The sequence below is a fragment of the Cnephaeus nilssonii genome (genome assembly GCF_951640355.1).
Source record: "Cnephaeus nilssonii genome assembly, chromosome: 18".
NCBI classification, from domain to species: domain Eukaryota; kingdom Metazoa; phylum Chordata; class Mammalia; order Chiroptera; family Vespertilionidae; genus Cnephaeus; species Cnephaeus nilssonii.
In genome coordinates this window covers 24,295,739-24,367,827 of record NC_137089.1, presented here as the reverse complement: position 1 = coordinate 24,367,827, position 72,089 = coordinate 24,295,739, and the positions used below count along the sequence as shown (strand labels likewise).

The window sequence follows — 72,089 nt, the reverse complement described above, 5'->3', positions numbered from 1 at the left end:
TATAAAAATCAAATTATTCAAGCAAAATCTTTTAAGTAAATAAATGACCTATACTTTGAGTTTGCATGTAATTCACATATGATTTATTCATATTGTTTGATTATAAATAGAACTCCTTCTTTTAGTCTAACTTCAAATATCAACTGGGAAGTTAAAGCTTTCCTGGCTCCAGTTGCCCTTTATTTATTTTTGGATGATAAATGTGACCCACATTATTGATGACGGAGGCCCTGAACTTATGAATTACTCTTTAATTATTCAATTTGATGGGATATACAATATGTAAAATTAATAGGAGATGCAGTTGGGAGCAAATTTCCATTTTTCCCTTAGTTAACAGACTTGATATAAACAATAGCTGAGTTTAGCACTCAGGAAAATGTGACCATATTTTTAAATTGTTATGCATATTAACTAATTATTTTCTTGAATATTAAAGGTGATGAAGCGGCTTTGTTTACCTAGGATTATTTAGGCCATATCTGTTGGGAGGTTGAGGGAAGGGTTAGCAGAAAGTGTTTAATGCACTAAGCACATGTATAAGGTTTCCATAATTCATCAGCTCCGCTGTTGCACACCTTCCTGTGCATTTACAGAGACTGCATACATTATACAGTGATGGATGGGATGCTGATTAAATAAAATGTGTTGCTCTTGCCCAGAATACATATATTTTCACATTAATTTTAAAATTCTAAATGGTGTCCTTAAAAATGATTGGATGTTTATACCAGAACAGAACACCAGAGTTCACCAGAGTTATTAGGAATTTGACAAACCAAAAGTTGCTTTCTCCTAACTTTGCAGTAGGTGCTGTTCACTCATTCCCATCAAGACAAAGAAAACTAAAGTATGAAGCCCTAATTCAGATCTTCAATAATGGTTGAGTTCTTCACAAAGTTCAAAATCCTGTGCAATGACATCTTCTTCTCCAAAGAAAGTTAATGATAGAGAAAAGATAACCTAGTCCATCTCCCCTCTAGGACAGTGGTCGGCAAACTACGGCTCACGAGCCACATGCAGCTCTTTGGCCCCTTGAGTGTGGCTCTTCCACAAAATACCACGTGCGGGCGCACACGTACAGTGCGATTGAAACTTCGTGGCCCATTCACAGAAGTCGGTTTTCGGGTCTCAAAAGAAATTTCAATTGTTGTACTGTTGATATTTGGCTCTGTTGACTAATGAGTTTGCCGACCACTGCTCTAGGAGAATCACAAGATATCTTCACGTAATTAAGGTTCTCAGATAGCAAGAAACAAAATTCATTTAACTTGGCATAACTTGGTGTTTCTCAAGTGTTATTTGATCAGGGAGTTCTTTTGTTGTTTGTTTTTTCAAAGAACTTCAACTGACATCTCATAGACCCTCATCCTCTCTTAAGGGCTACACACTCACTATTACAGTGTATGCATATGATACTATTTTACTTAGCAAAGCTCCTGCTGGTGGCTACTTGAGTTGCTAACAAGCTTTTGCTATTTTAACCTTTGTTTGTAAATTATAGCACACATACATGATTACTGTCTTTAGATAGACTTCTGAAAATGGAATGCTTGGTCTTGACCTGGTCTTGATGTAGAAGCCACAGATCATCCTTCTGCACATCACCAAAACTGCTCCATGGAAGCCCCCAGGCAATCATCTCCCCTCTGCATTGGAAATCTTATAGTGTCTTATAGTGACAATTAGGCAAGAAGGCTTGAGGTTCAAGGACAGATGAAGCTTCATCTGCTGTATTGCTATAGCAGCCAGCTCTCTGTTTCGCCTGCGTTCATCTGGATCTGGATGTACATTTTCATCAAATATAAAGTTTGTTGAGGCAGCAGGTGAGCTCCTCCTCCTTCCAGGCTGAGAAACTCTTGGGATAATGGGCATGGTTTTCCTGAATTGCACTCAAGCAGCCCACGGGATGTCTGAGTGAGTTGCACAAGCCATTAAGTTCGCACTGTGCTTCTGCACTGCCTTCTCCTGCCCAATGCTTTCAGTCCTTTCCTACTCATTTTCTGCTGTTGGCTGGTTACAAAAAGAGAAGTTCCTGGGGCACAGAGAACATCTGTCCAAAGCTCATCTGTTTCCAAGGGAACTAGTGATGCCCATCTCTCCTTCGTTTTCAGTTCCTGTTTCCATTGATGAAAATAACTTCTCAGTCGATCGTTGGCTAAGTGACTCATTTGCAATTGGGAATCAGATATATTCTTGTGTATAAACATGATCATCATTCGTGTATTTTGGAAACACTCTTAGCCCATCCAGTTTGCATTAGGACTAGGATAGTTGCGTAGACCCTGATTACTTCCTAGAACAAGTCTCCTTTGTGCTATTGTATTCAAACATCACTAGCTAGTTTGTCTTCACTCTTGTATACAGACATCACCAGCTGACACCATTCTTCCTTCCCAAAATAACTCCCATTCTTTCTCCCCTTTCCTCACCTCTATAACCTTCCTTTCCAATTGTATATGTACATTGTTCAGGACTTAGATCCTGTACAATACCTTTCAGAAGCCTCTCCTGCCCACCCTAGCCCCATAGGATCTCCTTTTCCTCATTTCATTAGGCATTTACCATACTTAACCTTGTATTTTCATTTATCATTAGCAAATCTCTATGCATTTTACCCAACTACATGATAAGCATCTTGAAGTCAGTGGTTATCTTTTCATCCTTTCAGTTTTCACAAACATGCATCCTCTCTCATTGTCTAAAGACCGCAGGACAAAGGCCCAGGTGATGTACGGTCAAGTTGGCTTAGAACCTACTGAGTAAACTCGCACCATCTTCTGTGGTTCTCCTCATTGGTATTTGGGTTTTTCAAAATGACATATGATATATGCCCACTAAGCCACAGTACTTAGAATTTCCTTTCATTTCCCCCTAAGGTGGCAAATGTATTACTATCCTTAAAAACTATGTGTTTATACATTCATACAATTGGAATGTGGCATTGCAAATATTTCTCAGAATCTTGAGCAATGAGAGTACCTGTCTGAGATATTGACTGATGATAAATAATTGAGGAGAAAGAGTATTTCCAAACATTTATATCCTGCTATGTGCCAGAACCCATCTAGGTTGTGGGGTCAACTGGTGAATAAGACAGATACAGTCCCTGCCCTCATGAAACAAAGGCATTGAAGATATTTTGCTCTTGAAAAACTGTGAACCCAACCTTGAAAGCTGAGAAAGAAAAGAAATATGAGTGGCCATTTGGAATTCTGGACATAAAATATATGCATCATGTATTTTATGAAGACATGCTATTACATTGGTTGCATAAAATGGGGTCTTTTTTTATGATTCTTTTATGGATCGGCCATAGACTATGCAATGCAAGTGGCATATAAAAGAATAATGGAAGAGACGAGACCTGACTAAATAAATCTCTGAAAGCTTTATTTTAAACATTCTTTCGTGTGAATACATTTCCCTTGCACCATTTTTTTTTTTTGCTTCTGTTCTTTTCTAGGTCATCACAAATGAAAATATATTAGGAGAATGGCATGTGTATTAAAAATCTTTGCAATATCTCCAAGTCAACACTAGACCATTAAAAACTTAAAGGAAATACTCAAAATGAATACATTGGGGGAAGAGTACTGACTAACATTTGGAAAACCAGAAAGTATCTACCCATTTGTCTGGACTGGTGTCTAATACTGTCGTAAGAAACTGAAGCCAAACAAATGAGACAATTTTTAGTGACAGTTTTCAGCTTGTATTCATGCACATTGTGCACCCATAATAAGTATTGGATGATTCTCATGGTAAGGATCATGGGAAGATCCTGCAGATTAAATAAAAGGAGGGGGTTGAAAGGAGGCAATATTTACTGGAAACGGGCTCATATGTATGAAACAACAGGCTGCAGATGTGTCATTTCCATGACATGATATAAAGTAACTCATTGCTAGAAATTTCCAAGCCACAGTGAACGATAGATGGATGAGTGGGAGGTAGAATCAGAATGCTCTATGATAAAAATGAGGTATTGATTCTCTGAGATTTTAATTTAGATTAGTTCACTTAGAAAAAGTAATAAATTGAAATGTACTCAACACAGCTCACATTCGAAATGACTTATCAGGATTCCAAAACGAACCTTAGGCAAGCAATAATTTTAACTGTAGCACTCACTCTAGTCGCCCACGCTAAAATATAGCATCTTTGTGAAATAATTTGGACAAGAAAGAGACAAGGAGTATATCTCTGAATGACAGATGGGAGCTTGAGCTTCAGTGCCAGGAGAAAGATGGGGAAAGAACTGGATATAAGTGTCTGGCCATAATAAATTAGGGAGGCAAACATCTGAGCTATTAGAAAGGTGATTCAATGTGAGCTATGTCATTTATTTGCCCGATGCCTGGTTCAATTTGGTAGTTTCAGATGGTCAGGTAAAAGGCGTTTTCTGTATGTAGAGTTGGATCTTTTTTATTCATAGCTAAGTTTCCCTGAGATTTTAATTTGTTGATGTTCAGGTTCATTTGGAAAGATGTGTTCATCCAGTCGTTTTAGCCTTTTGTATATGCAATTAAATCAAATAGCACCTATAAATCTGCTAATTCAAAGCTTGGTCAATAGTAGGTTAATAATCATAATTATGAAAGCTGACAGTGTTCAGGCTCTTATTGTAAACCAGACACTGAGCTCACCATTCTTATTGTATTTAATGTGGAGTTCAGAAAGCATTAAGTCCCCTTTTGTGCAATCATGGCTCACTTTTCCATTTAGTTTTACATTTTTATACTGAAATTATGACCATAGAACTAGAAATCTGTTAAATGTTTTCTTTGCAAACTACTAATTGAAGACTCTAGTATCGTTTCCTATGTATTTATTGTGCTCCATTGTCTTTTATGTTAATTCATGCTACATCCAGGATAAATATTTTGCTGTTCTTACAAAGCTTCCCAATAAAAGTATTTTTTTCTTCCTGACCCTCTTTGGGGATATTTTGGGCTTTAAAAAATTCATTTTGTGCCCAGCTGGTGTGGCTCAGTGGTTGAGCGTCAATCTATGAATCAGGCTGTTAAGTGTTTGTTTTTGTTAAATATATTTTTATTGATTTCAGAGAGGAAGGGAGAAGGAGAGAGACACAAACATCAACGATGAGAGAGAATCACTGATTGGCTGCCTCCTGCATACCCCCTACTGGGGATTGAGCCCGCAACCTAGGCATATGCCCTTGACCAGAATTGAACCTGGGACACTTCAGTCCCCAAGCCGACACTCTATCCACTGAGCCAAACCGGCTAGGGCCAAGCTGTCAAGGTTTGATTCCTGATCAGAGCACATGCCTGGGTTGCAGGCTCGATTCACAGTAGGGGGTATGCAGGAGGCAGCCGATCAATGATTCTCTCTCATCATTGATATTTCTATCGCTCTCTCCCTCTCTGTTCCCCTCTGAAATCAATAAAAATATTTATTTAAAAAAAGATTCATTTTGTTACCAGGTGACCATTATGATGGTGTACACAATTTGTAGCACCCATCTCTGTTAACTGCCCTTAGTAAAAAATGACTTAGTTTCTGTTCTGGCTCTTTCGTAATAGTTCAGCTTTCTAATCTCCACTTTAAAGAATTTCTCTTTTGTAGGTTCAATACGTACCTCCTTAAAAGCGAAGTATTTTGTTTGTTTGTTTGTTTTTATTAAAGGTGTAGCTTCTGTAGCATCCTGGGACGCTTTGGGGGCCATTTAAGCCCCCCCCAAAAATAATTTTTTTCCAAAGTGTATATAAGGTGCCTACTGAAGATAACTTGAACAGGTTCTCCTGATGTCTTACAAAGCAAGTCTCTTTCCACAAGAGCTTTCAAGCTGAACTTTCCTTCTAGACTAAGAGAAGCAAACTTTTAATCTCAAGTGCCTGTAATGCATCCCATGCCGGATCGGTATTCTTGGGCTATTATAGAACCAAGCTATCTTCCTGCATAATGATGCAGTAACAATAGATAAATCCCCTTTCTCTCCAGTCAGGTGTGTGTTTTTTTCATAGAATCCCATCATGAATGAGAATCATTTTTTTCTCTTTGAAATGAAATTTTAAATTTCACACATATTTATCAAGGAACAGTCAAAGCAGAACAGGTCATTTTTATCATCAAGTTTTTTTCTTCCCATGGAGCCTCTAAAAGCAAATCCCATGCAACCATCAGAGGATCTTTTCAGAAGAAAGTCTTTAAAGCATCCCTTTAGCCCAGTGGTTCCCAGCTCATAATAAAGACCCCAAAAGTCCCTCACATCCTTTCCACCATATTTGAGGCTTCACAGGGAATTCCTGACCCCAAGGAAGAGGAGGCAGAAGCAAACTCCCTTCATAAAGAAGCTCTGGCTGGCTGCTTGGAGAGACCTGAGCTCTTGGCCATGGAATGCAGCTCTGTAGGGCCACCTTCCTATCCTATATAATAAAAGCCTAATATGCTAAGTGTCCAGTCATCCAGTCATCCATTCAACCAATCAAAGCGTAATATGCTAATGATATGCTAAGGCCACTTAACCACTCTCTATGACATGCACTGACCACCATGGGGCAGACACTCCAACCAGTAGATTAGCTTGGGGTCCGGATGATCAGGACTGAGCAAGACAAGCTGGACATGCCCTGGAGCCCCCCCACAGTCCCTCCCCAGCTGGCCAACCTCCCTCATCCCTCCCTAGCCCCGATTGTGCACTGGTGGGGTCCCTCAGCCTGACCTGCGCCCTCTCACAATCCGGGACCCCTCAGGGGATGTTGGAGAGCCAGTTTTGGCCCAATCCTGCAGGGACCAAGGGACCCCACTGGTGCACAAATTTGTGCACTGGGCCTCTAGTCATGTATAATGACAAAGGACCCCATTGACCTTCATCAGTCCTTCACTCTGATTCAGGCACTAATGTTTCTAAAAGATATGGCCCAGCGTAGAGCCTTCAGTTCTGTGAACTTGGTCTCTCACCTGTAAACTTAACCTAGATCAGTATGGTGCACAAGTCCCTGTGGGACTTTGAGCAATTTTCTTAACCTCTCTGTCACCCTCATTTGTAAAATGGGGACAATTTATTCACCTACCAAATATTTTTAAGTGTTTATTATGTGTCAGAAACTGTTTTAGGTACCAGGAATACATCAGTGACCAAAAATAAATAACTCTCAACCCTACATTAACTTATATTTTACTAAGAGGATTTAGAGAATTTAAGAAATTAAATGGATAAAGCATTACAGAGAAGAGCAAAGCAGGGAAGGAGACAGAAATGCAGGTGAGATTTGCAATTTTAAGTAGGGGAGCCTGGGCAGGTCTTTCTGAGACTCTGGCCTTCTAGCAAAGATTGGAAGGAGATGAGGCAATGAGTCACAGAAGTATCTGGGGGCATGGCAAGGAAGCCAGAGAGCCAGGTTGGGGAGGGTGCCTGATGTCCAGAAGAAGCAAAGAGCCTGAGGTGATGGGAGACGAATAAGTGAAGTCAAAGGGCTGCTGCAGGGACAGATTTGTCACCCTTTGTATACATTGGCCTTTTCGTAGAGTAAAATGGAAGGCTATTACAAGGTTTTGAGTGAAGTAATACAATCTTAGAATTTAAAAGGATCTGACCATTGGTTGAGAACAGAAGGAGTCAAAGGTGATTCAGGACAGAAGCAGGAAGATAGCTTAATAGGTGACAGTAGATAATGAGGAGATGATGTTGAAGAGGGCCAGGAGGGAATGAGAAATTGCTGAATCCCAGGTGTATTTTGAATGTAAGATCAGCAAGACTTGACAGTTATAATATATGATGTGAGGAAAAGAGAGGCATTGAGAATGACATTAACTTGAGTGACGAGATGTATGAAGAAGCTAATGAGTCAGAGAAATCTGCAGAAGTAGCAGGTTCGTCGGGGAGGACAGGACTTTGCTTTTGTATGTGTTGCTTAAAAGGCCAAGTAGACTTTCAAGTAGAAATATTGACATTTAGGTAATGATAGTGCTTATTACTCTGGATGGTTGGGAGGATTAAATGGGCTTCATCATCTAGCCCTGCCTGCTTCTCCAGTTACATCTGCCACCATATCTTACCACCCACCCAGGTGTTAGCCATGTTGAACTATTTTGTACTTTCTCATCTCCTTATCTTTGCACATGTGGTTTCCCAAGCAAGGATGATCTCATCTTCTCTTCTTGCCCACCCATTTTCTTTATTCTGCACATTTCTTATCAGCCAATACTTAAACTAGTTCCTTCCACTTTCTCCCTTCTTCTGCATTTCTAAAAGAAACACAAATTGATATTATTTATTGAAGGCAAAGCAAATATCACCTCCTCCAGGCAGCCCCTCCATGACCTCTCTGGGTAGAGCTAAGAGCTGTCCTCCTATGAGCACTTATAGGCATTTCTGGAGCTTTAATAACAACCTTTGTCATAGTTACCATTAATTAATAACTAATTACTTAATTATCACTGTACTTATTGATTTCTGTAATTCTCCCCTAATAGGCAATAAGCCTTATAGAAGGGGAAATAGTTCTATTTCATAATAAGTATTTAATGAATATTTGTTGAATGCATGAATCAGTGGGTGAATGTTCTATATGGCAGAAGTCAAATCGAGAAATCATCCCTTGGAAGGAATTTTTGTAAAAAGGAACTTTGTCATGAAATTGACTTAAGGAGCAGCAGATCTTGAGTGGTCATCTTTGCTGAAGCTTTTCCTCGCCCAATCTGTTCAGCCGGGTGTTGGCACAGTGCCTGGCACAAAGAGACATTTATTAGAATGGATGCTAAAAATGACTCACGAAGGAAAGTTCTTCCTCCCCAGTCCGTGTACCTGGGGAGGATTAGTCACCAGAATGAAATTTGGAACTTGAATTTCAACCACTTTGATCAAAAGTACTCTTCAAATTATTTTATATTGGTAATGTTATCACAATCTTTGAGAAAGAACTTACTCTTAAACATTTCTTAAACGTGCCAGGCACCAAGGCCACCTGTCAGCTTTGACTTGCCAAAAATCACAGTTAAGAAGCAAATGCTTCTGTAAACAGCAGCTGCCAAGCATTTATGAAAGAGGGCCCAGGGTGTTCTGATGAACACTGAGCAAAAACTACTGTCTGTCCCTCCCTAAACGTGCCATATTCTCTCCCTTGAGCCACTCTTCTACCTGGAATGGCCCTCTCCTCCACTTCACCTGGTGTCACTATTCCAAGGAGTTTGTCTTTGATCTTCCAGGTACATGTAGGGCCCTTCCTAAGTGTGCCCAGAGCACCTCACACATCTCCCTGTAAAAGCAATGATTCCTCTTCACCATACGGTGTTGGTTAGTTGCCTATATCTTCCCTTTGTTGTAACTCCGGCACACTTCCCCCAAACACTGGAATATTGAAAGTACTCAATAAAGATTCAAGAAATGCACCAGTAAGTTTGATGAATGGGGATGATTGGAAAAGCATTGGGTCTTTTGGAAGGATTGACTTACATGGAGGGTCCTAGAAATATAAGGCCCCAGCACCAGAAATCACACTTCATCGATCCTGCAATTCAGCCTGGACCAATCCCATGAATATGCCCTAGTAAAGTCACCATGGCTGAGCCATGCTATCATACAATTTCTTAAATCTCTTTTAAAAGGTATAGCTTGCTTTAATTAGAGGACGTGAAGGCCTAAGCCCTGTAGTCTCTATTTTATAGTCTTCAAGGTTTTCACATGGTGGAATAAGAATATATGAATTTTAGACTTGACAACCTCATTTTATCTCCTGATAGAAAATTTCATAATCACTCCCAGAAATCTTCAGGCATTCCTGGGACTTCCATTTGTGCTGAGATTGTTTCACCTCTTTTTTTTTTTTTTTACTCGCTTTGTTACACAGGTCATTCCAAACTCCAATTTGGGGTGGAATGAGGGAACCATGGTGGATTTAGTGAGATTCCTTTTCCTGAATATTCATAAAGCTTCCAGAAACACGCTTGGGCAAACCTGTCTTAGTGTTTCCCTGCTTCTCTGCTAAGATCCTTTATGTCCACAGCAATTAATGTATGAAGTCCGTGAAACTACTGAACTCACATTAGTTGTCGGAGCAGTAGACTGAGTACAAACTGCAATTAGAGAACCACTGGAAGAAGACATCGGTTATAAAACAGCCCTAAGTCCACTTAATATGCAGGTAATGTTCAGTGCTTAATACAAAAATAGGCAAGGTCATTACCAAATTGCATCACCATCTCATGATCCATGCAGAAAATAAATGGGCTCAACCAAATAATACCTTATAAACTGAGCTTTCAAAAGAAAACGTCTATTAGACAAGCTAAAAAGTCCCATATTTTGACTATTTAATACACTTAAAATAACACAAAAATTTCTTTGTAAAATTTTATTTGGTTCTCGCTAATTTTTTAAAAACACCTAGTAGGCATTGTTAAACACAACACACAAACACATACATAACATATGCTAAACATCACTAAAGCCTAATATGAAATAAATAATTTTAAAAATAAATTCTAATTCCTGCATTAGCATAGATTAATACTGACCTTGAAATTTATAAAATTGTTTTTAAGTTAGATATAGTATTGTTTTTACTAATTGCACCTCAAGAATAAGAGAAATAGAAGAATTGGAGCTTTCTAAGAGTGATATTGTATGACAGAGAACTGCATGTGAAATTATTTCGTCAGATCCCAACTTTGAAGGATATGATTGTGAAGTTCACACATTTCTTTGTAAATTAGAATTTTCTTTATTTTGTGACAGACAGATAGCAGTGACTGACTTTTATAAAGCAGTTCAAAATAAATGAAGAACTATTAAATAACTACTAAATGTGCTACTTTTCCCAGTTAAAATAGTCCATGCAAGCTTTATCTCAGATTTTTGTTTTGTTTTGTTTTGTTTTTGGATACTAACCTGCTGCTTATCTTGTCCACCATCTGTTTTTCATTTGAGCTCTGTAATTTTGGATTGTGAGCACATCTTTAGGGGACTTCTCTGTGAAAATTCTGGGCAGTATGGATTTAGGAAGTGTCCCATGAAATAGACTTGGTGCATTTAAAAATATTTTATCCTTACTAATTTTGTCTACTTAACTCAAAAGTACTAAGAAACGTGTAAAACTCTCTATGGTAGTAGATTTTACTTTTTCTTTTAAATGTGCTAAATATTACTTTATATGAGGGCATGTTGTTAGGTACATAAAAGCTTAGAACATTATGATAGGGATTTCTCATGCTCACCCATATGTACTTCTTCCGGCCTTCTGGGTACAGTAGAATACTATACTTCCCTGTTCCTTTGCAGGAAGGCAAGACAGAGTGAACAATTTACACCAAGGGGGGGCTGGGAGAAAAAGTGAATCACTTCCAGGCCGAAGCATTGCATTCATAGCATGAGACCCTGTGGTGCCCTCTTACCTTTCCATGGCAAAAAAAAAAAAAAGCTGTGCATTTCTGATGAGGCTGCTGCAGATGATAGAGACTCCATCAGCCTGGGTTCCTGAGTGATTATGTGGGATAGAATACCGCATTGACCTGTGGTGGCTATAAAATGTGAGCAAAACATATGAAACAAATGGGATTCGGGTTAATTTCTCTTGCAGCAAACCTGCCCTGTCTGATGATGCTTTCATCTCTAATAAATTTTAAACTATATTTTGTGTTATTCCTAGCTACATTAACTTCCCTTTCATAAGCAGCAGCTTACTGAATGTTTTATTTGTCCTTTACTTTTGTCCCTTTTAAAATTTTATTTATTGATGTTTATGAGAGGGAGGGAGAGAGAGAGAGAGAGAAAGAGAGAGAGAGAAACATCAATGTGATAGAGACAAATCAATTGATTGCCTCCTGCACGCACCCCAACCAGGATGGGGAGCAAACCTGAAACCCAAGTAAATGCCCTTGTTCAGGAATCAAACCAGGGACCCTTCACTGTGTGGGTGAGGGCTCTAACCACTGAACCACTGGCCAGGGCTACTTTCGTCTCTTTTTAAAATCTTGTTTCTTTCATTTTAATTGTGTCTCTTATAAATAGTCTATAATCAGACTTTAATATAATTTTGTATTGGTGAACATTTTGTTTTTTTCAATTTCAGCTTACATTCAATATTATTCTGTATTAGTTTCAGTGTACAACGTAGCAGTTAGCCAATCATGTACCTTACAGAGTGGTCCCCCTATATTTCACATACCCACCTGGTCCCATACACAGTTACTATGATATTATTGACTATATTCTCTATGCTATAACTTACATCTCTGGGACTATTCTGTTTAACTACCAATTTGTACTTCTCAATCAATCTAATTTTTAATCATTTCAACAAGCATTAAAGCTTTCATTTAGCTTCTTCTAAATACAAGGCCCTATTCTGGGTGTTAGAGATAAAGAAATAGACAAAGCAGAATTTTTTCTCTAATGAAGCTGTGAATATCTTTTGCTAGCAAGTTTGACCCACTAAAACTTATTCCTATTGCTGATGTATTTTTATTTATTATATAATTTTTTGTTTTCAATTTAGTGAAGTCTTTCCTTTTTGTTTCTTTTATTCTCCTTTCGGCTACTAATGTACCAATCCATTTTATTTTTTTCTCTCCTTTATTCACTTAGATGTTATATGTTCAATTTCTATTCTCTGGGATTACTGTTAAATATTTAACACTCCCTCAAGTTGGAAAAAAAATTAAGGGAACTACTATCTTTATCCTTCTTCTGAACTATGTGTGTTTCTTAAAACATTTATAACTAAATTTGCTCTCTTCTAATTTCATGTAATTGTTGTTTGGTATTTTAGTTATCCTTTGGGTTTATGTAATCCAATTAGTCATTGTTTTGATAAAATAAAAAAGAACAATCTTTACAAAATTGGTATAGGCAAATTTTTCTTGGACAGAGCACAGAAAGCACAAATAATAAAAGAATAAAATTAATTAGACTTCATTAAAATTAGAAACTTTTGCTCTTTGAAAGACAGCATTATGAAAATGAAAATTCAAGACACTGCCCAGAAGAATACATTTGCAATGCATAGATACATATATGCATCGGACAAAGAACTTGTATTCAGAATTTATAAAGGACTCCTACAGCTCAAGAATGAGAAGACAGCCCTGGCCAGTGTGGCTCAATTGGTTGGGCATCATCCTGTGTGTCAAAATGATGTTGATTTGATTCCCAGTCAGGGCACATGCCTGGGTTGCAGGCTCCATCCCTGGTCGGTGGGCGTGCAGGAGGTGATTAATGTTTCTCTCTCTTCCTCTTCCTTCCCCTCTAAAAATCAACAAGAAATATGTTTTTAAAAAGATGGGGAAAATTGAGCACAAATTTGAACATATTTCACAAAAAAGGATAAACAATAGCAAATGAAAAGATGCTCAATATCATTAGTATCAATGAAATGCTAATTAAAAGCAAATTGAGATACCACTCAATTTATATACTGACTAAATGGATTTTTTAAAAATGATTTAAAATATTGTGATTTTGTTGGGATGTATAGCAACCACAATTCCCAAATATTGCTGATAGAAATGTAAAATGGTATACTCAGTTTGTGAAAGTGATTGTCAGTGTCTTACATAGTCAAACATACCTATCAGATAACCTAACAATTATACTCCTAGATTTTTCCGGAATGGAAATGAATACGTGTGTCCACACAGAAACTTGTATTCACGTGGTCATGCAGATTGATTCAGAATAACCCAAAGATAGAAACAACCTAAGCTCCTGTCAACAGGTAAAAGGATAAAGAAAGTGTGCTAAAAGTACTCAATGGCATACAGCTCAGCAATAAAGTGAACAAACTTCAATACACCCCATAACATGCATGAATCAGAAGAAGCATAATGCTGAGCAATAGAAGCCACATCAAAAGAATACATGCCATATCATTTTAATTTATATGAAATTCTGGAACAGACAAAATGAATGTGCAGTAGCAGAAAGGAGGTCCATGGCAGCCAGTGGCCAGAATTGCAGAGAACAGATAACCTGCAAATCTGTGCCAGGGGATTTTGGGGTAACAGAAATGCTCTATGTCTTAAGGAGGGTAGTAGTGGCGTGGTGTGTGCATGTGATCAGGTTCACTGGATTATATAAGCCTTCTGGGACCCAGAACAACCAAGATGAAAGAAAAGAGCGCCTTGATAATGGCAGGTATTGGCCATCCCATTGTGGCTCTGGGGGGATCAGAACCAGATTTAATTTGGTTTAGGAAAACGAAGCAATGTGATGTTTCATGCCTGAATATTGTGAAGCAACTATCCTCCGCATGCCTTTGATTGATACCCTCCTTCCTGAACCTGAAAAATGCTAATCCAAAAGCAGGATACATACCCTGCACAGTCCTGTTATATTCCCCAGACCGTACATTATCTTGTTGCCAGGCAAGTTAGCAAAACTAACAATACATTCTGTTGCCTTCAAAACAAACAGGGCTTTATTTAAAAAATTTAAATGACATTATTGCTATTGTAGTATAAAGGTGCCATTCAGCTTCTCGTGGTATTACAGCGAAACAGCTTTGACCATTTTCCTGTCAGACATCTGTCTGCCTAGACTCTGGCCTTTGCTTCTATTTGGGGTACTTATCATTTTTCTTACCATTATTGAAACTGCTCCCTCCATCCCAGCCTTCTCCAGTGTTTGGTAAATTCTGCCATGGAGACCACACTGGCAGCTTGATGCCCGGTGTGTGAAATAAGGTGTCAGTGTCCAACCTTGTTGGCAATGAGAACTGGCGTTTCTAGGAGCTCAAGTCCTGCAGAGTCAGAGCCTTTTGCTGCGAGTGGATAAGATATAGTTGAAAAGAACCCTGATCGCTCCTATTCCTTATCTACTGCATTGCATATTGTGTTCTTTTGATTTACAACCCACTCTCAGATTTCTGGTTTGGTAGTATCTACTAGTATTATCTATCGTTGTCACTTGCAAGAATTGAACTTTATTTTCTTTACCTCTCTTAAATACTTGTGGTAGATAAGAAATAACCTTCTCTGTGCTCTCATTTTCACAAACTATTCATTAAACAGTTGACAGGGAAGTCCCTCAAATGTACATATGAAGGGTGTGTAACCAAGTGTGTGTGTGTGTGTGTGTGTGTGTGTGTGTGTGTGTGTGTGTGGCGGGGAGAGCCTGAAAGAAAAAAGAAAGAATAGACCTTGGGCTCTTGATATAAAGAGAAAGAAGAAAAATATGCTTGTGTTTTATTTTGATCCTCACTCAAGGATATATTTATTGATTTCAGAGAGCAGGAGAGAGAGAAAGAGAGAAACATTGATCGGTTGTATCCTGAATGCACCCCGACAGGGGATTGAATCCTCAACCTAGCTATGTGCCCTGACCAGGAATCAAACCACAACCTTTTGGTGTATGGGACAACACTCCAACCAACTGAGCCACCTGGCCAGCATGAAAATATGCTTATGTTTTATAGTTAGAAGCAAAGGGAGGTTTGATAAAGAACTCAAAATGGGTATCATGTACCTGGCTCTCCTGCCACTTTCTAAGTTAATTAATATTTCAGAAATGAATATTTTTCATGTTTAAAGTAGTGATTGTAATTCCTATCCCACTATTTTGTTTTGAAGATTAAATCAGAAAATGTGCAATGCCTAGCACTTAGAAAGTAGCTATTATGTACACTGGGTCAACACTCGTGTATCATGGTACATTAGGTGCCAATGATTAAACTGACACCATCTGGACAGAAACACATTGTCTTTGCCTAATGTCAAAAGAGCAAAGGCAGCAGAAGTCATATTTGGTGTGCAGAAACTTCTAGATATCAAGCCGCAGAAGGCTGCTGAGGTTGAAAAAAGCAAAATCCTAATAGTCACAAACAGCTGAGAGTCCTGGAATAGGCCAGCAAGCCTAATGGAAGACATGACAGAGAACACAGCTCATAGTCTCAGGAGACATCACGTCTTCTTAGGTAAGAAGTGGGAAAACTGCCTTTCTCTTCTGCCCTTGGCACAGACAGCCCCCAAACAGGAGTTGTGAGACCTGGGCTCCGTGGAAACCTGAATCTCTGAGTAGTGATGTAAGGCCTCTAGAATTTGCTTTTGGATCAGGCCATGGCAACTCCAGGCCCCAGCAGCCTTAGTCCAATGTATAGCAGCTTCTAGTTCCCTGTCTTGGGCTGTTGAAATAGTTTTAAACATTTTGTCTTGAATGTAATAATAAATACACATTTACAGTGTTTATTTTATAAGTTCAGAGTGTCCCACTACATAAGAAATCTCTGACTTCCAAGAACTTCACTTCTGAGTCATTAGCATCATATATCATTCTTATAGCCTATGGGCCAAGCACTAACATTTTGAGTGTCTGAGTTTTGTACCTGGGCAGAAATATACACCAAATCATAGACAGGTCATATAATCCCAGGATGGAGGACACATTAGACATTGCTTCTCCATGCAGCCATTTTTAAAAATCTTAGGACTGGCCCTAGTTGGTTTGGCTAAGTGGATAGAGCATTGGCCTGTGAATTTAAAGGTCCCAGGTTCAATTCCGGTCAAGGGCACCTGCCTGGGTTGTGGGCTCAATCCCCAGTAGGGGGCATGCAGGAGGCAGCCAGTCAATGATTCTCTCTCATCATTGATGTTTCTATCTCTCTCTCCCTCTCTGTTCCTCTCTGAAATCAATCTATAATAATAAAAGCGTAATATGCTAATTAGACCAGATGACCTCTGGACAACCTTCTAGATGAAGCCACAGCTGTGAGGGCTGAGCCCCTTGCACGAATTTCGTGCATCAGGTCTCTAGTAAAAAATAAATTTAGAAAGTTTGAGGACTGAAAGGTAATTAATTTTAGCGATTGGTACCCACATCCTTTTCTTGTATTATATTCAACAGAGTAGGAAAAAAAAGGTTTTTATGATCAGCTATCCCACTGACAATTAGTATATCTTATCTATAGGTTCATCTCCCCATTTCTATACACTTGGCTATATTAATCAACATTGCCACATAATGTTAGGTAAAAACCACTCTAAAACAATAACCATTGCTACCTCTCACGGTTTATGCGTCACTGGGAAGCTCTATATGTGCTCAGCTGACGCTGGTTGGCCTCACCTCTGAGTCTGCTAGTGGGTTGGATGAGGACCCCTGGTATAGAATGGCCTCTCTTCCTGACTAGTACTTCATCTGAGATAATGAGGTTGACTGTTCTGCTCCATGTGGCTCATCCTCTAGAAAACTAGCCTGAGCAGAGGAGGAAGAAAGAGGGCAGAAGTCCACAAGACTTTCTGAGGGCTGAACTTGGAGCTAGCATTCTTTTGCTTCCATTACTTTCCATTGACTAAAGCAAGTCACAGAAGTCCACTTTCAAGGATTGGGGGGAAAGACTTCACCGCTTTTTGGAAGATCTGGACAGATCCATTGTAAAGGGCATGGTTACCATAACCCATTGATATGTGCTACAATTGATGAAGTTATTCTCTTGTGTACTGATAACCTTTACAATTCTTTTATTTAGATGTTGAAATCATTTTTAGCCTACCTTGACCTTGATGGTGACTTTCAAGAATGGAACTTACAAATCCCCAAAGCTCACAGTGTGTTAGACCCCAGAGTGAGGCATCCTGATGGTGCTATATAAGATACAAATTATGCACAATGAATCAGACTGCCAGGGCCTTGAGAGAGAACTTCCAAACCAAACCAACAGCTTCTAGCCTTAGACCCCTGGATTTGAAGTTTTAGGTACAGTACAGAGGGGTATTTGTGGAAGACTTCCTCCCATTTCTGATCTGTTAAAAGCAGCTGTAGAAATGTTGATTGTGAGTTATAAAATTTATACAGTAAATTTACAGAAGCTATAGAAATGTATTTATAATAGACATCCTATTTATAAATATATATACACATATGTGTGTTTGCACATGTGTTTGTATATATGTTATATTTGCATATGTATGTGTGTATATAAAATATGTATTTGCATGTATTATAAGTTCATCTCTGTAAATTACCTATGATGTTGGCAAATACTGCTAGGTATAAGTTTCAGGCTGAAAGTTTGCTGAGATAAAAGATATCTGTAAGATTAAGGGAGAATCTGTATAACAGTTTGTCCCAAGTCCAGAGAAGGTGATCAGGGAAGTCCCACAGGTAAATAAGGCAAATCTGACCCTAAATTGCATCTAACACCTGGTGTAGGTATTCAAGTCTTGTGCCAGTCACTATATCATCACACCTATGCCCAAATCAAGTAGATTAAAATTCAAACAAGCCATCAAGATAAAAAACATGTATGTTCCTTTCTACCTTGAAATTCTACAAGAACATTCTTATTGCTGACTCATCTACCTAGAAGCCTGAAGTGCTGCTTGGAGCTACCTTGTCACCAGGACAAAGGTCCTTCATTTGAAAGCCACAGTCGGGGAGTCTACAGCAGTGCATGCATAACAACCACCTCTAAAGAAGCCCACCACCCCCTGTCACAGTTCTCCACTGTCCCTAATAGCCCTGAGGCAAAGTTGTCTAGTGCAAACAAATGTTAAGTTTGAAAATCAAACTCCAAACAGGACACTATATACTTGTACCTAAGGATATATTATATGTGTTTGTTTTTCTACATTTTATGACATGAATTATGATGAACACACCGTATACATAAGAAACTCACCAAAATCTCGCTTCCTGCTGACTGGCTAGTTGGTGAAGCTTTTTGGAAATTTAAAGAGCAAAATAATTTGCAAATAAATTAGCAAGGGCTTCCGTGTGATTATCAAGTAAAGCTTTCAATTTACAAGTCTTTCATCTGTCCTTACTTTTCATCTGCCTTCTTCCCTTCAACATTATTTGAACCACAGCATTTCCATTAGCATGAAGTTTCTGAAAATTGCTTGAAGGCTTCCCTAAGGAGTACTGAGCCATCTATTTAGATATTTTAAGGTGCTTTTAATTGTACGACATGGTCTCCGGATACTTCCCATATGGGTTGGTGAAATTCAATCAGTTCAAGATTAACCTGAAATAATAATAATGGTGACAATAATAATAGCAGTAGTGGTAACAATAATGCTAGTAATAATAATAGCAGTAATAATACTAGCCATCATGATGATCACTACATTGTCTCACTGAATCCTTTTGACAGCCTCTAAGATAGCTCTTTTAAAAGATGAAGAAACTGGCTTATATTTTTCTAAACCACACAGCTAACACATGGCAGAGGCAGGATTGAACCCAGGTCCATCTGACTCCAAAGTTCATGTTCTTAACTACTTCTCTATGTTGTTCCTGGATAGACTAACATCAAGCTAATTTGCATGTCACACAAGTGCTAGGCTGAGACCACTGGACCAAGATTATTGGCGACTTTATCTATAGATGCTCAAGCCTTGGCTCGTAGGGAACCAGCAGAACACCAGGCAGGCAGAAACAGTGACCATGGAGAACCACACACCCAACTCAAAGCAGCAAAGGCAGCTTAGATCCCACCTTGACAGAAAGATGCTTTGGATGGAGTCAGTGATAACTTGAGGTAGGCTGACTCTGAACAACCAGTAGGGCAAAAGTACAGAACAAAGTGACAGGTGACATGCAGCAATAGGCATAGCAAGAATGTGGCCCAGAGAGGTCAGGTGCTACACTCATGGCCTTGGGCACTGTCAGCAGTCAGATAAGTATAAGTCATAACACCCCTAAAGTGTCAACTTCTAGTTGACTTCATATATATTAAACATGCATTTGTAATAGTGGATATTTGTTGTCCACAGGCCAGGTAGAACACAGAATAACCAATCCTTTAAAAATTATTTTTAATTAAATAATTTCTGCATACTTTATATTAGATTCAACATGTTTCAGCCACTAGCTTCTGACTTTGAAGACGATAGAATCTAGCGGGGAGATAGAAACATAATTAACAACTGGAATCTATTAAAAAAGATGGACAGCCGTAACCGGTTTGGCTCAGTGGATAGAGTGTCGGCCTGCGGACTGAAGGGTCCTAGGTTCGATTCCGGTCAAGGGCACGTACCTTGGTTGCAGGCACAACCCCAGTGGGAGGTGTGCAGGAGGCAGCTGATCGATGTTTCTCTCTCATCGATGTTTCTAACTCTCTATCCCTCTCACTTCCTCTCTGTAAAAAATCAATAAAATATATCTTTTAAAAAAATAAAAATAAAAAAGATGGACAAACATATTTCTACCTCTTTAAATAGAAGAATGTTTGAAGTATTGCAGTGGGATTAAAAATACTTTATTCAGTTATGATTGACATACAAATAGCAGTGCATATTTAATGGCTACAACTTGATAAGTTAGTGGTAAGTGTACAGCCATCAAACCATTGCCAAAATCTAGCCATAAACCTATCTAGAACCTCCAAAAGTTTTCCCAAAGGCTTGTAATATCAGGCTCCTATTGATAAGTTGGAATTATATTTATTATTGTGGAGTACAAGGTACCAACCTTATCCCATGATAGACTTGCATTTATCCATTCAGCCAATATTTCTCAATGCCTGTATTAAATGCCAGATACTGTGTTAATCACTGGCACATGCTTATGGTCAATATAAAGAGGCTGGGACAGACATTTTAAAAATGCAGAAATCTGTTTCATTATAAACGTGATTCGTACTACAAAGAAGTTCAGGATGGTATGGGAGTGCAATGTAGGAGGTCTAACATGGGCCTAATTCTGTGTTTCTTAAATCAAGAATTGAATGAGAATTTGGCTCTTATTCTATAAGGAAGAAGGTGGGAAGCTTCCAGGCAGAGAAATAGAGTATGAAACATCCATGAAGGAGAAAGCTGGGACCTCTGATGAATGGAAATGTGACTGTCGTGAAAACAGAGGGAGAAAAGAGAGGTGCCAGAGAGGCTAGGGAGACAGATGACATAAGACACTGTCAACCATAGTTTGCATTTCAGACTTTATTCTAAGGGCACTGAGAAGTCACATGAAGGAATCGAAGCCGGGGTGTGACATAATAATAACAAGTCAGGAATTCTAAGCACTTTACATATGTTAACTTTACAACCTGTGGGGCGCATAATTGGGGAAGGTCAGCCTTAGAAAATTTCAATAACTGATATCAGGTGCCAGAAAAAAGCTGAAGTGGGGGTCACACCCAAGCAGTCTGTCTCCAGAACCCCAGAGATCACACTGCTTCTGAGGATTAGCTTTGTGTTTCAGAGGGGAGTGGATGGGTCAGTGTGTTCCATTCATCAGTCATGTCAGTTCACGTTAGAACATAGTGTTCACCTGAGTTAGAGTGGACTGAGCTTTCAGGAAGAAATCACTGGTCACCTATCTGCCTGGGTACGTGCAGCAAAAGGAGGCCTTTTGACAAATGTGAACATTACTGGCAGAAGTACTTTCTGCACCTCTAAGCCGTCTCGCACTTAAGAACTGGGAGGCAGTCCATATTTCAGCCACTTCCATTAAGCAGTCATGTACCTTCTCTGTATCTCCCGCCTTACAGAAGCCTTGGATTAATCAGATCTTCTCTACTTAATGCAAGTTTCCCCCTCTCACCTTCCCAACCATCCTGCATTTTGCTTCTGATATCGCAGTCTAATAACTTTCATGTGAGATGCATAAGGTCATACCCAGATCTTCAGCCCTTGGGTGGTTGTGAATCATTTAGCAATTGCAAAACTTTAATGATAGCTAGAAAGTATTGAACGTTTTCAGCTTCCCTTTCCCCCAAAGGATCTGTGTAATAGAGCAGTGGTAATCATGCTCATGCAAATGTGCCTTTTCTGAAATTCTAGATAAAACTCTGCCCCACTCAGTTTCTGCGTATGAGAAACAAGAGGAATATAGTAGTAATAGGTAATCATGTAATTTTGTTTTGTGTATGCTTATATATGGAAAATTCAAAGACTATCAATATAGAACTCTATAGATGTAAGTGTATCTTAATTCAGCATTTTAAGCTGTTGAAAGTGATTGCTTTGCAAAATTTATCTTTTAAGTAATATATTCATAATACAAATAATTTTCCACCCATCCCACTAATATATATATATATATATATATATATATATATATAGATATATAGATATATAGATATATAGATATATAGATATATAGATATATAGATATATAGATATTATGTGTGTGTGTATAGACATGTACATAACATTCTAGTTTCCCATTCTTTAAAATAAATTGAGGCATATTCAACACTAACAAATTTCTTAATTCATTCACTGTTTTTAGGACATAGCATGTATGGGTTGCACTTACAATTCTATGGCTCATGAACCTTGATAATATTTTGACTATTATTCAACAGCTGAGAAATTTTTCTCTGATGCTATGTACTCATCATCTGTACCATTACTATTAGGATAATTGGCTTTCTTAACTGAGGCAAATTCTCACTATTCTATAGGGTTAATGGGTTCAGGAGAAAGGATGCAAATGAACAGCATTAAAAGAATAGCATCACTTTTTTTACTTCTAGTCTGCTCATTCCAGCCCCATCTCATCACCTCACCTTCTACAACTATCAAGCAATGTTGTCCCTTTGGTGCCAAATGAGGGACTGAAGGCCCCCTCTTGCCGCTCAAGTCATTTTACATGTTATTCAAATAGCTGTGATGAGGCATGAGCTGGGGCAGGAGTATAGAATTTTAGAGCATGTGCTTTGGAATGACGCAGACTTGGGTTTGAATCCTAGTTCTATTACTTGTTAGCTTTGGGCAAGTCACTTAAACTCTCTGAGCTGTTCCCCATATGTGACATGAAGGTTATCATACATGCATCATGAAGTTTGTTGAGGATTAAATGAGAAAAAGTATTGAATTTCTCATCCCAGTACCTGACACCTTGCCAGGCATTGTTATCATTGATATTATATATCAACAATATATCACTGTTATAATTATCAACTGTAATGAGGAAAAGATTAGACCTTTTTCTCTCCCTCCAGTAGTCAGTTCAGTATCTCCTATCTCCTGTCCAAGACCTTTGAAGGGACATGCCAAGTTTGGGCTATTGTTGCTATTTTAATTATTTAATATTCACTGAGCACTGAGACAGTAAAGCATTTGTGGAAGCACAGAAGGAGGCAGGGGCAGCCTCTCTGGCTCTGAGCGGAGCCGGGAGCATGGAGCTGGCTGGGTATGTGGCTGAGAGCAGCTCAGCCAACAAAGTCCATCTGGCCCAGTGCAATCAGGGCTCCCAGGAAACCTGTGGGGCCTCTGACTAAACCAAGATATTTGGCCTCTGATCAACTTCACATTAACATTCTCCAAGCCTTCCTGTCTAAGACGCTAATTCCTCCTAAAGAGGCGTGTGATGAATAAGACACCACCTCAATCAGGCTGCTGATTTTTCTTCTGCCTCATCTTGCTCCTGTCAGCTGGGTTGACCCACTGTAAAACACAGACTTTTTTTCTTATGATAAAGCAGAATCTTCATTTGAATAAACATCACTGCCAAAACCTCACTTTAAGAGGCCTGAACACACTTGGGGGTTTATGGCTCTGTGACTCCAACGATGCTTCTCCTGGAGTTGATGCCAGGTTCCCTTTCTTGTTAGGGAAGTGGGCAAGCTCTTTTGAACCAACTGTATTTTCTAGAACCACCCAGTCTTTAACTTTCAACCCTTCTAAAGTTGTCTGAAGGCCAAGGGTATCCTTAATTTTAACTTAGCATTAGTTAAGCTACTCCAAGATGTTAGTGATAGGATCCTAGACTAAGCTACAAAATGCATCCTGTCATTGCGGTCTTGACTTCATGACCTGCTTCAGCCAGGTAAAAGCATTCAGAGAAGTCAAACAACTTAAGCAAGATCTTCCTATTAAAACCCTGTATATAAAGTAGGCCTCCAGGGCCAGGGAAAACTTGAGATCCGATCCTCTGCCTCCCTTTCCATTGAATTGCCTTGAGTTCCCCAGATAGCTTCAGGCATATAAAAGCTGCTTGGTCCATGTTTGCCGAATTGAGTACACAGTTGCTACCAGAAGGATTACTTCTCAGCTTCCATGGATTTGTATTTGCAATGTTACGATCAAGTAGTCTTACAGGAAGACCTCAATAAACAGTTCTCCACAATTCAGACAAGCAAACAGTCAGTGTATATATGAGTATGTGTGTTTTAGATATGTTGGAGGTTGGATAGGAGGGGCACCTATACTCCTATGGAAGGAGGTAAATCTATTGTACAATTTCTACAATATAGGGCCATGCAGTAATATTTGCATTTAATAATAATAATTTATATAATATATAATGTGATTATATATTGGATTATATAATGGTATATAGAATGGCTGATTACATAATGGTTTACAGTTTACAAATTACTTTTGGCTATGCTGTCGCATTTGATCTCTATAACAATTGAAGGGAATAAGGAGAGTCAGTATTCTTAGTCTCATTTTACTTGTGGGGATACCGAACCCCAGAATCAGCTGTGACTCATTGCAGTGACAGAACTGGCTCTGCTGATGCCTGTCCTGTTACACTTCCTACCACCTGCTCCCATCTGCTCCACTTCCTCAAGGGCTCTACCAGGCATTCGTGAGCCATGTCTATGTTTTAAAGGTTGATAAATTCAGTAATTATTCATTCAACAAACTATCCCTTGATTACTTAGATGCTAGGCACAATGATGGGTTCTGGGAGGGGATAAAAAGCTAAATAAAATAAAGACCACTACTTTTCAGGGACTCAGAGTCCAATTGGCAAAGTCAAAATTGTAAATAAATATTTTTGTGGAATGTGGCAAATGCCTACAAAGCAAAGAAGACAAAGAAAATAACTCTTCTGAGGGAAGGAAGTCAGAGAAGCTTCAGAGAGTCAATCATGGACAAGGCCTTGGATGATGAATAGGAATTTTTGTTTGCTTTCTTTCAGTTTTATTAAGATAAAATTGACTTACAATGTTGCATACATTTATAGTATATAACGTAATCATTTGTTAAGTTTAGTTATCATCCACCAGCTCATAAATTTCCCTGCTTTTGATGAGAACCTTTAAGATCTACTCTCCTAGCAGCTTTCAAATATACTATATATGATCATCAACTATAGTCACCATGCTTTACATTACACCCCCAGGACTTACCTTGTAATTGCAAATTTGTAGACTATGAGATTTTAATGAGGAGGGGGGAAGAAGAGCAGATTTTTCAGGTAGAAGAATGAGCCAGAGCACAGAGCCATGAAGCAGTATGGCCTACTTGTAAACAGACGAGAAGCTCAGTGTGTGGCAAGTGTAGTATACTTAGGAAAAGTGATAATAGATGAACCTGGAAGATGAAATCAGGCCAGATGACCCCTAACTGAGAAGTCTAGTTGTTTTTTATTAATCTTTATTGTTGAGTTTATTACAGATGTCCCTCTTTTTTCCCCCATTGCCTCCCTCCACCTGGTTCCCACCCCACCCCAGGCCTTCGCCACCCTATTGTCTGTGTCCATAGTTAATGCATAGATGCATATAAGATCTTTAGTTAATCTCTTTCCTCCTCACCCCCCCTTCTCTATGAGAATTGTCAGTTACATTTCCTATTTTATTCACCAGTTTATTCTGTTCATTAGATTTCGTATTTGTTTATTTTGATTTTTAGATTCAGTTGTTGATAAGTATGTATTTGTTGCCATTTTGTTATTCATATTTTTCTTTTTTTGCATTTTGAAGTTATTTATTACATGTTCTTACAAGCTAATATCTTTTTTAAATTTTTTTATTGTTTAAAGTATTACAAATAATAGTGCATATGTCTCCTTTTTTTTCCCTATTGACCTCCCCCTGGCCTCCCCTACCCCCAGGCACATGCCCTCACCCCGCACCCCCAGTGTCTTGCATCCATTGGTTATGCTTATATGCATGCCTACAAGCCCTTCCGTTGATCTCTTACCCCCCTCCCCAACTCTCCCCTGCCTTCCTGCGGTAGTTTGACAGTTATTATTCATATTTTTAATCTTTTTCTTCTTCCTCCTCTTCTTAAAGAATAACCTTCAACATTTCATATAATACTGGTTTTGGTGATGATGAACTCCTTTAGCTTTTTCTTATCTGTGAAGCTCTTTCTCTGACCTTCAATAATAAATGATAGCTTTGCTGGATAGAGTAATCTTGGTTGTAGGTCCTTGCCATTCATTACTTTAAATATTTCTTGCCACTCCCTTCTGACCTGCATAGTTTCTGTTGAGAAATCAGCTGACAGGCACATGGGTCCTCCCTTATAGGTAACTAACTACTTTTCTCTTGCTACTTTTAAGATTCTTTCTTTGTCTTTAGCCCTTGGCATTTTAATTATGATGTGTCTTGATGCGATCCTCTTTGGGTTCCTCTTGTTTGGGACTCTCTGTGCTTCCTGGACTTGTAAATCTATTTCTTTCACCAGGTAGGGGAAGTTTTCTGTCATTATTTCTTCAAATAGGTTTTCAATATCTTGTTCTCTCTCTTCTTCTGGCACCCTCATAATGTGAATGTTTGATACACTTGAAGTTGTCCTAGAGACTCCTTACACTATCTTCATATTTTTGGGTTCTTATTTCTTTTTGCTCTTCTGGTTGGGTGTTTTTTGCCTCCTCATATTTCAGATGAGATCAGGTGTGTTCAGGGTAGTATGGCCATAGTGCTTCCTCATATTTCAAATTGTTGATTTAATTCTCAGCATCCTCTACTCTACTGTTGAATCCCTGTATGTTATTCTTTATTTCAGTCAATGTATGCTTAATTTCTGACTGGTCCTTTTCCATGTGTTTGGCATTCTCACTAAGATCCTTGAAGGTCTCACTAAATCCCTTGGAGGTTTCTAGAAGATTCTTGAGTAACCTTATAACATGGTTTTGAACTCTATATCCAGTAGTTTGCTTTCTTTCATTTCTTTAATTTGTGACATGTTTCTTTGTCTCCACATTTTGGCTGCTTCCCTGTGTTTGTTTCTATGTATTGGGTAGAGCTGCTATGTCTCCTTGAGTTGGTAGAGTGGCCTTGTGTAGTAGGTATTTTATAGGGCCCAGTGGCTCAGCCTCCCTAGTCACCTGAGCTGGGAACTCTAGGTGCACTCCTTTATGGCCTGTGAGCACAGTCATGTTGTAGATGAGATTTGATTGTTATTGTTGTCACGGGGAGGAATTGACCTCTAGGCCAATTGGCTGTGAGGACCAGCTGTGACTACAGTGGGAGAGCTGCTGTGCAGGAAACACCTCTATGGAGCAGGACTTGTTTCAGTGGGGCGTTGGTGCTCACTGAATCTGCCCCTTGAGTGTGTCGCTTATTGATGTGTAGAGTTGTAATCTGGTATGGTCTGACACAGACCACTGGGTACACTGGCTCTTGGGTCTCCAGGAAGGTGCAAAGTTAGCCACTGCCTGGGGCCACCCAGTAGGAGCTACAGAGAGATCTGCAGATTCCTCCTCTTTGTATTGGGTTTGGAAGTGCTCAGATGAGGCTCAGTTATGAAGCAAGGCAGGCTGGTGCTAATGCTGGGTCTTGGGCTTTTTATTTATAGGTTTGGGGCTCCCTGACCCAGCTGCAGTTTGTTTTAGATTTTCAAGGACAGGCCATTCATATGCAAAAGCCGCTGCAGGCAGCTTGGGTGGGGTTGTAAATTGGATGAGGCAGGGTCTTAGGGAATCACCAGGGTGGAGCAAACAGAAATGAATGCCAGTCAGTCCTGTGACCCTTGACCCAGGAGGTCCCAGTACAGGAACAATGATCTACGTGAGTACCTCCATCTGGGAGAAAGCTGCCCTGATGCCAGACAGATGTGTCCCCCAGAGCCTTACCCTGGTGCTGGAGCTCAGAGGAAGCAGGACCTTGTAAGTTCAGTTCATGGAGTGGCCCTTTTAAGAGGAACAGCTGGGTGTCCAGCAGCCTCTGTGTCACTGAGCTCCAATCCACACTGGTTTTTATAGCCTGTAGTTATGGGGACTTCTCTTCCCAGCTCTGGGACCCTGGGCTGGGGGTCTGGTATGGGGCTAGGACCCCTTGCTCCTCTGGGTGGCCGCCGCAGAGATGATCTCTCACCCAATTAAAAAAACAGCACATGTGGGTGCCAGCCCAGCCCATTCAGCACCTCCGCACCTCCTACCAGTCTCAGTGAGCTTTCTTCTTTACTTCTCTAGTTGTAGGACTTCCATTCAGCCAGCTTTCCAGTGGTTCTGATGGATGGTTGTTCTGTATTTTAGTTGTAATTTTGATATGGTTGTGGGAGGCATCTAGTACAGGCATTTACCTATGCTGCCATCTTGATTCCATCTCCTAAGAAGTCTAGTTTTTAACACTGTGTTATATGCATTTTTAGAATTTAATTTTTAACAAGGCAACAAGATTTGAAAATAATACTCCCTGACTCTGTATCTGACATGTAGTTGATCAATAAATATTAGAGTCCTAGCTGGTTTGGCTCAGTGGATAGAGTGTTGACCTGTGGACCAAAAGGTCCCAGGTTTGATTCTGGTCAAGGCCATGCACCTTGGTTGCAGACTCCTCCCTAGATCAGGCCCTGGTCAGGCTCATGCAGGAGGCAACCAATCGATGTGTTTCTTTCACATCAATGTTTTTGTCTTTTCCTCTCTCTTCCACTCTCTTGGAAGATCAATGTAAAAATATCCTTGGGTAAGGATTAACCAAAAAATAGTAATAATAAAGTAAATATGAGAAAAATGAGTTACATGAATTAATTAATTAATTTAAAATGTCAGGCTAGGGGATTACAGGTTTTCTTTAAAATCTATATATTGAAGTATCTCTGCTAAATTTTATACCCAGGTAAAACATCATCCAAAATTGGGTATAAGTGCTAACATTCATTAAATTTAAAAGCTATCTCTGAGCCCTGGCCAGTGTGGCTCAGAAGGTTGGAGCATCATTCCGTGCATCGAAGGATCACAGGTTCAATTCCTAATCTGGGCACATACCCAGGTTGCAGATCCCTGGTCAGTGTGCTTACAGGGGGCAACCAATCGGTGTTACTCTCTCACATTGATGTTTCTCTCTCTCTCTCTCCCTCTTTCTTCCTCTCTCTAGAATCAATGAAAAATGTGTCCTCTGGTGAGGATTTAAAATAATAATAGCTACCAAAATAATAATGATAATATTAATAAGAAGGAGAAGGAGGAGAAAAATCATTTGCAAATTCTCATTGGGGGGTTCTTGATCATAGTGCCTCCCTCAGAATTTTTTCTTTTTTTTTATGGTTCTGAAAACTTTTCTTTTTAATTTTACAATGTATCATAAACATTATTCCATGCAATGGACAAAAATCTGCTACTAAAACATAGAGGGCTGCAGTTGGATAACAAGAGTGACTACTAAAGCAAAATATTAGCATAAGGGTAAAGCCCTGGGCCTGGCAAATGCCTGCCATGGGCACTACACAAAAGGAATGTCTTCAAAGCCCCTTTGTGGGGCCCTACAGCCACCCCTGAGTTCTCTAGGGCCTCTGGGGTGGAAGGGGTCCTGTAAACTTTTTTGCATCCACATAAACCCCCCCAATTTCTGTCTGGTTTTCTTCACCTGATCTTCTACCCTAACCATCTCATCAAATTCTCTTATCATCTCCTCATTGCTCAAATGCATATCCGTGTATGGCCTCTTTGTATTCCTTGAGGCACTGAGCCAGCCCCTTGTTGGTTTTTCTTTTGGCTTTCCTGGGCACATCATCCCCAGCTGGGCGCTTTCCTCCAGCCCTTGGTTCGATGGCTGGTTTTCCTCCTTCTTTTGGCTTTCCCTCACTCTCTGGTTTTCCTTCTTCTTTCGGTTTTCCCTGGCTCTCTGACTTGCCCTCTATCACTGGTTTTCCCTCCTTCTCTGGCTTCTCCTTAGCTAGTATTTCCTCATCTTCTGTCGCTCCCCTGTTTTCTATCTTTCCTTCATTTTCTAACTTTTCCTTGTCTTCCAGAGTATCAGCTACTTCTGGCTTGGCAGCATTCTGAGGCTGTTCATTTTCCATCTTTCCTTGATTCTCAGGCATTCCTTCATTCACACTGCAGAGTTTTTCCATGTTGAGATGTCCCCTCCTCTTCCTGCAGGAATTCTGGACAGGTTCCTTCCTTTTATAGCCTAGCTGAGTGCTGAGAACAACAGACACGCAGACCTGAAAGAACCTGGAGCAACAATTAGGAGTTCGCAGACAGCTCTGGGTCCGACCTCAGCGAAGGAAGGCGGGCCAGAATTTTTCTTTAGTTAGCATTAAATATGCTATAATCAAAAAACCTAAAAAATCTTCTCCATGGTTTTATGCTTATAAACAATTGGAGTTTGAATGGGAAAAGAATCTGCTCCTTGTTTTTTAATTCAGAGCCTACCAAGCCCATGGAACCTGAACTGTCCCTCCCTCATACAAATTCGTACAAGGTGCTGCACTGTCCAAAGAAGTGGAAACCAGAAGAAGAGGCGGCATCTTTCTGGGCCATTGATTATTCATAGAAAGTGTTGCTCTAATGAAATGTCAATACCGGCTACTCATACTTTTCTGATTGTGGACTTCGGCCATGTCAGAGGAAAAGTTGAAGTGAAGAATGTGGCATTTTTTAAGTTTAAAAAATTTGGCTCTCAAAAGAAATTTCAGTCGTTGTACTTTTGATGTTTGGCTCTGTTGACTAATGAGTTTGCCGACTACTGGGCTAGGGGATTACAGGTTTTCTTCAAAATCTATATATTGAAGTATCTCTGCTAAATTTTATACCCAGGTAAAACATCATCCATAATTGGGTATAAGTGCTAACATTCAGTATATTTAAAAGCTATCTCTGAGCCCTGGCCAGTGTGGCTCAGAAGGTTGGAGCATCAATCAGTAACAGAAATTCTTGTTAATAAGTCCCATGTATATGCCACATAAAATGCCCTATTTATCTGTGAAAATATGGGAGAGAGATGGAAAAGCAGCAGGGCATTCGTTTATTAAGATCCTACTGAATCCCATTTGGAGAATGCGCTTCAACTTCAAGCAAGACTCCAAAGTGACACCTGACTCTGATTCTATTGTGCAGGTTAAGTCACCATGGTTTACAATATCTTCAGCACTGGTGCTCTTTCTTCTGTAATCCCCCAAAAAACTCCGAAACCCCACAAACCTAGGGAAATAACAATAGCTGTGAATAGGACAATTACATTTTTAGCAAATGGGTGTCACTTTGGAGAAAGGAAATGGAGGGCAATTATATTGATGCATGTCTCCCAGGGCTTGACCAACACACCTGAAAAGGGGGCAGTTCAGCTTGACATCACTCATCGCTTCTTGACCTTTATGGTTGAATACACACAAGTGTGTTTGTGTTTTACAACTGTCTAGGGCTGCTGCTGCCTCTGAAACCCATTGGGGTTTCATGCCAATGACCAGGATGGTTTCAAAAGCGACCCTGACTCTTAGATCACCTTTGATCTCTCTCAAACCAACCTGCTCCCAAATGAGCAATTTCCTCCAAGAAAAGGTTGACAGTGAAAGAACGTGTTCTCATTACAGTCATGATTGGTGTCATAACAAACATTTTGTCACGATTTTAGTGGTAAAACGATGACAACTTAACCCACAACCCTCTCTTTTTTTTCCGATTTTGTTTTAAATAACACACTTTAACATTTTAAAATAATTTAAACAGGTGTCCAGTAACAGAATGGCAAACGTTAAGTGTGAAATCTGAAAGTTAGGAAACTGAGCTACATATGGTCACCTTTTTTTTTTTTTTTTTAACATCCTCCTGGGCTGGACTGCTAAGTGGTTTCATCACTGTCAGGCCAAGCAGGACTTATAAACCCTGGGAGGTGGGCATTCAAAGGCAACATTTGCTGGGTGCCTTTAATGATTTTTGTAATTAGTCATTTAAACAGATTGCCCTGTGATCCAAACCTGGGAATGCAGGGAGATGGGCTGAGAAAGTCATTTCCTGAAGGAACTATAAAGCTAATTGTGGAAAATGAGGCTTGTCTTTGCAGGCTTTCCTGGCTCATATTTCATTGGGTGGGAATGGAGGTGGAGAGCCACATTCTCTGACAATCTATAAAATGAACATGCCCAAATATGCAATGACAATTTAGAGACCAGAAGGAAAAGAACCAAGAAAGTGATAGTGCAATGAAACGGGATAAGAGTTCTGGGAGATCGATGATTCTGCCTTCATTGAATTACACAGTTATATTTTGTTAGTGCACTTTGAGTAACTAATTCAGCTTTCACTTCTGAGATAAAAGTAGAATTTTTCAGAGCATGTCAGAAAGGGACTCAACTGTGTTAATGAATCCACGGCTCCCTCACTAGGTAACAGTCGCTCAGATAACTAACTGTCTTGATCTCAGCACGCCTCAGTCGCTCCACGTGAGAGAAAGGGCTGTCTAATTCTCACCAATAATTTTCCCACTCCCTTCTGAGAGCTTTGTTGATGGCTCAAAACCTTCTAAAAGTTTGGATGATATTTATCTCTGCGTTTGGTGCACACATACATACACACTCACTTTGTTTATAATAATAGATAATAGTTAACATTTACTAAGTGCTAATTACATGCTATACACAAGTCCAACCTCTTTACGTGGCCTAATGTATTAAATTCTCAGAATAGGGAGGTTTTGCTGATCGGGAAACAGAGGGACAGAGCATTTAAGTCACCAGCTCAAGGTCACAGAGCTAATAAAGGGAAGAGCTAAGATTCAAACTCAGGCATCTAACTACTGAACTGATATTCAAAGTACAAACCTTCTTTCCTCCATGTCCTTCAACATTCCCATTTCCCATCTGTAACCAAACATGGAAACATCAATTTCTTTTTGTGGGCCTTAACATCACTGTAGAGCCTGAGATAAATATTGATTGGCTGCTGGGTGACAGAAAAGCATATTGTGGATGGAGAGTGGTGGAAAGTTGGTTGATTTCAGTACTCTGAAAAATAAAGTGTGTAGCTCTGAAAGACGGGAAAGATCATTAATGTTTTGATGGTCAGAGAGAATACAATGCCACGAAGTAAAGGATGCTACTACACGCTCTCCCGGTAACTTCAATGGCCTGGAGTTCTGACCATGCCAAGGAAGGGCAAAGGGAGAAGCCGACCTTCAAAACTGATGTCTGGCACATAAAGTCCCTTGGTGGTATCTGCTCTTTCATCTTACACCCTTAACATCCCCATTGCAGATTGTCTTGTGTGTGTTTTTTACCTTAAAATTAGCTGTGTAATGTATTTTATAGGCCAATATTACAATCTATAAGAATTTTAATTTGATAAGAACCTACAGAAAATAAGTATTTTGTAAGTGGAGAAACAGTATGAATAGGTAATTCACAGAAGAGGAAATGCACCATAAACTTTAAAATATATTATAAGAAAATGCAAATCTTATGAAATAATTGAATATTTTTTATCATTAGATTGGCAAAACAAATTTTTATAATATATTTGTAAAAGGGTATGGGCTAACAAAAAGTATCATAGGCTGCATAAAAATTGGGTCAGCCAGTCTGGTGGGTAATTTTCTCAGCATCTATTTAAAATTTTAATGCAATTAAGCATCTCAGTATCTACTACAGAGAACATATAAAATTTTTAATTTTTATTTTTTATCAGAGAAATATCTACCATTCAGAGTTTTCAGTCTACCCAACTAAGGGAGTAGAATTTCAGGGAAATAGCAGAAATGGAGCTTGGGGTAGTTCCTTTGGTTGACTTACAAATCCCCCTTCTCGGCATTCAATGTGTTCTTGGTGTGAAATTTAAAATAAACATGACTTCAAAAAGAAAGCAGAGCAAAGAATTACACTGGAACATGTGTGTTTGCAAGGTCATCGGGTCTTTAGGGCTCTGTCCTGCACAAAATATGGAAAAGCAAAACCATTCCGTGGCCCCTGGGGCAGGACTGTCCTTTCTGATTTGAGAGCCATCTGAGGCAGGAGTCGTTAGGAACTTGACCGGTTCTGATTCTGGTTGCCTAATTCACAGTGCCTACTGAGGTGACGGACCAGTCTCTTTGCCTCCACTGAGCAGGGCAAGCTGTCAGCGGAATGCTAAGTGGCTATTTCAGCGGCGCTGATTGATTCGCAGAGATGGCACAGATGTGACCGCCTCAGTCAAAGTCAATGTTTTCTTGGCCCTCAAAATTTCAGAAAAACACAAATGCAAATGAAAAATAATGACAAGGCCCACATAGCACCCCAGAGTCATTGCCTCAACAATTACGAATGCCTCCTAGGCTTCTGGCATCCTGCTAGGTGCTGACAGTGACATAAAAATCATCGGAGACATAACTCCTGTTCTCTATGACGTTAATAAAGTAGCAAGAGTTATGTAGTTTTAAAGATCACGGAGTTTAACATTTCTTTTGCCACCTATATGCTGCTTCTTAAACACTAACTGACACACATAAACATGCCTTGTGCGTAATCTTTTTATCTAGAATGCCCTTTTCTTTATCCACCTGGAGAACCTCCGTATATAATACAAAGTCTAGCATGACCGTCGCTTGATGACATGAAGCCTCAATGGCTGTGCACACACTGCAATCCTCATCACTTTCTCTGTGCACCCTTTAGACCCCCATCCACCCATTGCCATTCTAGATGTTACTGTAAGTATCCGGGGGTGTGTCTGAGTCCCCCACTCGGGGAGGGGGGAGGCCTTCTTTGTTTGAGGTTCTAGATTCTGGCTGTTCTTTAGAATCATCTCTAGATATGTTGTGTGTGTGTGTGTGTGTGTGTGTGTGTGTGTGTGTGTGTGTGTGTGTGTTTCTATGTGTGTGTTTTAAAGTTCAGGTTCCAAACCAGACCCATTGGTTCAGAATTCCCAGGATATAGACCTGCACATCTTTATTTTATTTTACTCTCCATGGGTGATGTGGACTTGGAGTCAGGGCGTAGAAGCACTCGCTGTGCCCCATTCCTTTTTATAGCTCCAATGCCAGGAACAATGCCTAGCACACAGCAGGTGCTCAAGTCCTGCTCGTGGATGGAATGAATTACTCACATCCACCTTATGTCTCTTTGTAGGTAAATATCTAAATTATACGTGACACCAACTTGCTGGGGTCAACGCGGATGTTTTTGTAGGCTTCTCTTAAAGATGCCTGGGTTTCTACAGCTACATTCTTTGGTTGGTCCCAGTGCTTCAGCATTCAGATAAAGGCAGTGATCTGATGTGGAAATATTTTCTTTTGAACAGTAAATGTGTGAGGTTTTATAATACACAAGCTAGAATTTAAAGGTAGAAGGGATTTATTGCCAAAATGTGACAAGGAAATATAGATTAGTTGTAAAAGGCCTCTCTCTGTATATTCATATGCATGTCCACATTCAGACTAGAAAAAAATCCCAAGAAGTTATCTAGTTTAAGGTCTGTGACAAAATTTCTAACTGCTCAATGGAAATTCACACATTCAGATGACATACGCAAAATGGAACTTACTATATCCTTCCTACACAGCTTCTCCTCCTTGTTGGAGGTAAGGACTAAAGTGTAGATGTTAGATGGTATTATACGATCAAGGATTTAGAACAGGGGTCCTCAAACTTTTTAAACAGGGGGCCAGTTCACTGTCCCTCAGACCATTGGAGGGCCAGACTATAGTTTTAAAAAAAACTATGAACAAATTCCTATGCACACTGCACATATCTTATTTTGAAGTAAAAAAAAAACAAAACGGCAAAAACACCCGCATGTGGCCCGTGGGCTGTAGTTTGAGGACGCCTGATTTAGAATGAGAGAATCTGGCCTTTCCTCTTGCCTCCCTTCCCCAAGGAGAAGAGAAGTAGCCACACACAAATAATACCCAAATATGAATCAAAATATCATATCACTAACATCTGAGTCAGGATCCAATAACCCAGTGAAATGTTTCCTGGTTTAGAACATATTGGGCTAGAGACTGAAGTGAGCCATCCATTTCTTTACTACAATTTAAATTTAAATCTTGAAAGCTGGACATTCAGTTCTCCCTGTGTACATGAATGTCTGCCTTTATATCCCCATTGTCACTGGCATAACTCAGGTTCCCTGGGAGAAAGGTCTTTTGGCATGTCAGCCCACAACCATATCCATTCATTCAGTGTCCTCTTTCCTTAGCCAAACTCTGTAGAGATGGTACAAGTTTCGTGCTTCCCAGGATAGGATACTTTAAGAAATACTGTCAGTTCTTCACTTTTAAACTTAGCAATTTTTTCATCTGATTCTTTTGAATAACACAGTCTTGTCTTTTGCATGCAATTCTGAAATAATGGCTCATTCTCAATGCAGATTATTTGGTCAAAAAGATCATAATAACTATCTATGGGGCTAGATGGGTGCTTAAAATATCGATGGTTGTGGGGGCTGGTGTGCTCTGTAAAGTACATGATTGGCTAACCACTATGCTGTACATCTAAAACTAATAGAGAGTCATAGTGAATGTAAACTGTATTTGAAAAAAAATAATAAAAGTAATAGCCAAAAAGTAAAAGTGTTCAAAGATAAAGTATAGATGAGATTTTGGATAAAATAGATCTAGGTTTCAGCTACTTTCCAACACGGACTTGCTTATCTCTCCTGTTTCAGGTCCTTAAATTCACCCCCTCACGTAGGGCCCTCCAGCCACAAGGTCCTCCCTCCATTCCTCAAACACACCAAGTTCGTTCTTCAGGGTTTCCAGTCATGATCTTGCTTCTCCAAAAACCAGCTCCCTCCTGCTGTTCATTTGCTCATCACCTGCTTTTTTGTTCTTCTCTCAACTCAGAAACTGTTTCTCCAGAGAGGTTCTCCATTGACCTCCCCCAATCCAAACCAGTCTCTTTTCTCTTGTTATCACTTGCCACGATTTGTATTACATTCTTGCTGGTATTTATTAGTGCAATGCCTGTCTCTCCCACAAAAGGGAAAGAACTCTATGAAGGCCAAGGCCATATCAGCTTGGTCCACCAATGCTCAGTCCATAGCCGGCCTCAAAAGACATTTTTGAACGAATGAATAAAAGACATGGTTAAGGTACTTAACCTGTATGAGCCTATGTCCTTATCTGTATGGTATTAACTACAACTTCTCAAAGTTATCATTAGAATGAAGCTAGGTGATAAATTGCCCGGTTGGACAATAGTCAGTACTCCATAAATATTATTCAAGACCTTATTAATTTTTTGACTAAATTATTTCCATGTGACTTGAAATAAGTAATCTGCCTCTTTATGTCTCCCCATTTTCTTTTATTAATAGGTCCTACCATATGAAAACTCTCAAAAAGCAGTAAATTTTATAATTTTGCATTTGTCCACGATTTTTATACAGAGAAGTACAATATAATTCAATCGTTTCAGACATGGTACAACATAACTTGTAAGCAACATGGAGCGAGGGCATTTCTACCCCATTTAGTGAACAGTGATGTTGATAGATAGGGATTCAAAAGAATTGCCTCAAATCATATTACAAGTTAGTGGGAAAGTCAAGTTCTTATGCGGTATTGGGCCTCCAGATTCTCTTTATCCTTGACTTGGCTCTTCTTATTTTTACTTCTCCAGTTTTGGAAAATTGTTGTGACTCTCTCCTTGCCACAAATTCTTGATCAGACTTCCCTTAGTTCAGTGGTCGTCAAACTCATTAGTCAACAAAGCCAAATATCAACAGTACAATGATTGAAATTTCTTTGAGAGCCAAATTTTTAAACTTAAACTTCTTCTAATGCCACTTCTTCAAAATAGACTCGCCCAGGCCATGGTATTTTGTGGAAGAGCCACACTCAAGGGGCCAAAGAGCCGCATGTGGCTCGCGAGCCGCAGTTTGCCGACCTCGGCCTTAGTTCATCTTGACCCACTCATCCTTGGGCTGTGCTGTTGAAAGGCGATGCACTGTTTAAGGCCTATAGTTACAAACAGTTGTTATTTCAGCCTCAGTTAGGAATGGCCCACACATATACTCCTGAAATGGAACAGAGCTACTGATGATAATTGGTATTGATTAGTGAATCTAAATGCATCTCATTCGTGGTGGATGGAGCTAAATAAAGAAGTATAACATGTGCATTGTACTGTATCATCAATTTCTCAAACGTCTTCCTTTGGTTCCTTATTGTTTATGTTCCAGGAACTACAGAGCATCACGTAGTGACCTTTCAACTCAGGAAGCTGATGGTCTGACCGAACTAGTCCTGAGGCTCTTCACAGAAAAGGCAGCCGGGGTCCTGGTCGGCGGGAGATTCCATCTGAATGGTGAGTGAATGCACAGGAAAGCTATTGCTGAGGGCTTTAGCAACCTCTCTCTGAACGCCCTGGCTGTCCCGGCTGGATGCTGTTGAAGAGGAATCATAGTGAGCCTGACATTGATTGCACACAAATAGGCAATTACTACATCTCCAGCTTCAAGTACTTGAGGGGGTGGGGCACAGGCCTAGTGCTCAGAAGGAGCCAGGTTGGCTTTGACAATCAACTACATCTGCACAGACAAGGTATGTGTGTGTGTAGGGGGCGGGGGCGGGGAGGGTGGTTTAGTGCAGCAAAGTACCCAGACACTATGGGAGCTCTTCTTCACAATTATCTCTGGGGTCTGGCACTCCTAGGAGCTGAGTATGAAAGTGGAAGTGAGCCCTGGAAAAAGCCAAGACAGAACTGTTATTTCTTATACAGCCTTGCTCACCAGTCCCCAGGGACCTCTGGGTTGCAGCCCTTATATCTAATCAGAACCTATATTAAGGCTAGTGACAGGAGGCAGGGAGCATTTAGAGCTCCCCACAGACATTTCTTAGAGCAGCAACCCTCACTCCATCTTTTCTCTTGTCCCCAAAGGTATCAGGAGGCTGTAAAATTCCCTCCACAGTAACATGATTACTAGGTTCTTCCATTTGCAATAAAATATTAGTGTTGTGGATGCTGTAAATTCCCTGTAGCCAGATCTGAGCCGCTCGGCGAAGATCAGGATGTCTGAAAAAGCAAAGTCCTCAAATGACTGTCACCGATGTTCCTGTACGCTGCGTCTAAATAACTTCCTGAGTTACTTTCTAGCAGCCTAATGTATCTTATTGGCCTGTCTCCTGAGGCAGAGAGACACCTCCCACCACCCAGTTTCTCAGCTCTAGGACATATCCTGGACAAAATCACCTACTTGAGAAAGTCATTTTTAAAATAAATCCAATTTCCTAAAATTATCTCACATGGTTATAGAATTTCTAACCACCCAGTAAAAAAAAAATCACTATTAATTTTTACTACCAAGTTTTTTAGGTTGTTAGAAGCTTAAGGCCCAGCTGGCGTGGCTCAGTGGTTGAGCATCGACCTAGAAACCAGGAGGTCACGGTTCAATTCCCAGTCAGGGCACATGCCCAGGTTGTGGGCTCGATCCCCCATGTGTGGGGCATGCAGGAGGCAGCCAATCAATGATTCTCTCTCATCATTGATGTTTCTCTCTCTCTCTCTCCCTCTCCCTTCCTCTCTGAAATCAATAAGAATATATTTAAAGAAAAGAAAAAAAGAACCTTAAGGATGGAACCTGTGTATGCTTCATCTTTCTGTCTTCGGTGATAGGCAAAGCATCTCATACACAGGAGATACTCAATGAAGATTTATTGTTGAAATCATCCCTATTATTTAACTATTTGAGTATCAAGCCAACCAGGTGAAGTCTAATTTTCAGAACCTAAGGACTTTAAATTTGGGTGGCATTTCCCCCCGCCCCTTTGTTCTACCCTCTTCAGTCAGCCTCTAGGGATATCATTAGTATCATTGTTGCCATGACAACATTGACAAGGGGTATGGTTTTCAAAGGCCCTTGGTAATACAAAGTACTTCACAGTTGTTTGACAGGCATCAGCCACTAAGGGCAGCTCTACAAAAAGGAGGAAAATTACTGACTTTACAGAACAAGGATTGAATTTTGTCCAGTCTTACTGACCTGCAGCAACATGAGCCGAGAGAATCACCTGGTTCGTTGTTAAAGACCAGATGTGCAAGCTGTGCACAGACACCACCCCATCTACTGCTAAGATGAGCTCTTTCACAGCATTGTAGTTGAGGTTCTTTGGCACACCTGAGAGAAGGAAAGAGTGAGAGGCTATTGTTATTCAACTGAATATAGCTCATCGAGATGGCCAATTGGGGCTGCAAAGTCCTCCCCCAAATATCAACTTGTGCCCTCTTCATTTATGGTTTCTTATCTCAAATGTTTACAAATCAGATTCCCCCATTGCTAAGGGTTTACCATCACTCAGAAGTTCACAAAAAAACATTTGCAGATTTTACTATGCAGTAATCAACCACAGTGATCATCCTTCATTTGTGGATGTGTTATTAATCCAGTTGTGCTTTTTTTAATGATCTTTGCGTACACTCTGGAAGCGAAGCAAAATGAAATAACATGGGATTTGGTATCGGATAATCTCAGGTTAGCATTCTGGCTACAACTATTTTGAATTTACCTAAATCTTAGAACTTCTCTGATTTTTAGCATCATTTATAATAAAATAAGGATGATAAGAACAATATATAGTTCACAGAGTTCTTTGAGGAGCATATCAGAAAATAACTGCCCTTCATAAACTGTATTGCTGCATAAATGGGAGTTATCCAGCAGGTCACTTTAGTGAACTGTGTTAATAGGTGACCCTAATATTATAAAACCATTTTATTATTCAGTTTGTAAAACTTTTATTAATTTAGGTAGATGAGTGAGGGTTTATATTCAGGTCACAGAGTAGAATAGTTTGACTGTCATCCTTGTTTCTAAAGGAACAGTGTGGAGCACACAGCAGGATGGGGGGACTGGCAGGCAGCCCATCAGCTATTCTCTGGGCCTGAAGGAACTGGGGTGTCTCTAGCCTGGAGAAGAGCAGGTTAAGGAAGTAGGATCAGTTTTTCCAAACATCGCAAGGATTGTCATATAGAAGGCTAGATGGTATGAAAGTGTGAGGTTGCTTGCATTGGCTAGCTACAAGTGGAGCCAATGATTGGTTAGAATTATAAAAGATATCAGTTTGATATAAGAATTTTTTAAAAATCAACTCAACCAGGACAACAATGGGAAAAGCCATTGGGTGCAATAGTTAAATCCCCATCAACAGAAGATGATCTAAAGAGAATATTGTAGAAGAGATTTCTAAGCCTGACCCACTTTCAGCCTCTACTTCAACCATATATATACCAACCATATAAAAATAAATATGCCTCAGCTGCATGTCCATCCTCCTGAAGAAAATTTCTGTGAATGAGGCTCTGAAACCTACACTCCTCCAGAGCCACTCTCAACCTTGGATGCACATTAGTTTCATTGGAGGAGATTTTAGAAATCCTGATGACCAGGTTGCACCCAAGATCAATTAAATCGAATTCTCTTGGGATAAGACCCCACATCAGTATTTTCATAGCTCACTTGATGATTCTAACACAAAGCTATGTTTGGGAACCATTGCAATTCTATTTATAAGCCACTGGATAGTGGTTCTACTTTGCAGTTCTCAAGCTTGGCTACATGTTAGAAAACATCAAAGCCAGTCCCCAGCCCAGTCTACTAGTATTATATCAGAATCTCTGGCTATGGAGCCTACGCATAAATGTTTTTTAAAAGCTTCCCAGATTGTCATGAGCAGCTAGTCAAGAAGCATATACTTAAAAAAAGGGGGGGGGGGGGGAGGTGGATCCTTAACCTGCCTTTTTCAGAATTTAAGAGCCTTACTCATTGGGATTTTCTCCTTAGGGCTAATTTAAAATTCTCTACAATTTGAGTTTAGTTTAATCCCATTTCACATTATTTCACAGAGGTAAAAAAGAGTTGGTCAATATGTAATTTTACTGAATGAGCTGCACAAAGCTCAGGATAGCAGAAACAAATTAGTGTTTTTTTTTTTTTTTCTCAGATTAGTCATAGAATGTATATGCAATCATGGGTGAGGTTGTTGTATTATAGCAATAATAATAATGACATAGCTTTGTTGAGAACCTATAGTAGGTCAAGGTTTATGCTAAGCACTTTATTTATAACTAGAGGCCCGATGCACGAAGATTTGTGCAAGAATAGGCCTTCCTTCCCCTGGCTGCCAGCACTGCCTTCACTTCCGCCTGGAGCCGCCTTTCTGCCTTCCGCCTCTCGTCTTGTTGTGTCAATTTGCATATTCCGTCCTTATTGGCTGTAGGCGCCGCCATCTTTGTCGTGGAATTATGGTCAATTTGCATATTCCATCTTTATTAGATAGGATAATTATCTTATTTTAATATTTACAAGAACTTTACGAGCTAGTTTTATCAGTGCTACAATTCCTATTTAACTGGAGGAAAGGAAATTGGGAGACAGAAAAGTTAAAAAGCATTGCTAAGGCCACATAGATAAGTGGGATGTGAGGGTCTGCAGTTCATGCTCTGAGTGTGAGGTGTTATGCAAATGCTAGACTCTAGGGATTGCAACCCAAAGTTGACTATTATGCCCAGTGTGTCATCTCTGCAGAGTTTTATTTGGCTCTTGAAGACCTGCTATCGTTCATCTAGGACCCTTATGATGAAGTCATGATCCCATTACTTTTTGTCTCTCTTGCCTCATTTATCTCTTTACGTTTATGAGGAACACAAGTCCACTATTACTTATTTTACTCCATGAAATAATGTCAACGAGCATGAGGCTATGCTCCCACTGACCTCCGTGCTCCATCACATTCTAGAGACCATTTTTCCCCTGACAGAGAGCCTGCAAAAATATTAATGCATCCTGGAAAATACTCAAATTAGTGTTTAAAAAATAATTTCCCAGATTAATAAATATATGAAAATATCACTCAATTATAGAATTGCATATTAAGTCAATAAGATAAAATATTCCACCAATCAGATTAGGAAAGAAGAGAATCAGCAGTTTGATAATTCCCCATGATGGGGAACATGTGAGGAAATGGGCACTGTTATATTCTATTGGCCAAAAAGATGTTGCAATAGTTTGGGTTTTTTTGGTAGAAATGACCATATCTGTCAAATTTTAAAATACACAGAACTTTTAAACAGAAATAACATTTCTAGGAATTATTCCAAAGATGTACAAATGCTAAAAAATATATATGCACAGGAATGTTAATTATACCATTAACATTGGCCATCAATAAGCAAGTATATGCATACAGTGGAATAGTTTATAGCTATGTAAAAAAAATGGGGTGTTTCTATGTATGTACTTAAATGGAAAGATATCCAAGTGAAAAAAACAAGTGCAGAGCAAAATAAGTATAAAACCAGAATCCTATTTGTTTAAAAAATACATACATACACATACTTTACATATATTATGTATATGGTATACATTATATGTGTATGTATGTAAATATTTATATCTATATATATTATACATTTATACATTTATTATGCATATATATATATATATATATATATATATATATATAGTTATCTTTTGAAAGATGTATGTCAACTTAATAGGTAGATGTTACCCCTGATGAATGGGACTGAGAATTCAAAGTAGAAAAAAGGGGGAGACTTTTAAAATTCATTTTCTACCTTTGCATATTATTTTAAAATTTTACCAAAGATAAGGATTTTTTTATGCTATTCTAATTTGAAAACCTAGTTTAGAAATTAAGCATCTGCCAGATAGGAGTTATCTGGCAGTTTCCATAATTAACTGTTCTTTCTTTAAATAAATAAGGAAGATAATCACCTGAGCAGATCTACACTGAGAGACAGGGAAAGTGGAATACAGTCGTCTCAAGTTGTGCACCAATCTGCCTTTTAGCCCCCCATTAGTCAGTAAGTGCCATCCTAGCGACAACAGCTGCAGCTCAGCACTTGGCCCTCAGGAAAGGAAATGGGTGTATTTGTGACTTGACAAATCAAATATTGTCACCTCCAGAGCGAGGAAGTTCGCTTGTTAGTGACATTTGACTCCATTTGGTTTCGCTATTGTCAACATTATCATCTGCCAACAATGATACTGCCCACTGAGAACAGAAACCTTAACTGCAGCTGTGGTAGTGAACACTGAAAATGCGAGCTGCTTTGAAGGCAACAGCCCTCTGAGACTGTGTCTCCCTTATTTCAAAATGTGCGAGACAAAAAAAGGAAAGTGCATTCAATATCCATATATTTATGATCATCCAAATGTTCGATATGATGCAAACCTCTGGCTCTGGTAGAATTTTCTGGGAGCCATTCCCAGCACCCTCCTGTAGGAATCTCGAAGTGCTACGAAAAGACTAGTTCAGCGGTTCTCCAAGTGTGGTCCCCAGACCAGCAGCAGCAGCATCTTGTTAGAACTTTAGATTCCTGGGTCCCAACCCAGACCTGTGTCCCAGGAAGGGGGTGGGTGGACCCAGCAATCCGTGTTTTAACAAACCCTACAAGCAATTCTGATGCCACTAATGTTGAAGAACTGCTGGCCTAGTCTAACGAGGGTTTTAGGCAAACCCTTCTGAATAGTTACAACGCTGCTAAGGATGGGTTTATACTGTCTTTCTTGGGTCTTATCCATACATTTAGGGATACACTAATATTTTAACAATAACTTCCTCCATGTCTGTCTTTAGTGTTTGTGCATATTGTTTTTACACTGAACCATATCATTTAACAGTTGCTGGAGGAAAAATAGAAACCAATACTTTCTAGTTGTTCCATATGAAAGAAAATCATAATATTTGTTTTCCCCCAAATTCTTTATCAGTTTAAATGTTCTCTGTGATGCATATTAATAGTGAGCATGCCTTGAGGCTACTACCTCTTGTGGTCATAGGGAAGAGAAAGCATGGATCTTGGGAATAATAATAAAATCGCTCCTACCTTCCATGAGTACGATGGAGAAGTCCTTTAAGACTGTGACGGTACTGGCCAACACCAGGACAGAAAACACAAATGTGCAGATTGAGTCGGCCATTTTATAGTCTGGCTGGAAAATACAAGGGCTTTGGTTAACTGAATGTGTGTCTCCTTTGAAGAAAGTCTGATGCATAAAATGGGTAAACCTCCCTGTTTCCTTCCCTCTCAATCACCCTTTCACCCCCCACTTGACATCCAACTTGACATTTGATATTCATCTCAGAGGCAACTTTCTGAAGACTCAATCTTTCTTCTAAGCCAGGGGTGGGGAACCTTTTTTTTCTGCCAAGGGCTGTTTGGATATTTATAACTTCATTGGAGGGCCGTACAAAATTATCAACTTAAAAATTAGCCTGCTATATTTGGTCAAACATTTAATTAGCTCACCCCTAATGCCTTGACAGGGCTGAACCAAATGATTTCGGGCCTTATACAGCCCTCAAGCCAGATGTTCCCCACCCCTGTTTTAAGCTTCAAACTACCAGTGACGGAAGAAGAGAGACTACAGGGCATGCTCTCCCATCATTTAAGAAGTGAAGGGAGAGATATTCTTGAGTATTTTCTCAAGAGGCCTGATTTGACTTCTCTGAAACGAACAGAAGTACAGAGTTTGCGATGAGCTGGTTCGCACAATGCTCATTGACTTTTCAGCCTTAATTATGATGAGAAGAAAGCCTGTCATCTGCTGAGAGGTTGCATATGCCCAAGGTACAGCTGGAGCTTGGTCTTAGGACTGGGGTTAGTGTGGTTTTTTCCCATTCCAAGTATGACACATGCTCGAGACAGGCATCTTTGATCCAGTCCTAAGAGTACAAGCTGAGGCCTCATTCTTGCCTCTCTCGCCACTGAAACCCTTAGCCTCAGGGTGAAACACCTGCAACTTTGCCTCTGATGCAGTTTTGGGCCACAGAGAAGTCTGCCTCATTATCTCTAAGAAACTTAACCTTTATAAGCGTACTCTCAAACTCGACTAACCCATACAATTTTGAACTATTTTTCCTTAAACTTAAAGCTTGCAGAGAGCATTTGCTCAACTGAATTCAGATATGTTTTTGTAATTTGTATTTATGTGTTTTCATTTTTAGTAAAATTACTGTAGAGTCCCTGCTAACTGGGAAATCATGATAGAACAAAGATAAATGCTTGTCTCCATTACCTCCCGTCTCCACTCTCACCACCCCTGTTGGTTCTCAGTACTACCAAATGCAGACCTGCAATGAATATTTCCTTAGGGTCAGAGGCCCACCCAGAGCCATTCCCACTTTCCATGAATACTCTGACCTTTTGGAGAGAAGTTACCTCTCCTCCATTGTGGGTGATATTGTGGGACATTCAGGTGTTCTACCCTCCCCTGGCCAAGTAGCAGGTACAAGACCCAAGCTAGACTCCTTTCCCAGAAATATGAATCTTCAGCATAATGATAATAAATTGAAAAAAAATGAGTTGAGTCATATTCATTTCAGTTTGGTGTCTGGGACAGAAGTTGGATAGTTTCTGAAATCTATATAACAAAAGTGACCCTTATTTGTATCTTGATTTCTGTCTGGAGTACATCCAATAAACTTCAGCCAATATATATATATGTATGTATATTATATATATGTAATTATGTATATATAATTATATATAACTTTATTTTTTACATATATTTTATTTGTGTATGTATTTATTTATTTTTGCTTAAGTGAGCTAGAGATTTTTTCTGTTGCTTACAACCCAAGATCTCTAGATATTTATGGTTCCATTATAGTGCATATTGACCCAATGACAAAAGGAATTACTTTCTTAAAAGACTGGAAGCCCTGCAATTAAAGACAGAGCTCTTAAGAATTTGGAAAGTCCCAAGGTTTTCAAGCTCTGAATGTTTATTTGTTTCTTTGTTTAAAATTTGCACAGTAGTGTGTTTAGGAAAAAATAGTCTGTCCACCCTCCTTTCAGTTAATTTTGGAGGACCCGCTTTTATACTACTTGGCCTATAAAATTGCTATGACAGTGGGTTAAATCAAACATACTCACCTTGAAGTAGATAATAAGTGCGCTGGTTAACACACTGATACTCTGAAGCAGATCCCCAAGGGCATGCACAAAAGCTGCTCTGACACTGGCATTAGCTTGCACTTCCTTGTGACTGTGGCCAGGAGGCCTCTGGTGCAAAATCACACTTAGTCTGAACAAGAGAACATGTTCTCAGCACACAGGAGATTAACCCTTAAAAACCTACCCGGCACCATGGAAGAGTTAACAGTAGCATATATTATCCAAATTGACAGGTAATTAAAATATTCAGGTTTTAAGATATACTAGTTTGGACTAATTTTGAACACAAGTGGGTCATAGCATTTTCAATTTTTCACAAAAGGGCAGACAATGAAGATTCGCCTCAGTTTTCCTTTCCACCTGCCTAATGCTCCCCTTTCACATTAAAACTGGAAAGCATCACTACTTTGATGAAAGCCAAGTATTTTATAATGAGGAGGAAAACTATCATTTATTGAGGGTCTACTTACTGTCAGGCACTGAGCTAGGCTTAAAGCTGAACTTTGATGGGAGCTTAGTTAAATGTCCTGGTTTCAAATGCAAAAAGCAGCAGAAAGGAGTAAAACAAAATAAGTAGTGAGTTTCATCAGGGCTGGATTTTTTAATCTTTTCTTTTACTTAATTTTGTTCATTTGCATAAGAATTTGAAATGTGAATTATTTTAATGGCCAATGATGAGCATACTGTGCTTATGTATATGTAGCTATTTATCCAGAGAGCAAAACATATTAAAAAATTATAAATGTATTGCAAAATTGAACATTTCCTATCCAAATCAAAGTGTTAAGTAGTAGCCGTTATAAATTATGCACCTGATTCTATTTATCTACAACTTCAAGAGGTATTAGACCAAAGGCAAAGTGAGAACGTTTTTTTACTGGTGGCCAACAAGGAGTGTTTTTCCTAGGAACTTCTCTGTACATTTTGTAACAGAGGTTTTAAAGAAGTATTGTTTAGTACCACGTACCCTTATTTTCAGAAAAGTGTCTGTCAACTCTCAGGCCATCATCACTACCTGAACTGACTGCTGTCCACCGGGATTTGCTTTTTACATAATGTTTACTTTTTAGACTGTCAGTGTTTCAGCAGAAATTGACCTTCAATTTGGAGCTACCATTTCAGGGTCTTCAGACAGCCTCCCATGGCTGGCAGTTGCTAGACTCTCTAGGTCTGCTCATCATGTTGTCCATTCATTTTTTTCACTCATTTTATTAAAAACAAGAAAAAATTACTTAGGGACCCATGTATGCAAGGCACTGTTAAATGTTTAGGGCATAAGAATAAGTGAAAACAGACATGGTCCCTCCCCATTGTGGCTTCAAGCATGAAGGAGATGCAGAGAATTTAAAAAGACACACGCACACATACATGGAACATTCTAATTAAAATAAGCCTACTAAGAACCAGTGCTACAGATAGTCAAACAGGGAGTCTGGTTTAGTTAGCAAGACAAAGCAATTGAGTCGGATGTGAAAGGTTAGAGTTAGGCTCGGAGGGGAAGGAATGTTCAGGCAGAGAAAATTTCGCATGCAGTGGCCTTAAGGCTCTGTCAATAATTTTCATCCTAGAATCCCTTTACAACCTGTATTATAACTTTCTGTCCTGATTTTGAGTCCCCAAGGAATAGATTTATTCCCAAATTGTAGTTGTCTATTCAGACAACACAGCCTCTACCTGTACTTGGAACCTGTAATCCCAGTTCTGGGAGGAAACATTATAGTCACTCAGTAGCCTTATCCATTAATAACTACCTGCTTGCACAGGGAAGTCAAAACTTTTTAATTCCCTTGTCTTTCTGAGCACCTGAAAATTAAGGTCAAAGTTCAACAGCAGTTGCAGTGAAAAGAAAATGTGGATGGTATCTGTTTAAAAGTCAAACTCAATCACCGAGGGTCCAGATTTATGTTGTAGTTAGCTAGGAGCACCCTTTATCTTCGTGTAGCATCGATACAATTATGTGCCATATGACTTGGGAAATTATTAATATTTTTATTCTTCCTGCTGCCTTGTGGACATGTTGTTCTCCCATGCAAAGATGATGTTATTGATCCCCGGTCAGCAGGACACATGCTCTGGCTTGTCTCCTAGTGGTAATAGATTGGGATTGATCTCCCACTGCCAATGTGAAACACATTTTCAGTATATCTGGGCGGAAATAGGGATCTAGTCAGTTACAGCAGATGAAATATCACTCGTCTAATTGTTTAGCTCAGAGATTTTTGCAATGGTTTGCAAACTAAGAGGTGAGGAACAAAGGCAGGCACAAGGTAAGGGTACTAGAGGAACCTGAGGAGCTTTCTCTAAGTGTGCACGCTCAGCTTTTCCTCTCTTTCCAGAGATCCACTGTGCCCTCTCTTTAAAAACACTGTTTAAGATGCCATTCTTCTATCACTGTCTTCTTCACTCTCATGTGTAATCCTATTGCAGTATGTCACGTGGCATTGCAAGATAGACAAGATGATGCATAGTGTATGAGTTTCCTATTGCTGCTGTAACAAGTTACCACAAGCCTTTCTAGCTTAGAACAACATACATTTATTATCTTATCCTGACCTTTGGAGGTCAGAAATCTAAAATTAGTGTGCAGGACTGCATTCTTTCTGAGGTTTTAGGGGAGAACACACTTTCCTACCTTTTCCAGCCTCTAGATGTCACTTACATTCCTTCATCTTCAAAGCCAGCAATGCAGAATCTTCTCTCCTCTCTGACCTGACACTTCCCTTCTATAAGGACCTTTGTGGTGACATTGGGCCTATCTGGATAATTCAGGATAATCTCCCCATCTCAAGATCCATCTTTAACTTAATCACATTTTTTAAAAATTTCTTTTATCATGTAAGGTAACATATTTAGAAGTGCTAAGCCTTAGAATGTGGAAATTTTTGAGGGGCCATTGTTCTCTCTACCACAAATGATACAGATAGATGGACAGACAGACCGTTTTAAATAGATACAAATAGACAAATAGATAGTTTTAAATAGGTTTGTCCAGAAATATTTTGGCAAATGAGAAGGAGCAAATCGACCAAAAGGATCAAAGTCCTGGCCTTAAAACTCCATCGTCATAAGCAACCAAGTAGTTCATTTGGGGAAGAGCAGACAAATATGGCAGTGATCACATATCCAGTAGGACATGATCACACATCCCATAAGAGTGATTTAAGACTACCTGGTTAAGGCAATGTACCAACAGGTAGAAAATAAAGAGTTCAGCTAACATAGCTTAAGGCAGAATTTTTATATAGTCAAAATATTGCAAAGATATAGTAGAGTGCTTAATAGAGAAATAAATTCTGCTATTAGTTCTGTTAAAATATATGAAACTAATGACCATAAAATGGATGTTGCAAGAGAGAATTCAAAAGTTGCAAGAGAGAATTCAAAAGTAGAAAGGGGACTAAAGTAAATAAAATTTAAGATCCCTTCCAATCCAGCTGTGTGGGAAGCCATAATATGTCCCTGTAATAAAAACTGAGTAGGAGTAAGTCACGTCCCATGGGGAACCATCAATATGTAAGAGAGAGCAGAATGGCTAAGACCCCATTCTGAGTATGGTGGGTCTAGATTCAGATCCTGGCTCTACACCTTCTCACTGGCAATTCATCTAACCTTGCTGAGCTTCAGTTTTCTAATCTGGAAAGTAGGGATGTTGTGAACATTGGGCTTGATAATGTAGATCAAAAGATCGTATCACAGTCCCTGACACATAAAAAGCATTCAAAATGGTAGCTCTTAGGAGCTGATATTAAAATACTTAAACGAGCACAACCAACCTTACTTTCAGTCATAGAACCATTTGAGCACTCTGTCAGGTCTCTGCCATCCTCACAAGTGGAGGAATTAAACACAATCAAAAAATAGCAACGAGAACAAACACACATCTGAGTCCAGACAGGGTTAAAGGCAAGCTTCCTGGGCAGTGTGTGGGGTGACTTACACAATGTTGGCTGCCACAGCACAGCCCGAAACGATGATCATCACGGTGGCCTGGATCTGGTAATCGGGGTACAGCAAGCGCTCACACGCCAGGTAGACCAGCACACCAGTCACTGCCCAGACACACAGCATGGACAGCAGGGCACCGAGGATCTCTAAGGATGCAAGCACACAGACGTCCACACACAAAGCGTTCATGAATCACCTTAACGTCTCCAAGAGTCATGAGACATTAATGTTCCCTCTCCCAAAAAAAAAAAAAAAAAAAAAAAAAAAAGAAGCTTAGACTAGTTCACTCTGACTCACAAAGCAAAACTGTGGAAGGATTTTAGCACTAAGACAAGCTACTTTCATGTTGCATTTATAAAACACCAGCATCTGAGTTCCTTTGGTCCATGTTACTCAGTAATTTGCAGCAAATTTTAAAAGCGTATTATTTGTTGCCTGTGCTTGCTGTTTTCCTTGGGGATTTTAATTTAAGCAGGTGCTAAAATGATTGAAACTTATTAGGAGATGAAATAATGAGACACAAAGAGTAAAAGGTATTTAGAAACTCTTAATTTTGCCATAAAACATTTACAACGTGCCAGTACCAGTAGCTTCTGTGGATTAAAACAGTAAAAAGGAAAGGCTTGAGAGGGTACTTGAAAAATGAGTTTCATTTGCCAACCCAGCATCCCATAAACACAGAGGTGAGCTCAGAGGTATATCAACACTCTAGATGCATTTTAAGAGCAACAGTAAGGAAAAGAAACATAGAATGTGACATTTACATTAACATTCCAAGATAAGATAGTGTTCAATGTGCCCACTGAGTAAAGTACATTTGCTCACTTAGGAGTTCCTTAATGCCTCACCCTGATCTGCAACTCAATCTTGAAGGTGGATTCGAAAGCCTACCAGGGTCTGGGAACATTCTGTGAGTCAGTGGTCAGGCACATTCCAGAATTTTTACCTCCGCCTTTAAGCAGGCCCCTGTAACATGTTGTTTCTCACTGTGGGAGGAGTGTTTCCCAGACTTTAGTCACTTGTATACAATTTTTGCCATATCCACATGCCACCTGTCTCATTAGACATTTAATATTCTCTTTAAATAAATTCACTTTTTATACTTAGCTTCTTCCTAAACAAAGGTATTCATGAAATTACAGGCTTGATGTTCTAGTTGATGTCCACCTCTCTGTCTGGAGTGGTACTGCCTAATACGTTAGCCATCCATCACCTGTGGCTGTTTACATTGAAATTAAGTAAAATTAAAAACCCAGTCCATCAGTAGCACTGGCCATGTATTAGAGTGTTCTGTGGCCACGTGATGCTCTATTACAGAACGTCTCCCTGGAGGCAGAGTTCTATTGGGCAGCACTGGTCTTCTGGTGTGTCAATGCTCATGGACATCCATGGCCAGGACGAGAAAGTCCGAACAGGATTTGAAATTCCGCGTCCCTCCAATGTTTACAAATCATCCCATGTTTACAAAACAGCTCCGGCCAATGGTATCAGAAAGGGTAAAGTATGGTGGGCACATGATGCATTACACAGATCTTGTAACATAGAAACCCACACCTGAAACCTATATGTCCATGTGGACCAATCAATTTAATAAACAAATATTAAAAAAAGAAAGGGTAAAGTACAGGCATGAATTTATACAGACAAATGGCTGGTGCTGGGCCAAAAGTACAAGCATAGCTGTATTGGGGGACTGGGAAAGCAGCTTCAGGTCACACTCTTTTATCGATCTTTATTGCCTTATCTTCCTCTCCCGCTGATTGTTAAAGGAAGGCAATTCAAAACACCCCCTGTGGCCTGACTGCAATGGCTCAGTGGTTGGAGTATTGACCTATGAACCAGGATGTCATGGGTTTGATTCCCAGTCAGAGCACATGCCTGGGTTGCGGGCTCAATCCTTAGTAGGGGGTGTGTAGGAGGCAGCCAATCAATGATTCTCTCTCATCAGTGATGTTTCTCTCTCTCTCCCTCTCCCTTCCTCTCTGAAATAAATTTAAAAAATAGTTTTTATAAAAATATCTTTAAAAAACAAACAAATTTTAAAAACACACACATTCTGATGATAAATTGTTTGGTATGAAATTAGAACTCACTTTCACTCTGAGCTTGTAAAGCTACAGCCCACAGTTGCCAGCTGTGGCCTGTACCTGGTGGTGCCTTTCAGCAAAGCCCTCCCACGTCAGCATGTTGGCCACCCCTGCCCTGCCCTCGGTTCTCCTTCACCTTCTATTCCTGACTCCCCTGTGAGAAGTTCTTCCATCTCTGCAACGTTTTTTGTGCCGTCTGTGCCTTATTTTGCAAAATGCTAGGAGCTTCCCGGATGCAGAGTAACTTAATGAATGCTATCATGGCTGTCGCCCTACACTGAGACCCTGGGGCTGGGGTGGTTGCATGTGTTCCTATTGTCCCATCGGAGCAGAGGTAGGTGATTAATCTGGCCTTCAGCTGAATTAACATAGAGAACACAGGTTCCCACCCCATGTCTAATTCATCCCGCGCACCAGAGATGTGCCTCGGGAGTTTTCCAACAAGGCTTTGCTTTGTCCCTTTTGATTCTATCCTGGGTTTGACTCTGAGGCACTACACCACCACGAGCGCTCCGTCGGTGAACTGTACCTGCTCGGTGCCATCCGAAGGTCAGCCGCTTGGAGGGAGGCTTGGAGGACAGCCACAGGGAGAAGAGGCTGAGCAGGAAACCAGTCAGGTCAATCAAGAGGTGGGCGGCGTCTGTGACGACAGCAAGACTCCCAGCAATGTGGCCGCCTGGGGGTGCACAGTATCACACGGGGTGAGGATATAATGTCCCGCACAAGGGTTCCCAACCCACCAAGGGTCCCCAACCCGTAATGGGAAATCAGCCTGGAAAGGGGGTTGGGGACCCTTGTGTGGGGCACAACTAGATTCCTATGTACTAACCCGAGTTGGTGAAATGTCACAGACCCACAGAGCTTCGGAAGACACATCAGCATCGATCCAATCCACCTCTTCTTCCCAGTTTGACAAGTAAAGAAACAGAGACCCAGAGAGTGGGTGGGATTTGAACATGTAGAAATGGATGTCAAGGGCAAGGCCATTGCTAAGGGGTAAAGGTACAGAGATTGGAGAGTGTGGGCATTCTTGGGGATCATCCCCATTAGACCAGGGCATGAGGATTCAGAAAGGGCAATGCAAAACAATGAGGCTGCAGAGGGAAAGGCCAGATTCACAGGGTCTCACACTCCAACTGAGGACCTGGACTTCCGTCTGTAAACCAGATGACACAATGGCCCATGGATGGGTTTTTATTTATATTCTTGCCTTGTGATTTTACCATAGTCTTTACTGCTTCTGTCTTCTCTACTAATTTGCATTATCCACCTGAGTTCGAGACCCCTGTGAGGAATAGGGGGGACAGTAAGGCGGAAGGACAGGCACCTTCTAAAGGGACTCCTGAGTGTAACAGTCCAGTGAAGCATGGGAAGAGAACCCACGCCCCGGAGGCCCGCCTGGCTGTTCTCTCTGTTCCCGGGGCTCCCTCTGCTTCCCTCTAGTTCTCTTTTGAGCAAAGACCTCCAGCCTCCAAAGTGGAAGCCAAAGGAAAGCCTTGTCTCTTCCTTCCCGAACAGAGCTTGTTGTTTGAGAGCAATAACCTTTATTACTTTCCACCGCGTCTTCCCAGCAAAGAGCTTTTGCTGACGGATAGTCCTCCCAGCGGCTGTTTATTGCCTCCTGCACTAAAAAGCGACGGCGGCTGTCAGTCATCAGCCCTCGGTCATCAGACTCACCTTGTCGGCTAATGATTTTTAAAAATTACATATATGGCTCATAATTGCAATCATCCCCACAGACTGCTGGCTCTCGCTGCAGTTAATAACGGGTTTGTCAAAGTTTAATGGTCTGAGGGAAAGGAGTCTTCAAGCTTGTTACTGAGCTGTCAGTGCAAAAATCACAATGATTCATTAGCCAAAAAGTAACATTTTGCTAACAAATCAGCTGTCCTTCCAATTACCCTGAAATGTTGCTCTATCTGCCAAACTGGGGCTTGATAATGAAGCTGTGTTGCTAATGCATTATTTCTTGCCCGGAAAATGACTGCAGGCAGATAAGCAGCACGCCACCATCTCAGCAATGAGTGATGATGGTGATTCTATGTGCTGAGCTGAAATCGTAGCCCAAGTCAAGGAAATGAGGTCTTACGGGGTTTCTTCAAGAGGCTCCGCTGAGTCAGGAGGCAACTGAGAAAGAAAAATGGCCTGGCTTTCGAAGAAGCATGTTAATAAAGGGGTTCCGGAAACCAAGAACCATTTTGCAACCATCAGAACTACTTTTAAGAACCATCCAGAAAATTGTGAGCAATCATGATGAGTGGCTGTGGAGCAAATTGTTTGCAAGAGGTAGTTTGCAACTGAACTTGCATTTGCTTCTGAATGCATGGGGTATGACTGACAATTAATTCAATCATCCCATCGGTATTTGTTGAGCCCTTACTGTGCACGGTGCAGGAAGAGGATACACAAAGATAAAGTTTAAAAATCCCAGTCTCCCCCAACCTACATGGCTCAGTGGTTGAGCATCAACCTACGAACCAGGAGGTCACAACTGGATTCCTGGTCAGGGCACATGACCAGGTTGTGGGCTCAATCCCCAGTGGGGGTGTGGCTCAATCCCCAGCCAGTCAATGATTCTCTCTCTCCCTCTTCCTTCCTCTCTGAAATTAATAAAAATATATAAATAGAAAAAATAAACAAAAATATTGCAGTCCCTCTTTTCCGTGATCTCACTAACACTCACTATGCTGAAGACATGCATGACAAATAGACTAGAAGACTAAAAAGCCACTCCCACTGGGAGCTTTGGGGAACTTTTCACAGGAGAGAGCGGGAAGAATTAGCTAGAAGAGAAGGGTTTCTGAGGGAGATGTAATAGCAGGAACGAGAACAGAGAGAACTGGAAGAGCATGGAACCTTCGTGGAAAAGCAGATGTGGATTGTTGGAGAGTAATGGGAAATCAGACGGCAAAGGTGGGCTGGGGACCCTTGTGTGGGGCATTATATGTCATGCTAAAGAACTTGAATGTTATCCTATGGGATCAGGGGATCTACTTATGATTTGGAGGCTAGGTTGGGACACGTTCAGATCAGTATTTATGAGGGAGATCTTTGCCAGCAATCCGGAGACTGGCCTGGAGGGAGAAGCAGCTAGCAGTTAACACACAAGGGTAACAGCCAAAGGAAATGATGATAAAGGCCTGAAGTAAGGCGGCAGCCCTCATTGGTCTGGATTACTTGGCAAGATGTAGAGAGTGATGCACTTATAACCAGGTAGGAGAGGCGCCAAGGACTGCATTCTGGAAACAGACCCTACTGAGGGCCTGTCGGTGGAGATGACAGCAGAAGACCAGGGGGGCCACTGGGCCTGGGTCTCATGTTCACTTCAGAGTCAGAGTTGCTGTGAAGCACGTATGATGCTTTCTGTGCAGACATGGGCATACTGACCGGACTGAAAGAGCGAAATGGTTGTCTGACAGCATTCGCCTTATTTCCCGTTCCTGGACTACACCATTGTATGCTAGTAAGCCATATTTTAAAAATTCTTTCATTGCCTTATGAATAGCATTATTATACTATGTAGCTTGTTATGCCAAAAACTCGTGGAGTTATTATGTAACAAGTATTCAAAACACACCAGTTTGCATAGGCATGTTTTGACATTTAGAATCTTTAATACCAGGAGCATCCGGAAATGAAAGTGGTGGGAGCTACTGACACACCCTGGCTCTAGTGGAGAGTAAGTCTTTTATCAATGAAGCTTGTGGTTACCACACCACCCAGCTGTATATTTTTCTTACTATGAAGATATATATATTTTTTTATTCTGAGATACTTACCGTCTCCCCCAGCCAGCCTCCAGCTCTGTATTTCTATCGAGCAACATAGTGCCTCCTCCATTCTTGCTTACTTCTAAGCAGTCCTGCTGCAGGATGCTTTTCCTGACCATTCTCAGTTTCTTCCAGGATTGGCCGTAGCTGAGCTTATTTTCTGTGAGTTTTTTGTGTCTTTATGTCCACCTTTTCAAATTGGGATACATGTTTACATCTGCAATGTAACTCATCTCTTTATGGCCTTTCTACAATTAGGAATTTCACAAGCAATCAGAAAGAGTCCCAATTCAAATTCTTACCATTTGCAACAGCATGGATGGAACTGGAGAGCATTATGCTAAGCGAAATAAGCCAGTCAGAGAAAGATAAATATCACATGATCTCACTCATTTGTGGAATATAAAGAACATCATTAAACCGATGAACAAAAATAGATACAGACACAAAGAAGCATCAAACAGACTGTCAAACTTCAGCAGGAAGGCAAGGGAGGGCTGGGGGAGTGGCTAAGACATCAACCAAAGGACTTGTATGCATGCATATAAGCATAACCAGACACGAGGGAGGTGAGGGCATATGCTGGGGGGTGAGGGAGGCTGGGGAGAGGTCAATGGGGGGAAAAGGAGACATATGTACTACTATTTGTAATACTTTAAACAAAAAAGAAGAGTCCCAATTCAACAGGTTCAAAGGACATTGATGCGTATAGCCTTCTTGAATCTTGAATTCCTCCCTCCCATTTGCTCTACAAATTGAGTTCAGTTCTCTCTCTAAACACAGATCTATGACCTGGTTCTCCTCTGTTTAAAATGTCAATTACTTCTCCAGGCTTGCAGAATGAGTCCAGATTCCCCATTCTGCCTGGTCCTTCTTGAACCCCCAACTACTGTTCTAGTTTTATTCTCCACAACCATGTTTTACCCTCCACCTCTACCTTAGGTAGGTCCTTTCATTGGTAAGTCATCACTGCCTAACTCAAACTAGCTTAAATAGTAGCAACAATCAAATGATAATGTATTGACTGAGTAACTGAAGACAGATCTGGGTGGGATGGGATTGGGTGCAGCCTACACTCAGGTTCAAAAATCTTGGTGCTCCCCTCCGTGTCCAACTATTTTTTTTATGGGGGCTATAAAAATAAAATACTTTTATTTTTAAAATGGTACTACAGGGACAATATACATTCAAAAGTGTCCTTTTAGGTTGACTAAAACTTTTCTTTTTTTAAATTTCTTTATTGATTAAGGTGTCACATATTTGTCCTCATCCCCCCATTCCCATCCCAAACCCCTCCCCACGCATGCCCCCCCCCCCCCGTTGTCCATGACCACTGGTTAGGCTCATATGCATGCATACAAGTCCTTTGGTTGATCTCTCCCCCTTATCCCCACCCTTCCCTACCTTCCCTCTGAGGTCCGACAGTCTGATCCATGCTTCTTTGTCTCTGGGTCTGTTCTTGTTCATCAGTCTATGTTGTTCATCATTTCCCCTAGATGAGTGAGATCATGTGCTACTAGAAATACACTTATAAGAACCGAAAATGAGACAAGCAATAATGGTTATGCTGAGAGACAAATGAATCAGTCTGTAGTGAGTGTCCAACTATTGCTATTTATTGTCCTAGTGAAGACAGACTTCCTCCCCTTCGGCAAGAAAAGTGGCCTCTGGAAGCTCCAGGTTCAGAGCATGTCAGCACAGTCTTTGCAGAGTAAACAGAGCTTTCCGCCCTAGCCTCCCTATGTAAAGACCCAGAGACGCTGGTTAATCCAGCTTGGCATCTCACACCCAGCCTTGTCTATGAGCATGAGGTACCTGGGCCAGGATACCAGAACTGCAACCAGGCTGTGAATGTGAGAAAGCTTGCTGAACACGCAGTACCAGTTCACTACCAACAGTGGCACCCAAACGTGGCTGCCTAGCAGACTCACTTGAATTGCTTCCTGAGAACACATACTTCCTGTCCTGTTGCAGACCCACCCGCTCGCTCAGTCTCTCCAGGCAAGGCTGGTATTTACTACTGCGGGACCACAGCAATAATCAGGTGCTGCTCATTCAGGCCCCTCCATCCCAAAGGCCCTCTCATCTCCCTCTTAGCCACCTCTCAATGTCTACCCCTCCCTCAAGGATTTGCTCAAATCCCATATCCTGCAGGAGTGATCTGAAAATAATAATTGCTTTCTCTGACATGGTCAAAATGACTTTAGGGAGGAAGTGAGTTGTGGGCTGGGCTCTGGAATCATGGCCAGTGTTTTGATGAGTGTGGGGGATGAAGGCAAGTGTTTTTTCATTCAAATGAAAAGGCATACGCCAAAGCTACAGAGATATTAAGGCATAATGATTATTTTTGCATTCGATGAATAAATGGCTGAAACAGAAAGCCATGTAGGGAAGTAGTAAAGGAAAGAGACTGATAGTCTGTTTGGCAGCCAGATGGTGGAATGACTTGAAAGCCAAAGTAAGAGTTTTTCATTTTGTCCAGGATGCCAAAGCTCCCCAATATATTGTTCTCCCTCACTTGGGGCTTAGCACAGAGGGAGCCCCTAAACCAGGCTATTGTTGCCACCGGTATTCTTGCCAGTTTACCTCAGTGCCCAGTAAAAGTTCCTACATCTGCCATGATGGGGAAAGGTTGTCAAGGGCTGAACTAGGCAACAGGGAGCCAGGGAAGAATTTTGAAGACAGAATCAACATGATGAGAGCCATGTTTTAGGAAAATCTGCTCAAAATAAATACAGCTCAAATTCCAAATAGTTGTCAGTATCCACTTAATTTCTTTACTGACATCACTTTCCTCTGACTCTAAAAGTCACATTAGAACTCATAGACCAGTTATCCAGGAATGAGAAGATAGCTTCCCATTTTACCCCCTAAAAATGCAAGTCATTTTTTTTAAAAGCAAAGTGATAGAGCATACGAATGGGTATAAGGAGAAAAGTGAGTTTTTTTTTAATGGAATAATCATCCATTCTCAGGTGGTTATTAATTTTTTCTCTATTACCCAAAAGGTAGCATAAATTAATAACCATCTGAAAATGGATGATTATTCCATTAGCATCTGCTAAGCTATTTTTTCCCACTATAATGGCTGGCAATCAGAATTAATTGTTTTCTTCAAGCTCTGGAGTCTTATGGCCTATGTACTCAGACTTTTATTGCTTTTCAAAACTGGAAAAGAACTTAGACTTATCCAGCCCAAGACAAATCCAGGGTTGTTAATAACCTTCTTCCAGTTGGTTTACAAAAATAATTGATAGCACACAGTTTCTAGAGCCAGGGTAAGTCTTTTGAAGGAACGGACTTAATAGCTTGTGGAGTAGCAAATAATTTACTTGTCACAGTTCCAACCTGGAAAACGCCCTGCGGATACCCACTGGCACCTTTGCCAAAGGAGTATTCTTTTTCATTATTGAAATTCGTAAGGTTTTGGACAATATTGCATTGCTCATGAAAGAGACTGACAAAATGGAAAATCTGAAAAACAGAACCCATTGGTGATGTCCGGGAATTCACATCCTTCCAATAAAGTCCTGGCACCGCCCCATTGCAAACGCAGCTCAGGAAGATGTAGAGACTGGCTTGTTTCCTGCACTACTTTCTGCCTCTGCTTCCTCCTGGATCCGTGTGGCTGCTGAGAATCGGTGGCATCTTCTCCCCAGCTGATGTCTAATCAGTAGTCTGAAGCGAGATGGTCTTTCATTCACAAAACTCACTTTTCTCCTTATACCCCTTCTTAAAATCACAATTAGGTTTTGGAGAAACCCGAACAAAATGATTCTCGTGCTTAATTAAAATAATAAACTAAAATAAATTATGTTTATCTTTTTTTCTGTTAAACACGGAATAATAAGGGAAGAATAAGAGATATTGTAACATACAAATTTGCATTAATTGAATGTGTTACTACTGACAAGAACCAGCAACAGGAATCATGAAATACCTTAGAACCAAACCCTATTGTTTATAAAAATTTGATAAATGATATAAGAAGCATAAAACATCAATGGAGAAAATAATTATTTCATAAATGATACTGGAAACATTGTTAGCTGTTTAGAAAAAATTTTTTTTTTCAATTCTGAGAACATATCTACTTTCACATTGATTGAAAACTGAACAACAACAAAAGGGTATTTATCTTCTCAGTCCCTGAGAAGGCTTACTAGGCACTAAATTGGTTAAAGAGTAGTTTAAAAAAATCAGCTAAAAATAAAATGTTCGATACAATTATCGCTATAAAATTTTAATCTTCTCTATGTCAAACCAAAAATTAAACAAAAATTAAAAAGCAAACAAAAACTAGTAAAAATACTAACAAACATAACAAAAGTTTAATATCCTAATATATAAAGAGCTCCCAGAGATCAATATAGTGAATTATAAGTTATCTAAAAAACAGACATTAAGAGGCCACCAGGAATGCATTTACAAGGAAATACAGATCACTAATAAGCATGCAAAAAAAATATTCTAGCACTAATGGATGTTAAAATAAAGCATATTCATTTATATATTAACAAAGATTTCTAAAAGATTAAAATAAGTTCTGGTAAAGATTGGAAAGAAATCATTTTCATGCAGACCTGGCAGACATAGGAATTGTATTAAGCTTTCTGGATAGCAGTTTGGCAACATGCATCAAGAAGTAATAAAAATATTCTTGTCCTTCAAACAACTATTTCCATTTTTAGGACTCTCTTTAAAGAGATTAACCAGAAAGGCAGGCAGAGTTTTATTCAAGATTTTTTATTGCAGCATTGTCCATAAACAGGAAAAAAAAATCCCTAAATTTCTAACAAGAGAGAGATGGTTCTTTAAATCACAGTGGAGTGTACATTGTTCAGGCGTGAAAGTATTTTAAGAGCATTTGATGGCATGGTCAGAAGCATTTAGTGTGCTCTCGGCTGTGTTGAAAAACTGAGCTATGAATAGAAAATATATTGTATGGAAATACTTCATAATTTTATTGGCAGTTACCACTCTAATGTGGGATAGTGATGAATGTTATTACGTTTCCTTCTATTTTCCAACGTATCTACAATGAGCACATTGTTACTTCATACTTATAGAAAAGGTTAACTCTCACTTTAAAAGAAGAACCGAGGTCACCCTCCTGTAACGATGTAGGATTTTGTTTGCTTGTTTAATCAGAGAAGCCTCGTTGAGAAATACTCACCCACAACCTCTGCAATCATGAAGACGAAGCATATTCCCGAAGCAGCCCAGAGTTTCCACTTGGCGTAGACTTGCTCGTTTGCCCTGTTCTCCGTGGCCTTGGCATTACCGTGACAGTGATAGATGGCTCCGGACCCCAGCTCCTCTGGCTTCTCCCCAGAACAGTGATCTTTATTCACGGGTTTCTGCTGGCGATCCACACTGCGCATGAGTTTGACAGAAGAAAGAAATGAACATGGTTGCAAACACCACTGACAGCCCTACCCATTCATTCTCTGAACCACGGTGAGGACATTTGCTAGCTGTCTAGGAAGTTGTAATTCACAGCTCCTTCTACAAGAAATACCAAGTGTAAGGAACAAGCAGGCAATGTCTATCTGAAGTCTCAACTACTAAAAGTTTTGCTCTTATTCAGCCAAACTCTTCTTCAGTCTCTACTACCAGTGATTCAGAGATAGCAAAGGAACAGGAGAAAGGAGGCAGATACATTTCCTTCCCAATAACTTCATTTTGAAAAGATATTGGATACTGTCCCACAAGTCAAAAAAGGAGTGGGAACGTTGTTTGATATGTGTCTAGGAGCCAGCTGATGATTCAAATTCCCACCATTGCATGCCATCACTGTCACTTTCTTCTCCACAACAACAGTGTTAATAGATCATAGCAGTTTTTCCTGCTAAGTCCATATGGACCCTCAGAAACCGTCTTAACACAGCATTGCACACAATCTCTACCAATCCATGGAAGTTGAGACTTACTTATACTTCCTATAGCACGCAGTACATATCAGGTCTGCTAGCTCTGCTCACACGGAAATCATTATTTAGAGCCGTTTATAGAATTATAGAAGTTCACAGATGCAAAGATTATAGATAACATTTAGTCCAACCCCATAGTTTCTTGGCTGAAATAATTAAGGTTCAGAGAGGTTAAGTAATTGCCTGAGGACAACTAGCCAGGAAATTGCAGAGCTGGGGTTCCAAGACTTCCTGTTTTTTCCAGGTCATCCCACTTTGCTTCCCTACCTGAACTTCAGTAAATCTAAAACCAATCTTTACTGATGCAAATGTTGATGTTCACAGATCTTGAACTAATCAGATTTAATTTTTAAATAAACTCATTAGAAGCATTAATAAGATTATTAGAATGAAGAGCTTTGTATTCATGACTTTGAAAGGTATAAAAACAGAAATAAATTAGCCTTCAGTTGAAGAGCTATTTCATTTGTCCTATCGCCAGCTGGAATTAAAGATCTGCAGTCTTCCGCTTACTGGTAGATGATGATTTTGATTCTGACTCTAATTATCATACTTATTTTTTCTGAATAAAAGAATATATTTATTATAGAAAATTGGGAATTACAGAAAAGCACAAACAGAGAGCGAAATCACTGGTAACCTTACCTGCAGGAGACAATCACTATGGACATGTTGTTGTTTAGCTTTGTAATATACAAACACACTTTTTGTACATAATTAGAGACTATGTTAATTAGGATGTTTTTATTGCAAGTGCAGAAAACAAAGCTCATGCTAGGTTAATCAATAAGTGGGGATTATTGGTTGTGAAACTGAAAATAATTACTGAAAATGTCTGGAGGTAGTGGGCTTCAGACTGGTTTATCAGGGCTCTGGATCCATTGCTTTAGTTCTAACCATGCTTCAGGCTGTTTTCCTCATGATAGTTAGATAGTTGCCCAAGGCAGTCAGAGCCACACACTTGCTGTTTCTTATGCAAGGAATGAAAGTGTCCTCATTTCCAACTGCTAAACAAGAGTTCTAAGTTGCATGCTGAGTTGGCCAAATGAAAACCAACCCCTAGACCCAGAGGAATATGGATGGGCAGATTGGCTCAGACCTTGTTCCAATCAGAATATTGGCTAAACCCAGCCATGCTGACTCCTCGAGCTGAGAATGGGGTAAATACTACCTAAATCACATGGTTGCAACTCCGTGGGGATTGTGGATGACATGACTCTGTCACCAGAGGATCCTACCAAAGATACAGCTTTGGGACCTGAATCTTAGCTGTATTTATTGTTAACATTTCCTCAATTTATTAAATATTCTGCATCATTACTTTTAACCTGTAGAGATTGTTATATTTAATATAGATATGTCACAACATAATTAACTAAATTCCTATTATTGAACAATTCATTTTTTCCAATTATTTGCTCAGATAAGCACCACTGTATTCATATTCTTATAGTTAATCTTTGCTCAATATATTATTATCTGCTTAAAGTGTAATCCTAGAAGGGAAATTGGTTGGTCGAAGAGTATCCATAATTTTAAGGACTTTGATGTATATTGCCAAGTTGACTTCGGAAAGTTTGTACCAATGATGTTAATAGCACTCAGGATTTTGAGCAGTTCCACAAACTCTTCATATTGCAATAGGAACCACTTGGCAAGAGGCACATCAAGTATTTATACTTATACATTGTTGCCTTTGTAATGTGATATGTGCCCTGATAACAAACAACCATATACTGTAACAGTGTGGGTCCCCAATGGTCATCAACTCAAAGGACCCTGAGAAGGCAGCATGAGCAAGACAGGGCCACCAATTGTTCTAGCACTGTTTACATGAGCACTGGTTTATTTTATATTTTACATGAATCTTGTGGCCAGAGAAAACCAGGTGGTAAGTGACCAGGAGAGAGAACTTACCACTGGGCAGTTTAGAAGGCAGGAATCCCACCAGAGCATAGCCTGTGGGCAATGCCACAAGGGAAAAATGCAAGAACGCTGGCCAATTTTGTCTTTTAAATACTGCTTTCCTGTAGACCTCAGATTGACCAATATGGCTATCCTTTGGGCTGAGATTGAACTTGAAGCACTCAGCCAGACATCTGAAAGTGGGCTTCATAGGGTCCATTGACATGGGATGCAGAGTGTTCATATATGTGTATGTGTGTGTTTTATGGATGCATAAAAATGTCCACAGTCTTCACTGTGCTCCCCAAAGAATCTGTGACTCTAAAAGTTAAAACCCCAAGTTAAAATGCATTCCCCGTCACCTCATTAGAGCAAAGTGGTCTAAGTTGTCTATGTGTAGTGCAGACTCTTGAGCTGAAGGATAATGTGAATCTCCAGAAGAATTTTTTAAAAGATGGTTCTAGAAAGCAAATGCTATGATGTGTCCAAAAATTAAATGGAAATTTGCTGCCACTGAATTAATCACTATGGATTTCCACACATTATAATATAGTTGAGGCTCTGAAGAGCAGGAACAATACAGAAGCAAAGAAATTCACTACAGCATCAAAGAGGAAAAAAAGGGGAGAAACAGGTTCCTGACTGGGAATATGAGGGAACAGGATAATTTCTTCCGGGTCTAATTTTTTTTATTTGAAGAGAAAAGAAAAACAGGTCTGACAGTTTTTATCATCACCATATCCTGCAAGCTAAACCCATGTCTGAGGCAAAGGAGACTCTATAACCATAAATGGTTGGCTTTGTGTGCCTCACAGAGTGCTAATGGTCTATTTTAGTGAAAAGGGAAATATTGTTATTTCAATAAAGTAGAGATGCTCTATTAAAAGTGTCCAAAGTGTGAACAATTTGTTGTACAAAATTTCTGCCTGACCTAACATGAATCTTTATTGTTTGTGAACTCAAAAAAATCACATCTAATATTACTTTCTAAGAAAAATAATTCTTATAAGGTGAGATAATAGATGGGTTCGGTTCTTTGTCATATGTTTGCAAAGCAAAGTTATAAATATCCTGAGAGAGAAAGCTTTTCTTTGCAGCTGCTCAGGCAGTTGATTCTATCAAATATGATGTTGCTGCTCTTTGGAATATTAATTCGGTCCCATGAAACACACAGCACTACACGTATTATTAATGGATAAGTATTTTCTTCTGCTGCTAGCATGAATGTATTTCAGATTTTCATTCTTTCATCTCTACGTATTGAGTTTCTCTTTGCTCCCCACTTGGATTGAATTCCCCAAACACACAAAACTCATTCTTACATGTCTCTGTCTTTACCCAGCAATATCTCCATCTGAACAGCTTTCCTTAACCCTACTTCCTATGTAAGGTTCCTCTAACCTTACTCTAATTCCTTTTATTTTTCAGTGCTCAACCTATCGCTTCTGAAAAGCTTTCTCTGACTGTCATAGGCCAGCTAAGACCTAGGTTTCCTTGAGATATTCTCATTGAACACCCTCAGAATGACACTTACATGCTATTTTGTAATTGATTTTTTCTTATATATATTCCATATTAGACTCCAAGTTTCTAGAGGACAGAGATCTGGGACTAGGAATCTTTTCTTCTCCATTATATATCCAGGTGTGTTCAATCCATAATTTTTTAAAAAAGGAAAACGAATTAATAAATTGCACATGGCACTGTGGGGGATATTCACAGGAACTAGAACTATGTAGAACATTAAACTCAGCTCTTTTTATGTCAGGTGTGTATATTCAATAATGATATTATATGATTAAGAAAATAGCAAATAATTTTTTTATGCAAAGAGAAAAGCACTAGGTGTGGATGGAATAAGGGTAGAGGGATGAATTGGTAGAAGATGATGCAAGAGGTTGACAAATAATTTTAACATCAATGTAACTACAATTTTGTCACATCGTTGAAAAGCCTCCCTCCTTACTAAATATAATGTAATAAAATGTACTATCTATTTTAAAAGTAGAATTAATTGAGGAAAAGAAAGACAAACACATTAGATTGTATATGTCTATTTTCTGGAAGGAAATCTACAGATGGAAATACATTCATAAAGAGTGTCCTTCATGCTCTTAGGATACTTAAGACTCAAATCATGAGGAGTATTGCATGTTTCAGGATATGAATTATACAAGTCTGCCAACAGTTTATAAAATTTTACAAAATGTCCCAAGTTGCAGAGCAAAAGTTCCCATTTTGAAGCTGTGGGATCTAGGGATGTACTGAGGATTGAAGACAGAAAGCCGTGAAGCAGAAACAGATGGCTGTTACCTGTCTAGTGTGAAGGCATACATCTTGGTGGCTTTGTCATTCACAAGATAAGTTCTTTCCGGAAACTCCATGGTGGCCAGGATGAGAGTTTTCGCTGTGACTGTGGTATTATTGTTGTTGTTGCTCTGCTGCTGCTGTTTAACTCACTGGCCAGTTTGGGAAGCAAAGCAGCATTACAAGTATTCACACACTTCCCAACGAAAAAAATAAAAGGGCTTCCGGGACTTAGAAGAACAAGCCTCCTACATCAGTGTTCTTGTAGGTCTGCTAAACTGACGGCCTCCTGGAGTGCCATCTGGCCTCATCCTCTCACCCACAGGTTCCCTTCCTAGAGAGACGTGCAGGGAGGATCCCATGAAGTGTGTGTGTGTGTGTGTGTGTGTGTGTGTGTGTGTGTGTGTGTGTGTGTTTCCCGTGCTATCTGATTCCATTGTGCTTTCTAAGAGGTGGAGGACTCAGGGCTTCCTTCTAATTGCTGATGTAGAGATTTGGTCTTCAGAGCACACCTGAGTGATCTGCAAACAACTACCCTCTGTACAATAACCTCATTTTTTTCTTTTCTTTCCTTTATTTATTTATTTTTGGTGGGGGCAGTCTCTCTCTCTCTCTCTCTCTCTCTCTCTCTCTCTCTCTCTCTCTCTCTCTCTCCCTACCTACCTAAAGGCATTTCTCCTGCCATTTAGTTCTAAGATGACTTCTAAGCAGCTGTCAGGATTGACTTGCCTTCTCCTAGGACCATTTTGGGATTTCAGTACTGAGCAGAGGACATGGGTCATTAGTCACTGAAGTCTGTAGCCTGAAACCGTTCCTGGTGCGGCAGCTTTGAAACCCTTTGGCAGGCAGGAGGAGGGCAGACTCAGCTTCTAAGTAAACAACAGCCCTCAGCCGTACAAGAACCAGAATGACCTGTGTTCTCCTCGGCCAGCGCACCCTCCGCTGAGGATCAAAGACTCACCCAAGGAAACCCTGCCAGGCAAACCAATCCCAACTCTTAGGAAAGGAGTTTTCTGAGCTGAACCACAGACTCCTAGGAATGAACATTTGATTTTACTACAAGGAACTTTACTTTCCAAATAAGAAAAGATATGATAGCCCCAGAGGAACAGCCTGGTCAAACGGCAGGCCTTTGTGTGTGGGCCAAAGAGTGTCTGTCCAGGGCCTGTAGGGATGCATGCAGGATGGGCCGTGCTGAGTGGGAAAGGGGGCGTGAACCCGGCCATGGAGTCCTTTCATTCTTCTCCCTCTGTCAACACTCACTTCTAGTGAGAAAACGCCGAGTAGTGTGGTCCAGAGTAGCCCAGTGGCCCAGCATCCTGACAGTTTGTCCATCTTGATGAGCACAGACCTCAATGAGCTAATACAATAAATATTGTCCCCAGAAGGAGAATGGGACTCAGTGGCATTTGCAACAGCCAGTGAGGGGGAGAAGTCATCTTTGGCTGAGCGGAGGAAGGCAGGCTTCCTAGCACCTCTGTGGTGGAGCTGTGCCACTTCTGTGACATTTCAAACACTGTAATATTAAGTCTATGGTGCCTGGCCGCCGTGGCTCAGTGGTTGAGCATCAATCTATGAACCAGGAGGTCACGGTTCGATTCCCAGTCAAGACACATGCCAGGGGTTGTAAGCTGGATCTCCAGTAGGGGGCATGCAGGAGGTAGCGCATCAGTGATTCTTTCTCATTATTGATCTTTCTATCTCTCTCTCCCTCTCCCTTCCTCTCTGAAATCAATAAAAATATATATTTTTAGAAAAATTAATTCTATGGTCTTTTCATAGGACCCATTGCCTAAAAGATTATTAACTTTGCTCTGACACGTGGATATGAGAGAAATGGCTCTGAGAGGCCATTTTCCTTGCCGGACAAGTTCTGGGTCTTGTGTTTGCAGAATAAAAAGCAAAGTAATTCCTTCTCATGTACTTTGCAAAATAATACTTTATTCTGGAGAGGCAAAAGTAGGAAACCAGAAAAGAATTATGCATCCATTTGTGCGACACATTGCCACATGTTACAGCGCGAATCATTTGTGAGTAGTTTCTAGCACCTGTGAGAGAAATGGAATTCAAGTGAATGAATGTCAAAAATGGAGGAAACTACTTTGAAGATAACTACTTTACTTAAAATTGGGTTGAAATCCATTAAGGATAAATGCAAGGAAGAGAAGCAATATTCATATGTAGGAAAGAGAATACTTGGCTATAAATACCAACAGAAAACAAATAACGTGGAAGTCTGAGATTTTATACAAAGAGTTTTGTCACTAGCATGTATATGGATGCACAGAAATATTTACATCTGTGTGTGATTCTGCGAGGATGGAGATACATACTATTGTTAAAATGAGTTGCTTATTGAGGGAAGGATAGAGGGAGGATCGATGAGAAGGGTCAGGTAAGACTGACAGGGTAAGGTGGAGAAGGGAAAAGAGGGCATGGGGACCCAAGTAAAAAGACAAGAATATAAAATATTGTGCCCCCAAATCTATCATCTCTCTTATTTATGTGTAAGTTGAACTATATAAATTGCAATTTTTTAGTACCAGTATGACCTACAATAAGCAATTTCATGTCATTGAACTTAAATATATATTTCCACATGTCTACACACATATAAACGTATATGTGTACATGTATGATACAGTTAAAAAGAAAAAAAATAAATGTGCATATTTTCAAGTATTGGGAAACTAAGTACTATTTTCATCAAAGGTTTGTGAATTTCCAAGTGCTACCCTTGAAGATAACTACTTTACTATAAATCAAAGCTTCCGATGTAAGTAACATAAAAGTTAGGGAATAAGGGATGATGGCAAATAAACTTTTATGGTTAAAAAAATGCAAGTTTTGCTGCGGTAAATTTAGATGTAGATCAGTTATGATCAAGGATTGCCTGCATGCTACATTATATAAAATATTCATCTGTTGATCACCTTATCCTCTCACAAGCTCATCTTAACGACACCATTACCCACCTCTCCCCCGTGTATTGTCAGCACAATGTTTATGAAAACTACCCCATCCTTCCTGACTCACCTCTGGCCCGCTTTGGCATGCACTGCCAACCAAGGGCCAATGGCCCTAATCAGACTCCACAAGAGTCACAAAATTTGTATTTGGAAAGCAACACAGATCAAAAAAGCACATCCCCTCTCTTGTTCACAGTCGGTTTGGGTTGGCATTGTGCTGCTCATCCCAGTTTCCTAGGCAACCAGCTTCCAACCCATCCTGAATTACAGGTTGTCCTTTCCGCCCACTCTCCATCACAAGCATGTAGCAACTGAAGGGGCAAAATGCAATTTATAGCCGTTCCCTCTGGGAATAAATATTCTGTCAGCCACAAGAACATCGCATCCCTGGCACAACCCAGAGCTAGTTGTGCTCTCCAGTGCTAGCTATTGTCAGCAACAGTTTCTTAATAGGATTTTACGAACAGTAGCCCCGTACAGAAATGTTACACGAGTGTCTTAGCTTGTTTGATATTTCACTTGCAGAAAGGATGTGTGTATTTGTATAAAATCACTGATTATCCCTAGACATTAAAGTACAGAGCTTTTATGATTTGCATTCACAAAACTTAAACTCATATTTCAGAAATAAGAAATATTTGTTTGCATGTAACTCTCCTTTAAAAAGAGACATGAAAATGTGCTTGTTTCTAAATAATGTGGATTTTTCATCCTGTTTGGCTCTTTCTTATTTGTGGGGAGAGGTAGGTAGTATAGTGAAGTGGCTTAATGCATGCACATGGGCTTTCAAATTAGACTTAGTTTCAGTTTCTGGGTTGAACACTGCCTTACATGTGTGACCTTGAATAAGTTACCCGACCTCAGTGGTTTTCAGTTTCTCATCTGTAAAATGGGTGCATTAGTAGAATCCATCGTAGAGAGTTCTTGTGAACAGTAAGAGAGATGATGTATATAAAAGTGCTTAGCAGAGTTATCTGGCATATAACCCATTTTATATACAAGTGAGTTGCTATGGACTTAGCCTTGTCTAAGTAAAATGCCTTGGCTGTCCTTGAGAAATTGGCCCCAGTCTTAGCAGAAGACTAAGAATTACCCAAGGCTAGAAGGATCCAACAAGGAAGTAGAAGATATTGAAGAAGGCCTGGGGATTTTAACCTGCCATCAGTCATATGAAGTGGGTAGGTACCTCACTTTGTGATCAACTTTCTAAAATAGTATATTTGTTCCTGCTTCATAACCATCTGCTTAGCAGTAGAGTGCTATTCAACATGTGTCTTTGTTAACTGGCACAACAGGAAGGAGATGCAAACTCAATCAGTGTAGTTGCCTGCTAAAGATTCTGTATGCGTGCATTCCCACACAGACTATAAAGATCCCCTTTCTAAGTTAGGTAGCATTTCCTTTTGAAGGTGGTTTTATGGTTATTATTACAGTGTGAGGTTTTTCAAAAGTTCCATCTAGGAACTTGAAAACAAAGACATTGGAAATTTAATTGGATTGTATTTTAAAGAACACTATGAAAATTTCATTTTAATCTAAAGTCAACATGTATAAAACATAAAGCATTCCCTGATATTTCATACTCCACTTGAAAATGAAATGAAAGTCATCTGAATTTTATTTTCTTTTTGATAAATTGGCACTATGTAACTCTCTTTTTTTGCCACTTTGATTTTTAAAGAGATTAAGCTGTAGAAATGTTCCAGTGCAAATATAATTTGTATTTGTTGAAAAAAGAAAGACTTGATAAAATATTGATACTAAAACAATAAAAGAAAGATTTTATTAAGCCTGATAGATGCAAATAAATAATACAAAAATAAACTCACAGTTTTTTTGGTGAGGGAAAAATATTAGGGCTGGGTACTTAAAATGTTTATGAAGTATGTATTTGATTGATTAGGCTCCATGTGCCAAGCTTCCTTTTCCAAGAACTCTGCAAACTTGAACTAACTAGACCTTAAATGCACCCTCTGAGCTAGATATGCTTGCCTGTGTCTTGCAAACTCCAAAGCAGTATTATGCTGTGTATGTCCCTGTTTTATTTACATTGCCAAGCAAAAGAGGGTTCCAAGAACCTAAGCCATGATTTTAAGGCATTGGAATAAGAAACAGAAACAAAAACCTACTTTCAAATAGTCCATCTCCCTGATCTGCAAATGCACAGAGCATCACCCAAAACTAAAGCACTGGATTCCTGAATTTAAAAAAGAGAGAGTCCTCGTGTCGTTATCTGCAATGGCACCATTTAATTTCCATCAGTACAGTTTACTTTCCTTTAGTGCACGGCCTTGAGGGGCCCATAATTCCTCTGAGGAGAAGGATTTTCACAGCAAGTCCCTTCTCTGAATCTCGAAGCCTGGATTTGTTTGATTCGAGCCTGACAAGACTGCCTCTCGGGAGATAGTCCAGGAGACAAGACAAAAGCCGCCTGGAAGCTTTCCCCTGAAAGACTCAGCTATTGCTTTTCATGTCAAACCCAAAATGCATCAAAGCAGCTGGGTTCTCTGCTTGGAAGCACAACCACAA

The 72,089-nt window shown here is 39.9% G+C and overlaps 2 protein-coding genes across 2 annotated transcripts; both read right to left on the bottom strand.

Annotated features, from left to right (window-relative positions):
• Positions 1 to 29,249: 29,249 nt before the first annotated feature.
• On the bottom strand, positions 29,250 to 29,920 carry LOC307114354 (transcription elongation factor A protein-like 2; the record flags this gene model as incomplete). Its single annotated transcript, XM_079796698.1, is given in 2 exon segments — positions 29,250 to 29,459; positions 29,461 to 29,920. Coding segments are annotated over 2 exon segments (630 nt in total). The 5' UTR covers positions 29,881 to 29,920.
• A 7,137-nt stretch (positions 29,921 to 37,057) lies between these two features.
• On the bottom strand, positions 37,058 to 66,869 carry SLC30A8 (solute carrier family 30 member 8). Its single transcript, XM_079796690.1, has 8 exons — positions 66,598 to 66,869; positions 61,623 to 61,822; positions 53,206 to 53,352; positions 50,582 to 50,735; positions 46,624 to 46,774; positions 44,572 to 44,677; positions 39,704 to 39,838; positions 37,058 to 38,107 (listed from the first exon to the last, which is right to left on the bottom strand). Exons 1-8 carry the CDS (start codon positions 66,666 to 66,668, stop codon positions 37,962 to 37,964), a joined length of 1,110 nt encoding a protein of 369 aa, XP_079652816.1. The 5' UTR covers positions 66,669 to 66,869; the 3' UTR covers positions 37,058 to 37,961.
• Between the last annotated feature and the right edge of the window lie 5,220 nt (positions 66,870 to 72,089).

Coding starts and splice junctions, on each gene's coding strand:
- SLC30A8 (XM_079796690.1), bottom strand. CDS start 66,668: ATGGAGTTTCCGGAAAGAACTTATCTTGTGAATGACAAAGCCACCAAG. Junction 61,823..66,597: donor TATGCCTTCACACTAGACAG/GTAACAGCCATC, acceptor ACTCATGCGCAG/TGTGGATCGCCAGCAGAAAC. Junction 44,678..46,623: donor CACTTATTATCTACTTCAAG/GTGAGTATGTTT, acceptor TGTATTTTCCAG/CCAGACTATAAAATGGCCGA.